The sequence below is a fragment of the Primulina eburnea genome, chromosome 17 (assembly GCF_022965805.1).
Source record: "Primulina eburnea isolate SZY01 chromosome 17, ASM2296580v1, whole genome shotgun sequence".
Classification (NCBI taxonomy): Eukaryota; Viridiplantae; Streptophyta; class Magnoliopsida; order Lamiales; family Gesneriaceae; genus Primulina; species Primulina eburnea.
This window is the reverse complement of record NC_133117.1, coordinates 21,390,149-21,451,096: the sequence shown is the minus strand read 5'-3', so window position 1 is coordinate 21,451,096 and position 60,948 is coordinate 21,390,149. Positions and strand designations below refer to the sequence as shown.

At 39.9% G+C, this 60,948-nt stretch overlaps 2 protein-coding genes across 2 annotated transcripts; one reads left to right on the top strand and one right to left on the bottom strand.

The window, feature by feature from the left end:
• Positions 1-22,013: 22,013 nt before the first annotated feature.
• On the top strand, positions 22,014-23,349 carry LOC140818259 (thaumatin-like protein). Its single transcript, XM_073178168.1, has 2 exons — positions 22,014-22,459; positions 22,538-23,349. Exons 1-2 carry the CDS (start codon positions 22,396-22,398, stop codon positions 23,215-23,217), a joined length of 744 nt encoding a protein of 247 aa, XP_073034269.1. The 5' UTR covers positions 22,014-22,395; the 3' UTR covers positions 23,218-23,349.
• A 63-nt stretch (positions 23,350-23,412) lies between these two features.
• On the bottom strand, positions 23,413-25,946 carry LOC140818260 (uncharacterized). The gene is given in 6 exon segments (XM_073178169.1): positions 23,413-24,095; positions 24,318-24,426; positions 24,517-24,738; positions 24,914-24,964; positions 25,107-25,249; positions 25,582-25,946. Coding segments are annotated over 6 exon segments (1,134 nt in total). The 5' UTR covers positions 25,668-25,946; the 3' UTR covers positions 23,413-23,572.
• Positions 25,947-60,948: the final 35,002 nt, after the last annotated feature.

Genomic DNA, 60,948 nt, shown 5'->3' with positions numbered 1-60,948 from the left:
TCCATTAAGGTTCAATATCGATGGGTTAGGCTTGACACGTGAAGATGAACGACGTCATATTATTGGGTCCTAATCAAACGTGAGACAAAAGTATACGTAGAGGGTTGCATAGCGATGCAATTGGAAACTACCTTTTAGGAATTGTGATTGGCCGATGTTATTCGGGATCACAATACGCTAACTGGACCTTACGTACCTACTGAAGAAAGTGTTTCCCGTTTTCACTAGAGGGTAGTGAAAATGTCAAAACAGTGGGAGCGATAATTTATAAAGTAAAAGTTCAAACTTTATATCTTATTAAATATTTTAAAATAGTCATTAACATTTATCTGTTTTACTTTTCAGTACAAATATTTGACAATGTCATCAATTCGCAACCCGTTTTCCGTTATTCTCGAAAAACACGTTCTAACCGGACCTAACTATATCACTTGGCTAAGAAATCTAAAGATTGTCTTAAACTCGGAGAAAATCGCATACACACTGACTGAGTCGCCCCCTACTGAGGCTCCGACTAGCTGCACTCCTGAGGAATTGCAGACCTACAAGGATTGGTGCGACCATGACTTGAAGGCAAGGTGTTATATGCAGGCTTCGATGAACGATGAGCTGCAAAGGCGATTCGAGGATGCAAAGAATGCTGCTGACATTCATATGCACCTCAAGGAGCTCTTCGGTGAGCAGACTCGGCCTTTGAGGCATGTAACAGTAAAGGAGCTCATCACTTTACGCATGCGAGATGGGACTTCGGTCCATGAGCATGGCCTAAAGTTGATTGGGCTCGTGGACAAGCTTGTTGGCATGGATTTGATCTTGCCATCAGAGTTGACCACGGATGTGCTGCTGCTGTCGCTGCCTAGCTCTTTCGATCCTTTTGTCGTGAACTTCAATATGAACAAGCTCGAGCCCAGCCTTGAAGAGTTGGTGAACATGCTTGTGACCTTTGAGTCCACCATCAAAAAGGAGAAGTCGGTTCTTTATGTGGGCTCTTCATCTGGCACGAAGACCGGTCCACCTGGGAAAGGAAAGAAGCGTTCTTTCAAGCGCCCCAAGAAGAGTGAGCCCTTGAAGAGGCAGACTCCGAGTCCCATAGTGGCAGCCGCACCAGCCAAGGCTGAGAAGACAGTTGACATCTGTCATCACTGCAAGAAGCCTGGACATTGGAGGCGTAACTGCAGGGAATATCTTGCGCAGAAGGATTCTGGCAAAGGTATGTTCTTTATTGAAGTAAATATCTCGATTAACTCTACTTCTTGGGTATTGGATACCGGCTGTGGCTCACATCTCTGTAATGATTTGCAGGTGATGGGAAGAAGTAGAAGGCTCCGAGAGGGTGATACCTTCTTGAGGATGGGCAATGGAGCAAGGGTTGCTGCGAAAGCTGTTGGAGATGTTACTTTAATCTTGAACAATGATTTTAAGTTTGTATTAAGAGATGTTTTATTTGTACCAGACTTGATTAAAAACATTATTTCCATTCCTATGCTTGATATTGATGGATTTTCTTGTTTATTTGGCAAAGGTGTTTGCAATATTTACAAGAATGAATGTTTAGTTGGTACCGGTGAACTTGAAAACAATCTCTACACCTTAAAATTAAAAGATATTCCACTTAACAATGTCCAAACGATAACAACAACAAATAAGCGCAAACAAGATACTCTTAATTCGGCACAATTATGGCATGCTCGATTAGGTCATATTTCCCTAAGAAGGATGAACAAGCTAGTGGGAGTTGGCATGTTTGATATGTCCGATATTAATGCTCTCACGACTTGTGAATCCTGTCTATAAGGAAAGATGACCAAAATTCCCTTTAAGGGCCATGCGGAGCGAGCCAAAGGGTTATTGGATTTGATCCATACCGATGTGTGCGGTCCGCTTAGCATCACCACTAAGCATGGACATTCCTACTTCATCACCTTTATCGATGACTTTTCGAGGTATGGGTATGTGTATTTGGTGAAATACAAGTCTGAAGCCTTTGAAAGGTTCAAAGAATTCAGAAGTGAAGTAGAGAAACAATTGGGACGAAGCATCAAGACACTTCGATCGGATCGAGGTGGTGAGTACTTGAGTGCCGAGTTCCAAGAGTATCTTAGAGAGAATGAGATTCTCTCGCAGTGGACTCCGCCCGCTACACCGCAGTTGAATGGTGTTTCGGAGCGTCGTAACCGGACTTTGATGGACATGGTTCGGTCTATGATGGGGTTCACGGAGTTGCTGCCATCCTTTTGGGGATATGCGCTTGAAACAGCGGCACTGTTTTTGAACAATGTCCATACAAAGGCAGTTGACAAGACTCCATATGAGATATGGATGGGTAAGCCTCCCAAGTATTCTTATCTTAGAATATGGGGGTGTCCTGCTTATGTGAAGCAGACAGTGAGAGATAAATTGGATAGTCGATCCATTTTATGCTACTTTGTGGGATATCCAAGGAATTCAGTTGGATATTACTTCTATCATCCCCAAGAAACAAAGGTGTTTGTTTCTAGGAACGCAAACTTTTTGGAAAAGGAATTTTTATTAGATAGAAAAGGCGAGATGATAGAACTCGAAGAGGTTCGAGAGACACCCACAGTTGTAAAACCACACCCAATGAGCTAAGTGAGGAGATACAAACTCCTAGAAGATCCGAGAGGGTCTCGAGACCACCTGTAAGGTATGGTCTGCTTCTTGAAGAGGGCCATGATGAGCCTAATCTTGGATGTGATCCAAGGACCTTCAAGGAAGCGTTATCGGATGCCGATTCATCCAAATGGCTTGAAGCAATGGAATCTGAGATGAATTCCATGCATTCAAACCAAGTGTGGAATCTTGTGGATCCACCTGAGGGAACTGTTCCCATAGGGTGTAAGTGGATTTACAAGAGGAAACTTGGGGCGGATGGGAAGGTATTGACCTTCAAGGCGCGATTGGTAGCAAAAGGGTATACTCAAAGGCAAGGTGTTGACTATGAGGAAACCTTTTCTCCAGTTGCGATGTTCAAGTCCATTAGGATATTGCTAGCCATAGCTGCATGGTATGACTATGAGATATGGCAGATGGATGTGAAGACATCCTTCCTTAATGGGGATATTAAGGAAGAGATTTACATTTCTCAACCTGAGGGGTTTAGATCTATCGGAAGTGAGAATATGGTATGCAAACTTCAAAGATCTATTTATGGTCTTAAGCAGGCATCGAGGAGCTGGAACCTCATATTCGATAGTACAATCAAAGAGTTTGGTTTTACTAAGAATCCTGAGGAACCCTGTGTGTATAAGAAGGTCAGTGGGAGTGCTGTGACATTCCTTGTTCTTTATGTTGATGACATTCTACTCATTGAGAATGATGTAGGAATGTTGCAATCAACAAAGATATGGTTAGCAAGTAAGTTCTCAATGCAGGACTTGGGTGAAGCATCTTTTGTATTGGGAATACAGATCTATAGAGATAGATCAAAAAGATTGCTTGGTCTCACCCAGTCCACATACATTGATACCATCGTGAAGCGGTTCTCGATGGATGAGTCCAAGAGAGGACATCTACCAATGTGTCATGGCGTGTCCCTATCCAAGTCTATGTCTCCCAAGACTGATGCAGAGATAGCGGCGATGACACGAATTCCGTATGCTTCGGCTATTGGTAGTATCATGTATGGGATGATATCTACACGTCCTGACGTGGCATTTGCACTAAGTGTAGTGAGTAGATATCAATCCAACCCTGGTCTTCCACACTGGAAAGCTGTGAAAGACATCCTCAAGTATTTGAGAAGGACCAATAAGTTGTTCTTGGTCTATGGGGGTGGAGAACTGAAATTGGAAGGCTATACCGACTCTAGCTTCCAAAGCGATGTTGATGACTCGAAGTCAACCTCCGGATTCATATTCATGCTCAATGGTGGTGCTGTCTCTTGGAAGAGTTCCAAGCAAGACAGTACTGCAGATTCCACCACTGAGGCAGAATACATTGCTGCATCGGTTGCAGCAAAGGAGGCTGTTTGGATTAGGAATTTCGTCCAAGAGTTGGGCGTCATTCCAAATGGAGTTGCTCCTATCCCGGTGATGTGTGACAACACGGGAGCCATAGCTCAGGCGAAGGAGCCAAGGTCTCATCAGAAGTCCAAACACGTATTGAGAAAGTACCACATCCTCAGAGAGATAGTGGAAAGAGGAGATGTCACGATTGACAAAGTCGGCTCCGCAGATAATGTTGCTGATCCACTAACTAAGCCTTTACCAGGACCATCATTCGAGAAGCATCGCGAATCAATGGGTCTGAAGTATATGGGTAGTTGGCTCTTGTGCAAGTGGGAGATTGTTAGAGTAGGTGCACGTCGAACCAAGTGTTGGCCGACTGTTCACGATGAAACTCTTTGTATAAACGATCTTTATTTATAATAATATTTGAATTTATTAATTTGGCGCATCTTTATCTTTATACCCATGCGAGTGGCATAGATAAAGTCCTTGAATATACATATAGTAGAAAGAATATGAGATGCTCATATGATGAGTATCATGAAACTCATATTTGTAATACTGTATATTCTAAACGGTTCCTAGTCGATTCAGCCGCCACTAAGAAGGATATAGGCCGCTCGAGTTAGAGACTAGTATCTGCGATGTGAGTACCATGTTTCATTGGTATGGGACATTGTGATGTCCGAGCATGCAGATAGGTGCTCCTGGTAGAGTGCACTGAACAACCCTCTATAAAAGACTTTCCAAGTGGTTCTCACTTATCGAGTGGAAAAGTCCTAGTTTATGGTTGTACACCATTAGTCCTTATGACCCGGGACAACATTGAGACTCTATGTGCTAGCGTTTCACTTTGACTTGTTTACCGACTCTTATGGGGTCATCAGGTGGCAAGGTTGGGTGTTATGGCGAAACATATAGGAGTCGATGCATTGTAGCCGGGGATTCACCGCTTACCTACGGGTATGGATATCCTATGTTTTTATCATGTATGTGTGGGTTGAAATCTCTGATCAGAGTATGGTAGTAATTATGAAAGGGGTTTCATAGATTACACCATCGATGCAACCACAACATGACACATAGTATCGATTCATTGACAACTCTCGATAAACCAATAGTTGTCGAATCGATCGGGATATATGAGTTGAAGGGACCGTACTGTACGCTAACCATAATTGAATGGTTCTTGCAGGCACTATCATGTGATACCTAGGGAATCACGTAAGCGATGCTGCTAGGCGTTTAACGTGATTGGTTGGGTACTATCAGACTTGAGTTCTGACGTTCTTACTATCAAGGAGTTGATAAGTAAGAATGGAGCAATTGGGGTATGCTCGAATAAGGACATGTTTAGTTCGAATCACATGGAGATGTGAACCCACGGCTAGTTGTATCAATGAACCATTGAGGGCCACACAAGTACTGGCTTTGTAAATCCCGATGAGAAGTAAAATAGTTCAATGTGTTGAACGGCTTATAAATATGTTTATAAGCGTAAAGAAAAATAGAAGTATGACTTCTATGAGAGAAATATAAATTTTAATTTATGGAAGTGTTCCTAAGATTAAAATTTGGCCAAGTAAATAATGTAGTTGAAAATTGTGATTTTCATAAACATTATTGAGGACTAAATTAAATTAATTCAAGTGTTGAATTAATTAAACATTAGTGGACCTAGTAGAGTCTAAATAATTAAATTAATTCAAGTGTTGAATTAATTAAATAATATTGAGCCTTGTAGAGCTCAATTAAAATAATTATTTAACTAGTGGGACTTGAATAAATTCAAGTAGTATTTAATTAATCTCAAATGTGTTTGAGATAATTAAAATTTAGTCCATGGTTTTTAATGTGTTAAAAACCATATAATATATGTGAGACATGCTAGGGTTTCCATGCTTGGGAGGTGAAGAGTCTTGATTACTTTTTATTAAAAAATTCAAAAGGCATGCAACTTTTGAGAGACAACTTTTCACAATACCAAGACTAATCTTCCCTCCCTCATTTTTACACACCTTGGCCGAAACTTGAGCAAAAATTTCTCTCAATTTTTCTCTTCTTTTGTTCTTCATTTTGTTGGAGAATAAAAGTCTTCTCCTTGAAAAATCTTCTTGTTTTTCTAGTGCAAAACAAGAAGGGGTTTACATAGCTTGTGGTGGGCCTAATTCTTGGAGGATTGGAGGTGGAAGCTTGTAGATCTTCATCTATACAAGAGCTAAAGTGTTTACACTTTGGTTAATGCCATTCATCAACCTCAAAGGGTTGATAGGTAACAAACTTTCTAACACCCTATGTATGTTTTGGTGTTGTTTGTAAATATTACACAAATACAAGGGGTGGCCGAAAATCCTAGCTTAAAATTAAAATTTTTGACTTCTGTTGCGCTTCCGACCACCGTAACCGGTCCGCTTTCACACCCGCGGTGCTTGTTGGCAGCGCACCCGCGGTGATGAACAGTAGAGGTACGGTCGAGATTTTAAGCACCTTTTTGGTTGAGTTGACTTCACTTTTTCCCATCCCTTTCCTCTCCATTTCGATTTTCTCTCTAGAAACAAGGGTTTTCTTCATTTTCTTTCACTTCCTACCTTTGATTCTTGGATCTAGTTGGATTTTTGAGTTGAGATTGAAGTTCTCCATGGTGCTAGGAAGCTAAGGTAAGTTTTTGGTTGTATTATTTCTTGGTTTGAGGTGAGAGATGATTTGGGTTTGTTTTTTATGTTGGTTTAATGGATTATTTGACTTGGATTCTTGGATATTGAGTTGATGTTGGTGTTATTTATGGATTATTGTGTAGGTGGTGTACCAAGAGTTAGATTCAAGGTGTTATTGTGGTTTGTAAGTGGAATTTCATCCCTTGTGCTCACATGTATATATATGTATTGTGTTTCAAAGGTTTTATTGTGATATTCTCTTCCATTTGATCCATAGTATGTATTGATTCAATTGTTATATATATTGGAGGCACTTGATGTCTCAATTGTATTGAAAGGGAATACAAAGAGTATAGTTTCCAAAGTGTTTGATAAATGTCAAAGAAAGAGTTTAAATGTTTTATGGATTGATAGATACATAGTCATAGATTGCATGCAATTAGTTGATCAACGACCATAGGCTTATATCCCTCAGAGGTGTCGATTTATATCGATGGGATACGAGCACCACAGACAGAGTTACTATTGATATCAATCCATACCAGAGTAAAGAGAAATACCATCTTATTGCTATGATATTTATTTCAGAGTTGATGGTATTTAATGTTTTAAAGCCATGTTTTACAGAGTATGCTATGTTCATTGCTATGTAAGAGTTCCACTTGCTGAGTTTTATACTCATTTCAGTTATTTTCATGTGATGCAGCTAAGAGCGACGGACCAGGACAGTGACAGTGGCCCGAAGTCATATGCATACAAAGTTGGAAGGATGTCATTTTTGGACATGATCATAGGAATGATATTTTGTATTTTTGTTATGTCATTTGAATGATCATGTATTTATTTTGGTTGCAACTGTTTTGTAAATGATTTTATGTTATGAAATTGTAATCCTTCCATCCTTCAAGAGAAAATTTTAAATTCCGCTGTATTTTAATTGTAACGGGTCAAGGTGTCACATTCAGTGGTATCAGAGCACCGTTCTTCGGACCAATGCATATGACTTCGTCTACTTTCGACTGTCCGGGTATGTTTTCTTTGCATCTATTCATTGTTATCTATTGATTTGTCTTTTGTGAGCACATTGTAGGATTAGATGCCTCCTAAGAGGAAAGCTATAGAGGGTGAGGATAGTTCTTCCTCGAGAGTTGTCGACGAGTTCGGCAAGTTGCTTAAGGAGCAGGCCAAAGTTCATAGCGAGCAGATTCAGCAGCTGCTTCGATTGCAAGGAACAGGACAGGGTAGAGGCCAAGTGAGAGGCCAAGTAGCTCAGGCAGTTGGCACTGATGCCGTCTTTTCTGCTTTCAAGAGAATGGATCCACCGGAATTCGCAGGTAGCACTGAACCGTTAGTGGCTGTCGAGTGGGTCAAAGCGCTTGAAGCAATCTTCTATCATCTCCAGTATGAAGATAAAGACAGGATCAGCTGTGCAGTATTCATGTTGGTAAAGGCTGCACGTATCTGGTAGAATGCGACTAAGGTTGGTGTCGATGTTTCAGCTATGAAGTGGTCAGAGTTCACTGATTTGTTCTATGACAAGTACTTTCCCGACGCACTCCGAGCTAGGAAGGTGACAGAGTTTCTGGAGCTTCGTCAGGGAGGCATGAACGTGGATGAGTACATTCTCAAGTTCGAGAAGGGTTGTCTTTTTGCTCCGTACATTGCTTCTAACGACAAGGACAAAGGCGCTCATTTCATTCGAGGCCTTCGTGCAGAGATCAGGAGGGATATCAACATGTCCAAAGCTGTGACTTTCAAAGAGATCGTGTCGAAGGCATTGTTGGCCGAACAAGACGAGAAGGACATCACCAAAGAGAGGCAGGAGAGGCATCAAGCTAGTGTTCAGAGAGGCCAGGGATCGAATCAGAGACCAGGACAATGACAGTGGCGCGAAGTCATATGCATACAAAGTTGGAAGGATGGCATTTTTGGACATGATCATAGGAATGATATTTTGTATTTTTGTTATGTCATTTGAATGATCATGTATTTATTTTGGTTGCAACTGTTTTGTAAATGATTTTATGTTATGAAATTGTAATCCTTCCATCCTTCAAGAGAAAATTTTAAATTCCGATGTATTTTAATCGTAACGGGTCAAGGTGTCACACTAAGATTGTCCAAAACATTTTTGGAAACCCTAGTCGTCATCGTCGTCGCCGGAGCTCCGTCGCGGGATTCCAGCAACAAAATTTTTTTTATTTAAAAATCTAGATTTCGGGCAGCCCGAAGGCTGCCCCATTTGCTGCCCGAAATTCTCGGGCAGCCCGAGATTCACGGGCAGCAACAAGCTGCCCGAATTTTTTTTTTTTTTTGTTTCAAAATTTTCGGCCTTCATGTATTCTTTGCAAAATATTTCTCAAACGGTTAGAAATCGATCTCAACATAATATTACGTAAATATTACACAAAAACCGTAACCTTAGCTCGGATACCACTTGAAAGCGGACCGGTTACGGTGGCCGGAAGCGCAACGGAAGTCAAAAAATTTTAATTTTAATGCTAAAATTTCGGCCACCTTGTTTTTGTGCAACAAATACAATAAAAACACATTCATAGAGTGTTTTAGAATTTTACCTATCAACCTCTTGAGGTTGATGTTTGGCTCCAACTTTGTTGTAAACAACAAAGCTCTTCAAAGGATAGAAAAATCTACAAGCTCCTCCTCCTTTGCTTCAAAATAAGGCCCACCACTAACAAGGTAAACCCCCTCAAATATTGCACTAGAAATATTTGAGGATTTATCAAAGAGAAGATCTTTTATTCTCCAACACCTTGAAGAACAAAAGGAGAGAAAAATTTTAAGAGAAAATTGAGAGAGGGTTTCGGCCAAGGGTAGGTTAGAATGAGAGTGAATGTTGAGTATTGGGGTTGCAAAAAGCTAGATCCAAAAGTTGCATGCCATGCAATATTTTATTCAAAAGTAATACACACCCCTTCACCTCCCAAGCATGCAAACCCTAGTGGGCTTTTAACTTTTACAAGGCCCATGGACTTTTTAATTGTCTCAAACATATTTGAGCCCAATTAGACTTTACTTGATTTTACTCAAGCCCACTAGTTAAATAATTATTTCCAATTGGGCTCTACAAGGCCCAATGTTATTTAATTAATCCAACACTTGAATTAATTTAATTATTTGGACTCTACTAGGCCCACTAGTGTTTAATTAATTCAACACTTGAATTAATTTAATTTTGTCCATAATAATGTTTATGAAAATCACAATTTTCAAATACATTATTCACTTGGCCAAATTTTAATTTAGGAACACTTCCATAAATTAAAATTTATATTTCTCTCATAGAAGTCTACTTCTATTTTCCTTTACGCTTATAAACACATTTATAAGCCGTTCAACACATTGAACTATTTTACTTCTCATCGGGATTTACAAAGCTAGTACTTGTGTGGCCCTCAATGGTTCATTGATACGACTAGCCGTGGGTTCACATCTCCATGTGATTAGGACTAAACATGTCCTTATATGAGCATACCCCAATTGCTCCATTCTTATTTATCAACCCCTTGATAATAAGAACGTCAGAACTCAAGTCTGATATTACCCAACCAATCATGTTAAACGCCTAGCAGCATCGCTTACATGATTCCCTAGGTATCAAATGATAGTGCCTGCAAGAACCATTCTATTATGGTTAGCGTACAGTACGGTCCCTTCAACTCATATATCCCGACCGATTCGACAACCATTGGTTTATCGAGAGTTGTCAATGAATCGATATTATGTGTCATGTCGTAGTTGCATCGATGGTGTAATCTATGAAACCCCTTTCATAATTACAACCATACTCTGATCAGAGATTTCAAACTACACGCACATGAAAACACATAGGATATCCATACCCGTAGGTAAGCGGTGAATCCCCGACTACAATGCATCGACTCCTATATGTTTCGCCGTAACACCCAACCTTGCCACCTGATGACCCCACAAGAGTCGGTAAACAAGTCAAAGTGAAACGCTAGCACATAGAGTCTCAATGTTGTCCCGGGTCATAAGGACTAATGGTGTACAACCATAAACTAAGACTTTTCCACTCGATAAGTGAGAACCACTTGGAAAGTCCTTTATAGAGGGTTGTTCAGTGCACTCTACCAGGAGCACCTATCTGCATGCTCGGACATCACAATGTCCCCTACCAATGAAACATGGTACTCACATCGCAGATACTAGTCTCTAACTCGAGCGGCCTATATCCTTCTTATTGGCGGCTGAATCGACTAGGAACCGTTTAGAATATACAGTATTACAAATATGAGTTTCATGATACTCATCATATGAGCATCTCATATTCTTTCTACTATTTGTATATTCAAGGATTTTATCTATGCAACTAGCATGGGTATACAGATAAAGATGTGCCAATATAATAAATTCAAATATTATTAAAATAAAGATCGTTTATACATAGAGTTTCATCGTGAACACTCGGCCAACACTTGGCTCGACGTGCACCTACTCTAACAACTTAAGCATCGGAGTGGTCATGTCGGACACCCATCCGACGCCCATTCACGTGGTTATTTTCTTGTTCGCAGGTCTCTCGAATCTTTCAAGGAGTCACGAAGTTCAAGCCAAGCGTCCAACTCATATTTCCTTCAAAATATTGATAGCAAACCTGGCAGAGTTCCCGACCCGACTCGTCAGTTTCACCCGGGTTGCATCAAGACACTTCGGATTTGAACAATTTCATATTAAAAATTGTCTAAGTATCTTCGATTTTTAAGTTGTGACTTTCAAAATTACTAAAAACGATAATGACAATCAACTTATACTACTGAGCTTGACTTTGAATCACCTTTTTCGAAGTTAGAAGGGAGTACGATGGATCGGTTATGGATATGCTTGGGTGGGAGAGATTTGTATTTAATAAATGTATGCAAATAATAAAAGGACAATAACGAAAATTCGGTCTTGCGGGGAGATGAAATTATTATTGGAGTGTTGTCAGGTATCATTTCACAAAATATAATTTGTGGGGATTGAATTCTAATTGAAACATGGATGTAAATTTTTTTATTTGTATTTACTCTTATTATTATAATTTTGTATATAAAAATTATTTTTATTACTACTCTGCATCATTTTAGTTTTTAAATTACTAGAAAAGAAAGACTTAAAGTGGAAGTAATTTTTTTTAAATTACACATTTGAAGACCCAAATGGAAATTTGTGTGATGAATGGAAATTTGTGTGATGATTTAAAAAATTGACATTCACGTCTTATTGTAAAGTTATTATTGAGATTTATTTTAAAAATACACAAACTACAAATTAATTCATAAACCAAATTATTTATTGGTATGAATTGTTAGAGTAGATGCCCTGCAAGCCAACGGTTGGCTAGGGAATTTATTGACTCAAGTGAAGTAAACAATCTTTATTTTAATATAATTTAACTTTTAATGGTTTCGTTATACTTTATCTGTATACCCATGCAATCAGCATAGATAAAGTCCTTGATTATGCTTTAATACAAATGAATCGTAATTCGATGTTGAAACTCATTTGTAAACACTGCATATTCTAAATTCGTTCCTAGTCGATTCAGCCGCCTAAAACATGGATAAAGGTCGCTTGAGCTCGAGACTAGCATCTGTGATGTTGTGTACTGCGTTTCTTGGTAAGGGCATGGAGATGTCCAAACATGCAGATGGGTAGTCATATGATGATTATACCGAACAACCCTCCCTCGGACTTTCCAAGTGGTTATCATTCATCGAGAGGATAAGTCCGTGGTTATGATTGTACACCATTAGTCCTTATGACCCGGGACAACACTGAGGCTCTATATGCTAGGGCTGTGCTTTGACTCGTTTACCGGCTCCAGGAGAGTCATCAGGTGGCGAGGTTGGGTACAGTTGCGACACATATAGGAGCCAGTGCATTGTAGTCGGGGATTCACCGCTCACCTACGGGTGTGGATATCCTATGTGATCTAATGTAATAATAGTGCATGGAATCTCTGGCCAGAGTATGAGATGTACGTTGGAGAAAGAGTTCTCCAATAGTACACGCGATGCCACTATTATAGTTATCACATAGTTATCGAATTAATATGCAACCCTCGATGAACCAATGGTTGCAGATTCGATCGGGATATATGAGATGAAGGGACCGTACTGTACGTTAATCATAATCGACTGGTTCTTGCAGGCACTATCAGTGATACCTAGGGGATCATGGGGCGATGCTACTAGACGCTCTTACCATGATCCGATGGGTGCAATCAGAAATGAGTTCTGACATTCTTGATCAAGGTGTTGATGAAAAGAATGGGGCTAACTAGGGTAAGCCCGAATAAAGGATTATGTTCTGAATCACAAAGAGTTGTGAACCCACGGCTAGCTGTATCCCTGAACCATTGAGGGTCACACAAGCACTGGATCGTTTGTTCCCGTTGAGAGAATAAATTCAAATAGTTGAATTTATATATTATTATAGTAAATTCAAGGAGTTGAATTTATGATAATTAAATTTTGAGAAAATAAATTCAAGGAGTTGAATTTATGAAATAGTAAATTCAAGAAGTTGAATTTATGAAATATGGAGAGAATAAATTCAAAGGGTTGAATTTATGAAATTTGATAATTTAATTTATTAAACTCAAAAGTTGAGTTTATTAAATATTAAATTTTGGATGTGAGAAATTCAAGGAGTTGAATTTATAATTTAAATATTAAATTCAAATGTTGAATTTATAATGGATATAATGCATGAAATTTCGGTGAAGAAAATCGAGATTGCCAAATGTTGGCATGCAATTTTAGAATCTTTAATGAACTTAATTAATTAGATTAATTAAGGAAATGAAAGATTAGAAATAATAATAAGAATTTTGATTCTTATATTTATATATTATATTGCATCCGAAAGTTTTGGAAAAATAAAAAGAATATGTCATTAATTTAGAATCTTTAATTAACTTAATTAATAAGATTAATTAAGTAAATTAAGGATTAGAAATAAAGATAATGATTTTGATTCTTAATTGATAAGGGAGCACCCGAGAGTTTTAAAAAGGAAAAAGAGGGACTACTCTTCAATTCAATTCCTTGGGCAGGAAGATTTTCGGCTCTCCCAACTCCAAAAGGATTCTCTCGAAAATCTCTTCTCAAAAATAAGGAAAATTCGGCTTATAGTGTTGAGTCGATTTCTTCTTTATGTTTCTATCTCTACGCAAAAGTTCTTCTACTTTTCTAGTGCAAATTAGAAGAGGAACAAATCATCTAGTCGTGGACCTGATTAGAAGAAAGGAGTCCTTGAAGAAAGTTCGTAGGGATTCATCAAGAGCCAGATCTGTTATACCGGATCGGTTGGTGTCTAGTGATTAATTCACAAAGGTATAATTTCTGACGCCCTATGAATGTTTTGTTAAAACCATACGAGCGCCCAAACAAATCATATTTTGATTGTCAAAATAAAATGAAAAATTTTAAACTTCCGCTGCGTTTGGGCGTGTAGAAAACCGGGATCTAACAGTGGTATCAGAGCCAGTTTTTTTCTAAATCGTATGGTTTTGATATATTGAATAATTTATTTCTAACCACACAAGAAAATTTTTCAGAAAATTTAGCACCACGAAAATTTATTTTTCCAGATTTTCGAAATTTAAAAAAAAAAAAAAAAAATTAAATCTGCCCGGAACAGTTCCGGGCAGTCCGTGCGCGCAGGGCCGCGCACGGCAGCGCGCAGCGTGCGCGGAGGCGTGGGACGCCTGCGCGCATCGCGCGCGCGCAGGCGCCGGACGCCTGCGCGCCCCGCGCTAGCACAGGCGCCGGACGCCTGCGCGCACAGCGCTAGCGCAGGCGTCGGACGCCTGTGCGCACCGCGCTAGCGCAGGCGTCGGACGCCTGCGCGCGGCGTCGGCGCGCCTGTGCGCGTTCTGCGCGCACAGGGCCACTGCCGCTGCCCGAAACGTTCGGGCAGCGGGCGGGCAGTGGGCGGGCGGCTGCCCGGGAGCGTCTCGGGAAGCGCGCTGAATAATGGGCCTGAATTGTTTGGGCCTGCGGTGCGATTTTCTGATTTTTCAAATTTTTGGGCAAAATTGATATTTTTGAAAATTGGTTCAATTTTTATTTTGTAAAATTGATTTTTTGAAAATTAATAATTTTCTTGTGAAATAAATAATTAGAATATGATTTTAATTATTTATGGTAAAAATGAGTTTTTACAAGAAATCAATTATTATTGATTTAATTGAAAATTAAATAAAGGGGTTTATTTAATTTATTAAATTTTTAATAATTGTGGTGGTTTGTGATAAATTATTAGATATATGATTTATCAATTAATTAAATTGTTTAATTAATTGATGTTAATATTTGATATTAAATGCATGGAGGATGATCGAGAGCCTTGACCAATGTGTTAGGTGTATGTTAGGATATTTTACTGTTTTTATTCTTTTTATAATATTTGATATTATTAAAGTGGGCCTGGTTTATGGCCCGTTCCCACCCCCATGAGATGTATCCCTTATGTGCCATGGCTATTTAAATGTAATTATTAGAAATAGTGGGATATCAAGACTGGAAGATGGTGGGCCCGATGAACGAGATGAAGACATGTAAAATATTGGAAGCTCTTGTAATAGTTGCATTTGCATCCCTGCATTCACCTAGGTTTGGACCTGGATCCATGTATGGCTCACATGGATCTAATAGTGTTGGCGATCGATCATCCTTATTTATTGTTGAATGCTATATTATGATATATGCGATATATAGTAGTATGCATGTATGTATATTATTAGATAATATAGTTGCATGGATCCGGCAAACATACAAACTCGTGGCACGCGTTTTTAAATTAAAATGATGAGACAATTTTTTAATTAAAATCCCTCATTTTGAATATGATTCAAAATTTATATCAAACCGAATAAGTAAAAATTAAAAGAGTTTAATTTTTCCTTGCCTTCCATCAACCGTGGTTGCATGTTGATCGCTACCCGCGGACAGTGTCTGGCTCATATTATTGGGGAGGCCTGGACGCCGGAAAGCTGTGACTTCCACTGGACATATGATGTGAATTGAGTGGAACTCCCATGATTTCGGCTCATATTATTGGGGGAACTCATGGCGACCGTCTACTACAATTCAACATTGATGGGTTGGTTTGACACGCGAAAATAAACGGCGTCATATTATTGGGTCCTTATTAAACGTGAGGCAAAACACGCGGAGGTTGCATAGGGATGCAATTGTATTCTACTTTTTAGAAATTATAATTGGCTGATATTATTCGGGATTATAATTGGCTAATTGGACTCTACGTGCCTACTAAGGAAATACGATTTCTCTTTTTCATCAGAGAGTGGTGGAAATGTCAAAATAGTGGGAGGGAATTTATAAAATAAAAATCCATATTTTATATCTTAAAATTATTTTAAAATAATCAGCAACCATTATTCTGTTTCCATATCAGTATTTTTTCGATTTCGTCACATAATCCATTTTTGTTATTAACAAGCTAACCAAATCTAATTTTCAAGACTGGTTGAAAAACGTTCTGAATTCAGAGAAAATGGCATACACACTAATGTCAGTCATGATGAACTGACAAAGCATGCAAGATGGTAGGACCATAGTATGCAAGCTAAAGTGTGATGTGCTCGCTTCTATGTCAAATGAACTGTAGGGACAGTTTGAGGATATGTTGAATGTTGCTGACATTCGAATAAACATGCAAGAGTTGCATGGTACATGAAACTCGTACAATGATGCACACCATTTTAAAAGCTCATGACAACATGCATGCAAGATGGGGCTCTAGCCCATGAGCATGGTGTACATATGACTGTGCTTATTGAGAATGTGGTGGGCGTGGAATATTTGATTCCTAACGAGTTAATTGATAACATCAATTTGTTGTCATTCTCTTCCTCATTTGACGGGGTTATGGTGAACTTCAAGTTTAATAAGATATTTGATAGCCTTGAAGAGCTAGTCAATATGCTTATGACTTATGAGATCACCATAAAATAAGAAAAATTGTTGTTTTTATGGGCCTTTCGTCGGACGAAAAATGACCCACAAGATAAGGAAAAGAAATGTTCTGCCCTTCATAAGAAAAACAATCCCAATAAGAGGCAAACTCTGAAAGACACTTAAAAGGCCTACAAAGCCCGATAAGTAAGAACATATTTATTTCACTGCAAGAAGTCCGGACATAAGAAATTATATGTGTCAGAAATGTTCTGGAAATGATAAGTGAATGTCCAAGTAAACATGATTTCAACAACAAACAAAATAAAGTTAGATGATCCAAATCTCACACAAATATGGCACGCTAGACTGGGTCATATTTCACAAAGAAGGATGAACAAGCTAGTGGGAGAATGCATGTTTGATTTGTCAGACAAAAATTCTCTACCTGCTTGTAAGTCCTATCTAAAAGAAAAATGACCAAGACTCCATTCGATGGAAACGTGGAACGTGCGCGTGGTCTATTGGATTTGATCCACACAGACATTTGTGGCCCGCTAAGTGTTAGCACAAAATATGGGAAATCCTACTTCATTACCTTTACTGATGACCATTCGAGGTATAGGTATGTTTATTTGATAAAACACAAATCTGAAGCATTTGAAAGGTTCAAATAATTCAGATGAAGTAGAAAAACAGCTAGAAATGAGTATTAAGACACTTCGATCTGATCGAGGTTGAGAATATTTGAGTGCTGAATTTTGGTTATCTAAAAGAGAATTGGATTCTCTCAAAGTGGACTCCACCAGCAACACCAAAATTGAATGGTGTTTCTGAACGTCGTAAGCGAACTTTGTTGGACATGGTTCGATCCATGATGGGATTCACTGAATTGCCTACATCGTTTTGGGGCTTTGCGCTTGAAACTGTGGCAATGTTGTTGAATAATGTCCATACTAAAGCAGTGAATAAAACACCATATGCGATATGGATGGGAAAAACTCCCAAGTATTCTTACATGAGAATATTGGGATGTCCTGCTTACGTGAAGCAAACAGTGGGAGACAAATTGGATAGTAGATCCACTTTGTGCTACTTTGTAGGATATCCAAAGAACTCTGTTGAATATTATTTCTATCATCCCAATGAAACAAAAGTGTTTGTTTCAAGAAATGCCACTTTTTGGAAAAGGAGTTTCTATTAAATAGAAAAGGCAAGATGATAGAATTTGAAGAAATTCAAGATACTCCCTCAACTATAGTAGTTGAACATAATCCCCAACAACCAGTAGTTGAAGTACAAGCTCCTAGAAGGTCTGATAGGGTTATTAGACCACCTGCTAGATATACGCTTCTTCATGAACAAGACCATGTTGAGTCTTGTGTTGGATATGATCCAATGAACTTTAAGGAAGTAATATCTGATACTGATTCAACCAAATGGCTTGAAGCCATGCAGTCAGAGATGAACTCTACGTATTCAAACCAAGTCTAGAGATTAGTGGATCCACCTGAGGGAATCGTTCCCATAGGATGCAAATGGATCTACAAAAGAAAGCTTGGGGCGGATGGGAAGGTATTTTCAGTAGATAGTGAGCATAAGGTATGCAAAATTCAGAGATCAATATATGGTCTCAAGCAGGCGTCAAGGAGTTGGAACCTCAAATTTGATAGCACTATCAAAGAGTTTGGTTTTGCTAAGAATCCTGAGGAACCATGTGTGTACAAGAAAGTTAGTGAGAGTGCAGTGACATTCCTAGTACTTTATGTTGATGATATCCTGCTCATTGGGAATGATGTAGGATTACTGCAATCAACTAAAGTATGGTTAGCCAGTAAATTCTCCATGAAAGACATGGGTGAAGCATCCTACGTATTGAGAATACAAATCTATAGAGATAGATCAAAGAGGATGCTAGGACTCACCCAAGTCACTTATATCGATACCATTTTGAAACGATTCTCTATGGAAGAGTCCAAGAGAGGATACTTACCAATGTGTCATGGTGTTACTCTATCTAAAGCTTTGTGTCCCAAAACTGATAAAGAGATAGAGATGATGACACGTATTCCATATGCGTCAGCTATTGGTAGTATCATGTATGGTATGATATCGACACGTCCTGATGTTGCTTATGCTTTGAGTGTTACAAGCAGATATCAGGCGAACCCTGGTCCAATGCATTGGAAGGCCGTGAAAGATATTCTGAAGTACTTGAGAAGGACTAAGAACTTGTTCATGGTCTATGGGGGTGGAGAATTGAAATTGGAATGCTACACGGATTCTAGCTTCCAATGTGACGTAGATGATTCGAAATCGACCTCTGATTTTGTATTCATGCTATATGGTGCGGCTGTCTCTTGGAAAGGTTCCAAGCAAGACACCGTTGCGGATTCCACCACTGAAGCTGAATACATTGTTGCATCTGATGCAGCCAAAGAGGTAGTTTGGATGAGGAATTTTGCCCAAGAGTTGGGCGTTATTCCTAATGGAGTTGATCCAGTCCCGTTGTGCTGGGACAACACTGGTGCCATTGCGCAAGCAAAGGAACCAAGGTCTCATCAGCGATCCAAACATGTACTGAGGAAGTTCCACATCATACGGGAAATAGTGGGAAGAGGAGACATATCAGTTGAAATAATCCCCTCTGCAGATAATGTTGCTGATCCACTTACATAGCCCTAGCCAAGATCATTGTTTGAGTAGCATCGCGAAGCAATGAGATTATGGGTAGTTGGCTCTAGGGCAAGTGGGAGATTGTTAGAGTAGATGCCCTGCAAGCCAACGGTTGGCTAGGGAATTTATTGACTCAAGTGAAGTAAACAATCTTTATTTTAATATAATTTAACTTTTAATGGTTTCGTTATACTTTATCTGTATACCCATGCAATCAGCATAGATAAAGTCCTTGATTATGCTTTAATACAAATGAATCGTAATTCGATGTTGAAACTCATTTGTAAACACTGCATATTCTAAATTCGTTCCTAGTCGATTCAGCCGCCTAAAACATGGATAAAGGTCGCTTGAGCTCGAGACTAGCATCTGTGATGTTGTGTACTGCGTTTCTTGGTAAGGGCATGGAGATGTCCAAACATGCAGATGGGTAGTCATATGATGATTATACCGAACAACCCTCCCTCGGACTTTCCAAGTGGTTATCATTCATCGAGAGGATAAGTCCGTGGTTATGATTGTACACCATTAGTCCTTATGACCCGGGACAACACTGAGGCTCTATATGCTAGGGCTGTGCTTTGACTCGTTTACCGGCTCCAGGAGAGTCATCAGGTGGCGAGGTTGGGTACAGTTGCGACACATATAGGAGCCAGTGCATTGTAGTCGGGGATTCACCGCTCACCTACGGGTGTGGATATCCTATGTGATCTAATGTAATAATAGTGCATGGAATCTCTGGCCAGAGTATGAGATGTACGTTGGAGAAAGAGTTCTCCAATAGTACACGCGATGCCACTATTATAGTTATCACATAGTTATCGAATTAATATGCAACCCTCGATGAACCAATGGTTGCAGATTCGATCGGGATATATGAGATGAAGGGACCGTACTGTACGTTAATCATAATCGACTGGTTCTTGCAGGCACTATCAGTGATACCTAGGGGATCATGGGGCGATGCTACTAGACGCTCTTACCATGATCCGATGGGTGCAATCAGAAATGAGTTCTGACATTCTTGATCAAGGTGTTGATGAAAAGAATGGGGCTAACTAGGGTAAGCCCGAATAAAGGATTATGTTCTGAATCACAAAGAGTTGTGAACCCACGGCTAGCTGTATCCCTGAACCATTGAGGGTCACACAAGCACTGGATCGTTTGTTCCCGTTGAGAGAATAAATTCAAATAGTTGAATTTATATATTATTATAGTAAATTCAAGGAGTTGAATTTATGATAATTAAATTTTGAGAAAATAAATTCAAGGAGTTGAATTTATGAAATAGTAAATTCAAGAAGTTGAATTTATGAAATATGGAGAGAATAAATTCAAAGGGTTGAATTTATGAAATTTGATAATTTAATTTATTAAACTCAAAAGTTGAGTTTATTAAATATTAAATTTTGGATGTGAGAAATTCAAGGAGTTGAATTTATAATTTAAATATTAAATTCAAATGTTGAATTTATAATGGATATAATGCATGAAATTTCGGTGAAGAAAATCGAGATTGCCAAATGTTGGCATGCAATTTTAGAATCTTTAATGAACTTAATTAATTAGATTAATTAAGGAAATGAAAGATTAGAAATAATAATAAGAATTTTGATTCTTATATTTATATATTATATTGCATCCGAAAGTTTTGGAAAAATAAAAAGAATATGTCATTAATTTAGAATCTTTAATTAACTTAATTAATAAGATTAATTAAGTAAATTAAGGATTAGAAATAAAGATAATGATTTTGATTCTTAATTGATAAGGGAGCACCCGAGAGTTTTAAAAAGGAAAAAGAGGGACTACTCTTCAATTCAATTCCTTGGGCAGGAAGATTTTCGGCTCTCCCAACTCCAAAAGGATTCTCTCGAAAATCTCTTCTCAAAAATAAGGAAAATTCGGCTTATAGTGTTGAGTCGATTTCTTCTTTATGTTTCTATCTCTACGCAAAAGTTCTTCTACTTTTCTAGTGCAAATTAGAAGAGGAACAAATCATCTAGTCGTGGACCTGATTAGAAGAAAGGAGTCCTTGAAGAAAGTTCGTAGGGATTCATCAAGAGCCAGATCTGTTATACCGGATCGGTTGGTGTCTAGTGATTAATTCACAAAGGTATAATTTCTGACGCCCTATGAATGTTTTGTTAAAACCATACGAGCGCCCAAACAAATCATATTTTGATTGTCAAAATAAAATGAAAAATTTTAAACTTCCGCTGCGTTTGGGCGTGTAGAAAACCGGGATCTAAAAACTGGCTCTGATACCACTGTTAGATCCCGGTTTTCTAACATGAATTTCACCTAAACGTCAATGATTCCATTTGGTGTGTTTGTCATAGAATTTCTCCATAAATTTGTTGCAATTTATAACTAATAAATATTTATATTTAGTTATTTTCTTTCTTAAGAGGTCAAGGAGCTTCTAAGTAAATATGGGTAGTGTCGATGCTACCTGTGGGGCAGTGCTTCACAGGATCTGGACCGTTGATTTTAAAGAATTTGGTGAACCCCGCATATGAATTGATGGACCCCGCATATGTGTGGTTAAAACTGGGTCTTTGATCTTCTCATGGGAACAGTGCCCCATGAAGTAGGGTGAAATATTCGGTAAATATGACTAACTAATTACTTGAAAATCGTACCTCTCCACTTTCATAGGGATATGCCTTAAGGCCAGATCCAACGGCCTCGAGTGATTTTGGGTCATGAGGTCTACGTGATCTTTGAGGTTGTTGCATGGAATTTTCCCCTTGAAAATCGGGGAAAATCTTGTCCAGTTGTAGGCAAACTGTTGAATTGGTTCCAACACAAAGTACATAAGCATGTGCAGTGGATTTCCTAGAAACCATCATAGTCATAAAGGGAGAAACAGGATAGCTCATAGCAACATGCAAAAGTTCTAAAGCGCAATATAGTATGTTCATATAAGTATTAATCCTCTGTTAGAAGCAATGCATAAATTCCCTTGTGTTCTTTAAGTGGAAAGCAAAAGTGAGGGATCAAAATTTAATCAAAAAAGAAATGCAAATTGCTGCTTAGCAACTAACAGAAAGTAGCCTACGCAGAAATCTTTTTGTGCTTTAAATTTGGCAATATATGGTTCAGATGTCAGATCACCATTAGCATCAGAACTTCACCATCAACATGATGGTTTTCAAATTTCTTTGCTTGGTTGTGCTCTGCACGCTTCTGTTTCTCGCCGGAGCAAGTATAGTATCGTTTTTCTTCTGAGTTTTTGTCTGTTTTCTCATGTGTTTTGGTAAGTTTAAGGTGAATGTTTATGCAGATGGAACAGGACACCAACTCATTGTAGTTAACAACTGTCAGGAAAGCATATGGCCGGGAATTCTCGGCAGCGCAGGGCAGCAGACACCGCAAGATGGAGGTTTTCTCCTTAACAGTGGCCAAGAAGTGGTCATTGATGTACCAGAGAAGTGGTCAGGAAGATTATGGGGGAGGCACAGCTGCAACTTCGATGAAAACGGGAAAGGTTCATGTGGCACCGGAGACTGTTCGGGATCCTTACGCTGCCGTGGGATGGGTGGCGTGCCACCAGCAACCGTGGTGGAAATGACATTAGGGACATCAGCTTCACCCCTGCATTTCTACGATGTGAGTTTAGTTGATGGATTCAACTTGCCTGTTTCGATGAAGCCTGTCGGAGGAGGGATTGGGTGCGGTGTGGCATCATGTGCCGTCGATTTGAACATATGTTGTCCTTCCGCTTTAGAGGTGAGGGTGGGAGGCAGAGTGATGGGGTGTAAGAGCGCGTGCTTGGTCATGCAATCCGCCAAGTACTGCTGCACAGGGGAGTATTCAAATCCCAAAACTTGCAAGCCTACGGTCTTTTCCAATTTGTTCAAGGCGATTTGCCCCAAGGCCTATAGTTATGCCTTTGATGATTCTTCAAGCCTCAACAGGTGCAGAGCTTCAAAATATGTAATTACCTTTTGCCCTCCATATTGAGGATGGAATATAGAAGTTGAAGAATAGTGGGGTAGAATTGTAATAGAACTGTACTGTGCAAGAAAATTTTATGCAATATGGAATATATTTCTGTTTTTTTAACAAATCAGGAAATATATTATTACCTTAGAAATAAATTCTATGATGCAAATCACGATCTAATATTATAATTTAGAACTGTAATTGATCCATAAGTGAAAAACTAATTTAACGTAGGCATTAACAGCTTCAGATAATGTATATGAGATGAGGCTATAAGGACAAATAACCCTTTTGAGCACTTCAGACAAAAATCACAAAAACCAATATTTGCGGAAACATATCTCCGGTCTCCCACCCTCTAACAACAGCTGCATCATGATGCATTGTCAGTTGGGGGCCCTGGACCCATCAATAATGGAGCTTCATTCTTTTTAGTACTTGGTTTTGCATACTGAGTTTGACTCGCAGCCCAAGCTCTGAGAGGGGGTTGAAAATGCTGGCTGGCAACATCAGGTGGAGGTTCATCCTCTCCTGGGAGAACAAGAAGCCCATTTTCCCGAAGAGAAGATGGCTCATTGTAACACGTGTTCCAAAGGGAATCAATGAGTAGTCTTTCTTCTTTGGCAGCTGCTAGGTCTTCAGCACACATCTCACTGATAACCTCAATTCGTTTTTGTAGAATTTGCTTCAGTTTATCATTGTCTTCATTTAACTGATTGGACGTACCTGACTCATCTTGAGCTAGGTCGAGAAGGCCCCTAAGTGCAGCTTCACGAACATCAGCATCCTTGCTTGAAGCCAAGTGCACAAAGATACGTGGGAATCCGAGCTCAGCCACAATACCAAAGTCTGCCTCATTCTCGTGCACTAAATAATGGATCAAGTTAAGTGCTTTCCTGCAAATTATCCATTATGTGTCAGTTAACATACAGCCAAACAGTTTTATGACATTGAGCTTACAAACATAAAAAAATTGCAGTTGGTCCCATTTTTAGAGCTTGTTAACATCAAGCGATGTGGGGAGAAACACTAAAAATTAAAGTAAAGAAAATCCTATTCCAATCACTCTTATGTTCTTATACTTGTAACACACAAAAGGGATTACAATCTTCAGAAACTAACCTCTGAAAAATCTCACATTCTCGGTATTTAGCGCATCTTTAAGGGTCGCATATCCATTAGCCAACCGAAATGCAGTAACACCATCCCTATTGTGCATGATCAGAGCTGAATATATAAAGACAACACAACCAAAACTAGTCATCAGAAGGCCCTATGCAGATGCGTCAAAACGAGATAAAAAAAAACTTTGCTTACATGTGATTGCACCAAGTGCTTTTGCACGAACTGTAACATCCGGATCTGAATTAAAACACAATAGAAGCAGTTCCAGGCCATTAACTTCCATGACTAACTGCTGACTTTTTGGATTATTCTGCATAATAGTGCTAACAACTTCTGCAGCCTTGGCCCTGACATTAGAATGGGAATTTTTCAGGTAGGCGAGAAGAGGAACCAGACCACCAATGGAATGAAGATCTGGAAAAAGAACAAAACCAACTTTCCTGTTAGCCATTCCATCTACCAACCTCTTCGATAAGTAGACTAACATTAAGTTTCAAGTATTTGTATATTCTACATTGGGCTCCAACTAATGAAAAACATGTGCTCCAACAAATAATCCACAGCCAGAAGATAAAACTATGAAACTCACCATTTGCCATATCGATAGACTCCACATGATCTTGTAGCTCATCCAGCATATCTGGAAGCAGGCGAAGTTAATTTAAAACCAAGTCTTTCAGGAACAACAAACAACTCGAAAATAATCCGAAACCTATTCTTACAAGACAACAAAAAAAAAAAAAAAAAAACTGCAACACAAAACAAATCCTCTAAAAAAAGACCTTCAATATCTTCAGCAGTTACTCCCTGAGACTCCAAAACCTGCTCCGGGGTCTGCATAACAAGTGTTATCTCCTTCATTCGTTTGACAACATCTACTGTCTGCGCTTGCATTGCCTCCATAAACCATCTTCGATCCTCCTCACTAATCCCGTAAAATAACCAACAAGTTATAAGTATTATCCACAAAATCAGTACTTATGAAGCCCAAGAACAGCAAAAAGTATAGTTTAATCAACTAATAACTCAAAAATCATTAGCAATTTCCTGTACTGGCTTGTTAACACCATCCCACTGAGAACTTCTCCAGGAGCCAAAGATTGGGTTTCAATAAAAATACAGAAAAAATTATTTGCGCAGCATATCCGACTTACTTTTCAGTAAAGACTCAACTTTTACCCCAGCCCTCCAAGACTTGGACCCAAAACACCCTAAATCAAGAACAGTCGAAAAGTTACAGAAACCCAAAGATAGTACCTTAGATTACCAGAAGGTTTAGTACCATCAGAATGAGAGAGACTCCATTTCAGCAAACCATCCCAATCAGGACCTTCCTTCGCCATTCTGAATCAAGCAATCAAATCAAACAACTGTAAACATCAAACTTAGATCCGAAAAAGGGAAATTTTGGGGAGATCAAGCTTCGTTACAGCCCCACAGGAAAATTTATCGAGGGGTTTCTGGAACGAACTCCAATCGTCGAGATTATAAGTGGAAGAAGACCAGGCATCGGCTAAAATCAGCGAATATGCACACAATCCAAACACAGCCCGGCCTTACAAAACAAATCGGGCCATAAAACCCATGGATTAATATTCCACATAAAATTATAATTTTATCTTTTTTTATTACAAAATCTAGTTTGAGCAAAAAATATCATCCTTACACACGAATTTGGATCCAATTTCTATGAATGGAATAGACGTTGAAAAAACTTCCAGCAAATCGAGTAAACTGCACATTAGAATGAGTTTAGTGGGGTTGTCTATAAACCGAATCGAGTAAAATATAAAACAAATACAAGGCTTCAATTGGATGTATTCGATCTCAATCTCAAAATGAAGCATGAATAGTTTAAATTTTTTGACTCGAGAAAGAATTTAAGTTCAAATTCAGCTCAAAACATTCTAAATGTTCGCGATTTTGAAAAACTATTGCTTGAAAATAAATAATCAAAATATTCGAAATATATTTATTTAATATATAATTATATTATATGATAAAATATTAAAGATTACAATCAGTTCGCGGACTATCGAAATTTTTTTGATCTTGATTTCGACTCGAAAAAAATACATGTCTGACCACGAGCCAAACTCAATAAATTCGAATAGAAATTAATATTTTTCATACCGACTTGATCTCTGATGTCCTCTATAGGTTAGAGATGTATAACCCTCGTTTTATAGTGTTATTTGAACTTTTTTTTATATTCGTTGCACTCGTTTGCCAAAAAGAAAAATAAAATGAATCACACACCTGCTCCTATATTTAGGACTATGCATATTAACAAATAGAAGTCATTTTTAGAAATATATATTTGGTTATTCATGGCAATTTGACATTGCTATTGGACAATGGGACAAAATTTGATTTCATTACTTATGTGATCCTGATGAAATGGATGAGTCAGGTCGGGTGCTCCACCGGATTGAATCAATAATGTTGTTTAGGAAAATGAGCAAAGTAGATGGCTTCGATCGTGACCTTCAAACAATGAAAGGAACTCGTGAATGTGCGTCGGAGGGTGTCCGGCGTAGCCACTTGAATGCTAAAGTCAGCAGATTGAAGACAACACAAGCTATATATGTGAGAATATGTGTGCTTGAGAGTTCAAAATTCAGAATCCTTTAAATGAGATGCATATCTGCTATTTATAGAAAGGAAAATCAATGATTATCTCGATTTGCGCGTACACTACCACTCATAGTCTTTGATGTTGACTTCATGTCAAGCCACCCTACTACCTCTAATAGCTTCTCTGACACGCCAAACCCCTGTAGTTCTGACAGATAAGATTGCCCATATCAATCACACTCGAGTGTGATGCAATTCTCGAGGTAACCCGGGTGATAAGCTTCTCGGGAGATGGCTCGAGAGCCTGAGTTACCTCCAGAATTGCATCACACTCGAGTGTGATTGATATGCGCAATCTTATCTGTCAGAACTACAGGGGTTTGACATGTCAGAGAAGCTATTAGAGGGTGGCTTGACAGGAAGTCAACATCAAAGGATATGAGTGGTAGGTGCACGCGAAATCGAGGTAATCTTTGATTTTCCTTCCTATAAATAATAGGTATGCATCTCATTTAAAGGAATCTGAATCTTATAACTCTCAAGCACACATATATTCTCACATATATAGTTTGTGTCCTTTGTCTTCAAACTGCTGACTTTAGCATTAGAGTGGCCACGCCAGACACCACTCTGGTCCCCATTCACGAGTTCCTCTCATTGTTTGCAGGTCACGATCGAAGCCATCTATTTTGCTCATTTTCCTGAACAACATTATTTGTAATGACCCGAATATTTGTTTTGAATGAAGTATTAAATAAGAGATAATTAATGAGTTGTTAATTAAGTATTATTAAGGAATGATAATTCGGGATCAAGCTGTTGGGATCCACCGAATTTAAAAAAGGATAACCCGATCTACTTCGGATTTCATTATCTCGAGAAATCCAACTAGACAAATGAGATTCTGACACGTGGCAGATAAGATTGATTCGGATTTTCTGAAATAGTTCGGATGCAGCCTATAAATAGAACCCGAATTTTTTTGTTTCCTTCACCGCATTATTTAGGAGAGTTCTAGCCATAACTTAGTTTCTAGTCAGTTTCTAGAGCATTTTGGTATCAAGAAGTTTCGGAGCTAGTGTCGACTTGAGGAGGATTCGGTGAACTGAGATCGAGACATCATCAGCAGGCTGACGACGGACGCAGGTATTCCTAAATCCTTAGATAGAGATTTAAGGATCATTAGGGAGCTTATAGCATGTTTGATCTGGTTTATTAGTGATATCATTATGTTGGTATTGTCTAGGTTCAGAGCTTTCTGTCAGATTGTTTTAGTGAGGTACGTGATATACTGACTGAGATATTCAAGCGTAGTATACACACTTATATGCTGCATATTTATCTGTTGGATGATACATGTTTTACTGCTTTGGCATATTATGCATGACATATCATGTTGAGCCTGATATCTTTTGAGATATACCTCGTTTGTTGGGGCCGCTCAGCCCTATTCTGTATTGTGGACGATGGGACATCGAGAGCTACAGTGTCCGACGGGACCCGCGGGCTTTGATGACATGAACATTTTAGGTCCACGTCTTGATGATGAGTGTGGGATCCAAAACATTCCTAGGGCAGATCAGAGACTACACACTCAGACACCTCTAGACTGAGCATGAGATTCTTGAATTGATCCTTGATATCCGAGCATATTGCATTTCGCATGAATCATATCAGTTTGTATATTCGTACATTCTCGTACTGGGCGATTGTCGCTCACGTCCTTGTTTTCATCTTGAGCACCCCATTCCACGGGGCAGGTCTTAGGTTGGACGGTTCGGACGGCCAGGGCAGTGACTAGAGCAGTTGGGTTTTCGGTGGTGATCTAGTGGAGGTTTTATGTGGTTTAACGTTTTCTTGTTCAGATTTATGTTTTCGTTATGGTTGTATTAATATTTAAGACTGATGTTATTGTTCTGTTTTCTTTTGGATTGTAAGATGATTAAGTATTTGGTTTCCGCTGTTTAATTGTTTTTATTAAGTTTAATGTTGCATGTTTATTAGTCTGTTTAGTAGTGGCTCGGGTAAGGGCGCTACATTTGGTGGTATCATAGCATGCAAAGATTTTTGGGACATTATTAATTATGTTTTGAGTATTTATAGGTTGGTTTTAGTTTCCTTTTAGATGTCAGGAGATGGAAGCAGTCATGGAAGTGTGGGACATGGCCATTATGGCGACGATGAGACTGGCTGAGAACATCGTCGTAGAGTTCGTGACGGAAGGCGTCACCGAGATCATGATGAAAGAAGACGTAGGAACCGTGTCAACATTGTGGATTTCATGAAGATTAGACCTCCACCGTTGACCGGAGATGAGAATGCTGATGTTGCTGAAGCTTGGGTCGATATAATGGAGTAGTGTTTTCGAGTGTTGCACTATGACGAAGATGAGAAGATGGAGGTATCCGATTTCACGATCCAAGGAAATGCTCGGAAATGGTGGAAACCTGTTTCTGCCATTCTAGTTCAGTAGCATTGGTGGATTCGTTGAGAACATTTTCGTCAGGCCTTCATCAATCATCACTTTCCGCCAGCTCTTCTCCAGGCGAAGGAGATGGAACTGTTGACCATTAAGCAAGGAGATTCAAGCATTGAGGATTATCAGAAGCGTTTTACGGATTTGTTGCCGTACGCTCCTCACATCAGTGAGAATTGTGCAGCAAAATATTCTCACTTTTTGAATGGTTTGAACCAAGAGATTTATGACCGGGTTTCTGTCTGTGACGATCCTACTTCGTATGAAGATTAGTGAATTGTGGTCGTTAAGCCGAGATCAGTATTGCTAGGAAGAAGGCTATGCAAGCTAGCAAAAGTTCTAGTTCGTTGGAACCAAGGGGTCAGCCTTTCAAGAAGTCTGTATCTTCTTCTTCTTCCTGTTCTGGAGGGGTGCACAACTTTGGTAAGAAAAAGATGCAATGTGGCCACTGCAGAGGCAATCACCAGACGGAGAATTGTCGAAGATCAACATGTACTTGTTACAATTGTGGTGGTTTTGGTCACATGAAGCGGGATTGCCCTAATTTGGAGAATCAGGTTGGAGGCGGAGATTCTATGACAGGGTCTTATAGTGAAAAACAGTCTGAAGCCACTGTGCAATAGAAAGGTTTTCCTGCTCAAGGTTCTCGTCGTGGAGGAATATCACAAGGATCTCAGCAACGCCCACGAGTTCATGGACAAGTGTTTGCCCTAAACCAAGAACAAGCCGAGGAGCAAAACGAGAGAGTCATTGCAGGTAATTTTCTTTTATGTAGTATTCTTGCTTATGTATTAATTGACACTGAGGCATCGCATTCATTCACAGCATCGATGTTTGTTAAGAAGCATAAACTACCCTACGTGTCATTAGATGTTTTGATGTCGGTGTCTACACCGATGGGACAAGAGGTTTTAGCTAAGCGACTTGTAGTAGACTGTTTGCTAGAGTTTGAAGGGAAATACTTATCTGCCAATTTGATGATATTGGCTATGAAAGATTTCGATTGTATTATGGGTGTAATGCCTGAGATTCTTGTAGATAGTTGAATACGAAACACAAGAACAGACGGGGCGAAACGATGCGATAAAATATGAAATTTTAGCTGTGCAAGACCGCACCCGCAGTCTGGCAAGCACCGCACCCGCGGTGCAATGGGCAGAAAGTTAGTAAAATTCTCGTAGCCACACCGCACCCGCGGTAGAATTAGACCGCACCCGCGGTGCTGAGACCGCACCCGCGGTGTTTATATGACCGCACCCGCGGTCGACTATTTTGAAAAATTATATTTCTGCCGAAAGCTTGGCGCACCCGCGCTCCTTACAGTACCGCACCCGCGGTGCTGAATGCGAGACATCCACCCCTTCTTCTTGTCTTGACACATGGCATATATATATATAGATGGTGCTTGACTCAGCCATTTTCCTCCTCAGCAGATGAGAACCGAGAGCTCCCTCTAAGAATTTCTTAAGTTCTTCAAAGTTTGAGGTAAGATTTATCAAGATTTAGCTAACCGATTTTAAATCCGAGTTTAGATTATTGATCCTTGCATCAAGCTCTTCAAAGCGATGTAGGTTTCTTTAGGTTCTAGCATGGTTTGAAATTTAGATATGGAATAAAGTGTGATATGATGTATAATATGTGTTCTTGAGATTATGAACATCGCATATTTGTAAACGGTTTGATTATCGGATATTATATGTAATTATTATGAATTTCCAGCAAAGATTGAATGGAAATTGTACAGATTTTGGGAGATATGAGATAGATTATATTGTGTATGACTTGATAATTATACAATGTTGAAGTATTGATTAGATTAGAATTTGATAGTGTGTATCAATGTATCTCTTTCAGATTTGATTGACAGAATTGATACCAACTTTGAGACTACGACAAGAAAGGTATAGTACATGTTTTGTTTGGGGAATCACGACTCAAAGGAGATCACATTTGAGTTTCCCAATCAAAATCACATACTTGTATTATTATCTATATCTTGATATGATTATGATTGTTTATAGATTTGTCTCTAGAACTTGTATGCAAATCTTGCTATGCTTTGTTTACAGATCATGTTGCATTGCATTAAGATGATTATGCTTGTTTACAGATTTTGTATTCATGCATTAAGATAGGAAAGTCTGAGAGATCATCCAGACTTCTAGACGTTCGGCGATATCACAGCTTAGGGGAAGATCACCGCCCCTATTGTAGACGCGGATACAGATCAGGCCGAAGTCTAGGAATAAGACGTACAGCACCTCGATTGGGAGGGTAGGTGACAGCCAGTGACGTCTTATTCACAACGGATCCCTAGAGTTCTAGTCGAGTCAAGTCTAGACATGATTAGATTCGCATTGCATGATTTTTTATGAATGATATTCATATTAGCATGTTTCATGTGTTTAGATTGTTTTAATGCATGTATACATGTTTATACTGGGATTTGTTCTCACCGGTTTTCCGGCTGTTGTTATGTCTGTATGTGTGCATAACAACAGGTGGGGCAGGATCTGGGTCGAGACAGAGATGATCGTGATAGCGTGGTGACTACGGGCGCAGCAGAGGACTAGTGGTTCTTTTGTTAGACTTGTACTATCATTTGAGTTTAGATGATAGTGAACACTAGTTGTATATAGACCAAGACATGTATTTTATGTTTTATATTGTAAATTAAATAAAGAACTTATGTTTGGTTAGTTACATTTGATTTAATGTAAAAAGCGAAAATTTGACCCATGTTTTATAACAACGATCCATTTACTCCCAAGAAAAAGAATTAGAGCCCGGGTCCCCACAACAGGTGGTATCAGAGTGATAGATCCTTTAGAGTGAGATAATATAGAATGAGCGGGGTAGATCGAGTCTTCTTCCTTGCCTTATGATGTGCTAGCATGATTTATTGCTTTCATTATTGCATGTTGTATGATTATCTGATTTGTATTACAGCATGTGTTAGTAAAGACTGAATCAGAACCGATTCTGGATCAGAGGTAAATGATCAGAGGAGGGCTGAGACAGTTGTATAGCTTGTATACTAATTCGTTTAAATAGCAGATACATGCCTCCTCGAAGAGCAGCCGTACCTTTGCAACCCACAGCACCAGAACAGGGTAGCACATCCGGGGATCCAATGGATGTTACGGCTACACCCATGGAGACTTTGTTAAAACGATTTTAGTCCTTCAGACCACCTACCTTAAGGGGTACAGAAAACGCCATCGAATGTGAAAGCTGGTTGGAGGATATCGAGATGTTGTTCGAGTCTCTTGAATACAATGACGAGAAAAGAGTGAAACTCATTGGCCATCAACTGCAAGACGTGGCTAAGAATTGGTGGTTGAACATTAAAAGAGCATTGGAACAGCGTGGCACCGAGATTACATGGAAAGTGTTCAAGACAGAGTTTTATCTGCGATTCTTTCCCATATCCTACTGTAAAGATAAAGGCGCTGAATTTGCAAACTTGAGGCAAGGGCAACTGAACATCGAAGAGTACGTCGCTAAATTTTCTTCCTTGCTTTGTTTTGCACCTCATGTTTCAGGTAGTGATGAAGCCTGAAGTCGTGGCAGATCAGTTCATAAACGGCTTAAATCCCGATATCTATATGTTAGTAAATACTGGAAGACCCAACAATTTCGCTGAGGCATTGAACCGTGCCAAAGGAGCAGAAGCAGGATTGCTAAGGCAACGGAGTGCTCCGTATGTTGCTCCGAGTCCGAGACCGCCACTACCTCCAGCACAACCTCCTCTTAGATTTGAAAGTGGCGGTAGTAGCAGCGGGCGAAAGGATCAGTTGAAAGCAAAAGGGAAGCAGTTCAAAAGACCTGGGAGCAGTTCGTCAAGCTCCAGTGGATCCAGACAGGGTGGTTTTGATCAGAGTACCAGGTATACAGGTGTCTACTGCAGTTCTTGTGGGGGTAGACATACGACTGAACAATGCCAGGGAGTGACCGGGAGATGTAACATATGTAGACAACAGGGGCATTTCGCCAAAGTGTGTCCCCAGAGGAGCTCACAAAGATTTAAAGGTGCAGGGTCATCTGCATCCGTAGCCCAGCCTGAGAGGCAAGCTTCATCTGTTCACTCCTTTCAGCCACCACAGACACAGACGCAGCCCAGAGGCAGAGGTAGCCAGATCGTGAGCCAACCTCTTCGACAACAGGCTCAGGTTTTTGCATTGACAGAGGAGCAAGCACATGATGCCCCAGATGATGTCATAGCAGGTAACTGTTCTCTCTGCGGTTATCCTGCTTATATCTTGATAGATACGGGTGCATCACATACATTCATTTCGGAACGCTTTGCATTGTTACATTCATTTCCTGTTGAGTCTTTTCTAGATGTTGTGTCTATTAATTCTCCGTTGGGAAGTGGATTGATATCTGTAACTACGGTTAAACATTGCATTCTACAGTTTGAGGGGCATGAGATTGACCTAGATTGTATAGTGTTGGGTCTAGCTGATTTTGATTGTATAGTCGGTATTGACATGCTAACAAAGTACAGAGCCACTGTAGATTGTTTCCATAAGATTGTCAGATTCAGACCCGAGATGACAGACGAGTGGAAATTCTACGGGAAGGGTTCCAGATCTCGGATTCCCTTGATTTCGGCTCTTACTATGAACAGATTGTTACACAAAGGAGCAGATGGTTTCTTTATTTATGCTGTAGATATGCAGAAGTTGAGCCCGGCATTGGCGGACCTGCCAGTACTACGGGAATTTGCAGATATTTTTCCAGATGAGATCCCAGGATTACCTCCGGTGCGAGAGGTAGATTTTAGTATTGATCTTGTACCAGGTACCGTCCCCATTTCGAGAGCTCCGTATAGGATGGCACCCATCGAAATAAAAGAATTGAAAGCACAGTTAGAAGATCTTCTGGCCAAGGGATATATCAGACCTAGTGTATCTCCTTGGGGCGCTCCGGTGCTGTTTGTGCGAAAAAAAGACGGTTCGATGCGATTGTGTATAGACTACCGGCAACTGAATAAGGCAACGATCAAGAACAAATATCCTTTGCCTAGAATTGATGATCTATTTGATCAATTACAGGGATCTTCTGTCTATTCTAAGATTGATTTACGTTCTGGGTATCATCAGCTCAGAGTTCGAGATGTAGATATACCGAAGACAGCATTTCGAACCAGGTATGGACATTACGAATTTATTGTCATGCCTTTTGGTTTAACAAATGCTCCTGCGGTATTTATGGGCTTGATGAACCAAGTGTTTCAGAGATATTTGGATGAATTTGTGATTGTCTTCATTGATGATATTTTGGTGTATTCGAAGAACAGAAATGAGCATGCAGAGCATCTCAGAATTGTTTTGCAGACGTTGAGAAAGGAGCAACTGTATGCAAAATTGTCAAAGTGTGAGTTTTGGCTGAATCGAGTTGTATTCTTGGGTCATATCATATCTGGAGATGGTATTGCTGTAGATCCAAGTAAAGTGGAAGCTGTGATCAGCTGGCCAAGATCGACTTCGGTACCAGAAATACGCAGTTTCATGGGTCTGGCAGGATACTACCGAAGATTCATTCAAGATTTCTCCAGTATTGCAAAGCCAATCACACAATTGACCCAGAAGAATATGCCATTCGTTTGGTCAGAGGAGTGCGAGTCTAGTTTCCTAGAACTGAAGAAAAAACTGACTAGTGCTCCAGTGTTGACGATACCTTCAGGTACTGGTGATTTCGTTGTCTATTGTGATGCTTCTCACAGATGTTTGGGATGTGTACTTATGCAGCGAGGTCATGTGATCGCATACGCCTCGAGACAATTGAAGCCACATGAAGTACGATACCCCATTCATGATCTGGAATTGGCGGATATCGTATTTGCCTTAAAGATCTGGCGTCACTATCTCTACGGCGAGAAATTTGAGATTTACTCCGATCACAAAAGCCTGAAGTATCTATTTTCTCAGTCAGAAATGAACATGAGGCAGCGTAGATGGCTTGATCTACTAAAAGACTTTGATTGTGAAATCACATATTATCCAGGAAAGTCAAATGCAGCAGCGGACGCCTTGAGTCGAAAGGTTTGTTCCCTATCCTTATCGACGATAGGTGTTACAAAACTCGTTGAAAATTGCTGTTTCTCTGGACTAGAATTTGATACAGATAGGAGGCCACTACGACTTGCTGCTATTCAAGTTGAGCCAGACTTGATCATGAGGATCAAAGAAGCACAGAGAAGAGATCAGAACGTGCAAAGATCGATTCAAATGGTCAGATCAGGGCATATGTCAGAATATCAGGTACGTGATCATGTGTTGTATGTGAATAACCGTCTTGTGGTGCCAGATGTTGCAGAGTTGAGACAGCAGATTCTGTCAGAAGCACATTGTAGTCGGTTCAGCATTCATCCTGGTGGCAGGAAGATGTATAATGACTTGAAGACACAATTCTGGTGGAAACATATGAAATCAGATATTGCAGAATTCGTGTCTACGTGTTTGAACTGCCAACAGGTAAAAGCTGAAAGGAAGAAGCCCGGGGGGTTACTTCAGAGTTTATCTATTCCAGAATGGAAATGGGACCACATTTCCATGGATTTTGTAACGAAGTTACCTCGATCATCCAGAGGCTGCGATGCGATTTGGGTCATTATTGACAGATTGACCAAATCTGCTTGTTTCATTCCATACAGAATGACGTATAGACAAGATCAGATGGCGGAGATATATATTCGAGAGGTAGTCAGATTGCATGGAGTGCCGAAGTCTATCGTATCAGATCGTGATCCACGATTCACTTCTCATTTTTGGCACAGCTTACAGCAGGCACAGCAGGCTTTAGGTACGACATTACACCTGAGTACTGCTTATCATCCTCAGACAGACGGACAGTCAGAGCGGACTATCCAGACTTTAGAGGATATATTGAGAGCCGTAGTGCTAGATTTTGGCACAAGTTGGCAAGATTCTCTACCTCTTTGCGAATTTTCTTACAATAATAGCTATCAGACGAGTATCGAGATGACACCGTTTGAAGCTTTGTATGGCAAGAAGTGCAGATCTCCGCTATATTGGGATGATATCTCAGAAGTACCAGAACTGGGGCCAGACATGATTCGTGACATGACTGAGAAGGTGAAAGTTATTCAGAAAAGAATGAAGACAGCACAGGATAGACAAGCAAAGTACGCCAACATCCGACGTAGACCATTAGTATTTGAGGCAGGAGATAGAGTATTCTTAAAGATTTCTCCTTTTAGAGGCGTTGTAAGATTTGGCAAACGCGGGAAACTATCTCCTCGATACATCGGTCCTTACGAAATTCTTGAAAAGATTGGCGATCGGGCTTATAGACTTGCTCTTCCTCCTTCTCTATCTGGAATACATGACGTGTTTCATGTATCAATGTTGCGAAGATATATGCCAGATGTTTCTCATGTCATTCAACCTGACGAAGCTGAACTTGATCAAACTTTGAGCTATGTGGAACAACCGATACAGATTCTTGACCGGAAAGAAAAGAAGCTCAGAACGAAGACTATTCCATTAGTGAAAGTCCAATGGAGTCGTCATGGCGTCGAAGAAGCGACTTGGGAAACAGAAGCAGATATGCGCCAGAAACATCCTGAGTTATTTCAGTGATGTAAGTATTTGTTTAGTGTTGATGTGATTACTTTTATACTTGCATTGATAGAATGACATGCAATTTCGAGGACGAAATCATTTTTTTAGAGGGGGAGAAATGTAATGCCTGAGATTCTTGTAGATAGTTGAATACGAAACGCAAGAACAGACGGGGCGAAACGATGCGATAAAATATGAAATTTTAGCTGTGCAAGACCGCACCCGCGGTGCAATGGGCAGAAAGTTAGTAAAATTCCCGTAGCCACACCGCACCCGCGGTAGAATTAGACCGCACCCGCGGTGCTGAGACCGCACCCGCGGTGTTTATATGAACGCACCCGCGGTCGACTATTTTGGAAAATTATATTTCTGCCGAAAGCTTGGCGCACCCGCGCTCCTTACAGTACCGCACCCGCGATGCTGCATGCGAGACATCCACCCCTTCTTCTTGTCTTGACACATGGCATATATATATATAGATGGTGCTTGACTCAGCCATTTTCCTCCTCAGCAGATGAGAACCGAGAGCTCCCTCTAAGAATTTCTTAAGTTCTTCAAAGTTTGAGGTAAGATTTATCAAGATTTAGCTAACCGATTTTAAATCCGAGTTTAGATTATTGATCCTTGCATCAAGCGCTTCAAAGTGATGTAGGTTTCTTTAGGTTCTAGCATGGTTTGTGTAGTATCCCGATGCCTAATTTGAGTTAATTATTGGATTAATTATATTTCGGTGGGATTGGAAGGACCGAACAGGGTTCGGATCGTCCGAGACAGGTGGCTGGACACGTGGAAGACATGCAGGGTTCGGATCGTCCGATCAGGGTTCGGATCGTCCGAGACAGGTGGCTGGACACGCGGAAGACATGCAGGGTTCGGATCGTCCGATCAGGGTTCGGAAGGTCCGAAGTGTACCGGATCGGATCTTCCGAAGTGGATCGGATCTACCGATCGTTGTCTATAAATAGAGGCGCGAGGCTTCACTTTTTACTCGCCAATTCCGAGTGTTCCAGAGCGTTTTAGTCGTTTCTGATGGGTTTCTAGTCTTTTCCAGAGGTTCAGGAACTAGCGGGGAGCTAATGGTTTTGTAGCGGAGCTGTGCTCTAGTTGGGAGCTAGCGGCATCAGTGGGCTAACTACGGACGCAGGCTTGATTCTAGGGCTGATTGCTAGGATCTACTGGTTTGAGGTACGAAAGTACTATCCGAGATAGCAGGATTGAGTATGCTTTACTATGTGTTGCATGTTTATATGTTGCATTATTATCTGTCATATGATGCATGGTTTATTATGCGGCATTTGCATAATCATGTTGGGCCTGATTATCTTTGAGATAGCCTGTTGAGAGGGTGCTCAGCCCTCGTTTGTTGTGGATGGTTGGACCCCGTTGGCCGACGGTGGTCAGGTCACCGGTATATCCACAGGTTTATTTTGGTATGGGAGCCACCTCCTGGTGCGACGACGCAGAGTGCTACATACCTTGACGTCATTTACCTGAGCAGTATTTCGTTATACCCAGATCCTGGTATCCAGTACATTTTGCATACATGCATGTCATAGTCTTGTATACTCATGCTTTCGGTACTGAGCGTTTTATGCTCACGTCCTCGGTTTATCTCTGTTTTGGACACCCTATTCGATGGGCCAGGTCTCAGGTTGGACGATCCAGGAGGGAGTGGACAGGGAGCTGGCAGAGGTTGACTTGTAGTTGTTGGTATTTGTTCTTGGAATTTAGTTCGATCTGGTTGTTTAAGTATTTTGTACTTACAGATTCGATTGAGTTGTATTACTGTTTTTCCGCTGTTTACCTGATTCAGTTTTAAATGTTAATTTTGCATGCTTAAGATCTGATTAGTAGGTGATTCTGGAACGGGTCACTACATTTATGGTATCAGAGACTGCATTAAGATTTTGGGATTTGGAACTGTTCTTTTGGGTTTAATCTCTGGTAACTTTTGTAGCTAGAGATGTCTGGTTTTGACGACGATGCTAGTAGTCATGGCAGCATTGGACGCTGGGGAGACCGCGACGATCGGGAGCGTCGCCGAGAGCATCGAGAACGTCGTCAACACCGTCGTGATGAGCCTCGGAGTTTTAGTATGCATCGGTTCTTGCAGATGGGGCCGAAACCTCTTTCGGGCGGTGAGACTCCGGATGTTGCGGAGAACTGGCTTGAGAGGATGGAGAGCTGCTTCAAGACTTTTCAGTGCTCGGCGGAGCAGCAGATTGATACCCTTGATTTCTTGCTGGAGGGTGGTGCGCGTAAGTGGTGGAGGTCTACCTCTGCACCGATAGTTCAGCGACAGGGTCGAGTTCTTTGGGCCGATTTCCGAGCCGCTTTCATGCTGCTTTACTTTCCGCCAGCTCTCCTGCAGACCAAGGCGATTGAGTTGATCAACCTGAAACAGGGAAATTTGTCTGTTGATGAGTATCAGCAGAAGTTCTTTGAGTTGCTTCCGTATGTTCCACATGTCAGTGACAATGCTAGGGCCAAGTATAACCATTTTCTTCAGGGCCTCAATCAGGAGATTTATGATCGGGTTGTTGTCTGTGATGATCCGACATCGTATGAGGGCCTTGTGAACCGTTGTCGCCAGGCTGAGGGCAGTTTGCTGAGAGGTCGAGCCATGCAGTCTGCTCGTCCTACTAGTTCTTTGGGTCCCCGCGCCCAAGCATTTAAGAAGGCTGGATCTACTTCTTCCTCTGGATCTGGAGGAGTTCACCATTTTGGGAAGAAGAAGGGCCCGTGTCAGCATTGCGGGAAGGATCATCCGACGGAGCGTTGTCGCAAGGTTGCGGGTGCTTGTTACAAGTGCGGTGAGATGGGCCACATGAAGAGAGATTGTCCACAGACGGGCGGAGGATCAGGATCTGGTTCTCAGGCTTCAGTTCATCAGAGGCCACAGCAGGGACAGTCTACTCGGGGTTCTAACCTCCGACCGCGTACTCAAGGGCAGGTCATTGCTCTTAACCAGGATCAGGCTGCTGAGGAGAACGAGAGAGTTATCGCAGGTGTTTTTTTATTATGTGGATTACCTGCTTACGTTCTCATTGATACTGGTGCATCACATTCATTCATATCTGCGAGATTTGCTAAGCGTCATGCATTACCTTTCACTTCTTTGGACGTTGTGGTATCTGTTTCCACACCGATGGGTCATTCGGTGCTAGCTAAACGTCTAGTTTTGGGTTGTCCTCTAGAGTTTGAGGGTAATGTTTTAACTGCTAATTTGATGATTCTTGCGATGGAGGATTTTGATTGCATTCTGGGAATAGATGTGCTGACTGTGTTTAGAGCTGCTGTGGACTGTTATCAGAAGTTTGTGCAGTTTCGTCCAGTTGAGGGCGACAGTTGGTTTTTCTATGGAGAGGGAGCGCGACCCCCGATGCCTGTGGTTTCTGCTCTGAAAGCCTGTCGTGCTTTAGAGTCGGGCGGGGAAGGCTACCTTATCTATGCTATTGATTCGTCCGCAGATAGTGTCGGTATCAGTGACATTCCAGTGGTTTGCGATTTTCCGGATGTTTTTCCCGAGGAGATTCCTGGTTTTCATCCCGTTCGGGAAGTGGATTTCGGCATTGATTTAGTGCCAGGCACGGCACCAATCTCTAGAGCTCCTTATCGTTTAGCTCCATCGGAGATGCAAGAATTAAAACAGCAGTTGCAGGATCTTCTTGACAAGGGGTATATTCGACCCAGTGTGTCCCCGTGGGGAGCACCAGTTCTTTTTGTCAAAAAGAAGGATGGTTCTATGCGGCTCTGCATAGATTATCGGCAGTTGAATCGTGCTACGATAAAGAATAAGTATCCGTTGCCACGGATTGATGATTTATTTGATCAACTGCAAAGTACCTCTGTGTATTCCAAGATTGATTTAAGGTCTGGTTATCATCAGCTTCGGGTTCATCAGGGAGATATATCGAAGACTGCATTCAGGACCCGGTATGGGCATTATGAGTTTCTGGTTATGCCTTTTGGGGTGACGAATGCACCAGCAGTTTTTATGGATCTGATGAATCGGGTTTTTCGGGATTTCTTGGATAAGTTTGTTGTGGTGTTTATAGATGATATCTTAATCTATTCGCATGATCAGCAAGAACACGTACAACACTTAAGGATTATTTTACAGACACTTCGCGAGAATCAGCTTTATGCGAAGTTGAGTAAATGTGAGTTTTGGATTGACAGGGTTGTATTCCTTGGTCATGTCATTTCTAGCAAGGGAGTTTCAGTTGACCCGAGCAAGGTGGAAGCGGTATTGAACTGGTCGCGTCCGACGACAGTAGCCGAGATCCGCAGTTTTCTGGGATTGGCTGGGTATTATCGCAGTTTCATTGTCAACTTCTCTCAGATTGCTAAGCCACTCACTCAGCTCACTCGGAAAGATGTTTCATTTGAGTGGACATCAGAGTGCGAAGAGAGTTTCTTGGAACTTCGCAGACGTTTGACATCTGCGCCTGTTTTGGCTTTACCGTCTGGATCTGGTGGTTTCAGTGTTTACACCGATGCCTCTTTACAGGGACTAGGGTGTGTTCTGATGCAGAATGAGCATGTGATTGCTTATGCGTCGAGACAGTTGAAGCCTCATGAGGAAAACTATCCTGTTCATGATCTGGAATTAGCAGCGATCGTTTTTTCTTTGAAAATCTGGCGCCATTATCTGTATGGTGAGCGATTTGAGATTTTCACTGATCATAAGAGTTTGAAGTATCTGTTCACTCAGGCTGAGTTGAACATGCGTCAGCGTCGTTGGATGGATCTACTCAAGGATTATGATTGTGAGATCAAGTATCATCCAGGATCTGCGAATCTCACGGCCGATGCTCTTAGTCGCAAGGTGAGATTGTCTGCTCTTCAGACTTGTGCTGTATCTGGGATTATTCAGGATTTCTGTTCGATGGGATTCAATTGTAAGCATCGTAAGGGAACAGAGAGTATCCGTGTAGCTACTATTTTGTCTGAGCCAGTTTTGTATTCTCGGATTAGAGATGCTCAGATGTCTGATTCTAAGGTTCAGAAATTAGCTCGGTTGGCTGATGGAGATAATACTTCTGGATTCCACTATCAGTCCGAGGGTCTTTTGTGCTTATCTGGTCGTGTTGTTGTACCGGAAGATGACACTTTGAGGGAGGAGATTTTGTCCCAGGCTCATCGTAGTAAGTTGAGTGTTCATCCGGGGAGCAACAAGATGTATAAGGATTTGAGGACTCGATTTTGGTGGAAAGGTATGAAACGTAATGTTTATCAGTATGTCTCCAAGTGCCTAGTCTGTCAGCAGGTGAAGGCTGAGTGTCGACGACCTGGAGGTTTGTTGCAGAATCTTCCTATTCCGGAGTGGAAGTGGGAGCATATCACGATGGACTTCGTGACTCACTTGCCTATGTCTGTGGGGAATAGAGATGCTATCTGGGTGGTAGTGGATCGGCTTACTAAGTCTGCCCATTTTCTTCCGTATAACAGAGATTTCACTTTCGATCGGATGGCACGGTTGTACATTCAGGAGATTGTACGGTTTCATGGTGTGCCCGTGAGTATCGTTAGTGACAGAGATCCTCGATTTACATCTAGATTTTGGGGCAGCTTTCAACAAGCTTTGGGCACTACCTTGAGTTTGAGTACTGCATATCACCCAGAGACTGACGGTCAGTCAGAGAGGACTATTCGTACTCTTGAGGATATGTTGAGATCTTGTGTGATGGATTTCGGGCCAGCTTGGCAGGATCATCTGCCACTGATAGAGTTTGCATACAACAACAGTTTTCATAGGAGTATTGGTATATCTCCGTTTGAAGCATTGTATGGTCGACGTTGTCGTACTCCTCTGTTCTGGGAGGAAGTCGGAGAACGACAGGTCGAGGGTCCAGAATTGATTCAGCAGGCCATGGACAAAGTTCTTGTGATCAAACAGCGGATTAAGACTGCTCAGGATCGACAAGCGAGTTATGCGAACACCAAGCGCAGACCTCTTCATTTTGATGCAGGCGAGAAAGTGTTTCTCAAGGTATCACCTTTTCGGAGGATTCTGAGATTTGGACTCAAGGGTAAGCTATCTCCGAGATTCATTGGTCCTTTTGAGATCTTAGAATGTGTGGGAGATTTGGCCTACAGATTAGCTTTGCCACCGTATCTGTCTAGTGTTCACAATGTGTTTCATGTGTCCTTGTTGAGACGATACGTAGCGGATGGGTCTCATGTTTTGCATCCGACAGAAGTTCAGCTGAATCCGGATTTGTCTTTTGTGGAAAGACCGGTTTCGATCTTAGACCGGAAGGATAAGGTACTACGGAATAAGACTATTCCTCTTGTCTTAGTGCAGTGGCAGCGCTGAGGTACTGAAGAAGCTACTTGGGAACTAGAGAGTCGCATGCGGTCAGAGCATCCAGAGTTGTTCTAGTTGTAGTATTTTCAGTTATGATTGTAATTTCAGTTGTACTTTCAGTTGTAATTCATTCTTAAGTTGAATGTATTGTTGTTCAGAATTGTCATTCTTCAGACACGATTTCGCGGACGAAATCCTTTTTAGGGGGGGAGAATGTAGTATCCCGATGCCTAATTTGAGTTAATTATTGGATTAATTATATTTCGGTGGGATGGGAAGGACCGAACAGGGTTCGGATCGTCCGAGACAGGTGGCTGGACACGTGGAAGACATGCAGGGTTCGGATCGTCCGAGACAGGTGGCTGGACACGCGGAAGACATGCAGGGTTCGGATCGTCCGATCAGGGTTCGGAAGGTCCGAAGTGTACCGGATCGGATCTTCCGAAGTGGATCGGATCTACCGATCGTTGTCTATAAATAGAGGCGCGAGGCTTCACTTTTTACTCGCCAATTCCGAGTGTTCCAGAGCATTTTAGTCGTTTCTGATGGGTTTCTAGTCTTTTCCCGAGGTTCAGGCACTAGCGGGGAGCTATTGGTTTTGTAGCGGAGCTGTGCTCTAGTTGGGAGCTAGCGGCATCAGTGGGCTGACTACGGACGCTGGCTTGATTCTAGGGCTGATTGCTAGGATCTACTGGTTTGAGGTACGAAAGTACTATCCGAGATAGCAGGATTGAGTATGCTTTACTATGTGTTGCATGTTTATATGTTGCATTATTATCTGTCATATGATGCATGGTTTATTATGCGGCATTTGCATAATCATGTTGGGCCTGATTATCTTTGAGATAGCATGTTGAGAGGGTGCTCAGCCCTCGTTTGTTGTGGATGGTTGGACCCCGTTGGCCGACGGTGGTCAGGTCACCGGTATATCCACAGGTTTATTTTGGTATGGGAGCCACCTCCTGGTGCGACGGCGCAGAGTGCTACATACCTTGACGTCATTTACCTGAGCAGTATTTCGTTATACCCAGATCCTGGTATCCAGTACATTTTGCATACATGCATGTCATAGTCTTGTATACTCATGCTTTCGGTACTGAGCGTTTTATGCTCACGTCCTCGGTTTATCTCTGTTTTGGACACCCTATTCGATGGGACAGGTCTCAGGTTGGACGGTCCAGGAGGAGTGGACAGGGAGCTGGCAGAGGTTGACTTGTAGTTGTTGGTATTTGTTCTTGGAATTTAGTTCGATCTGGTTGTTTAAGTATTTTGTACTTACAGATTCGATTGAGTTGTATTACTGTTTTTCCGCTGTTTACCTGATTCAGTTTTAAATGTTAATTTTGCATGCTTAAGATCTGATTAGTAGGTGATTTTGGAACGGGTCACTACAGTTTGAAATTTAGATATGGAAGAAAGTGTGATATGATGTATAATATGTGTTCTTGAGATTATGAACATCGCATATTTGTAAACGGTTTGATTATCTGATATTATATGTAATTATTATGAATTTCCAGCAAAGATTGAATGGAAATTGTACAGATTTTGGGAGATATGAGATAGATTATATTGTGTATGACTTGAGAATTATACAATGTTGAAGTATTGATTAGATTAGAATTTGATAGAGTGTGTATCAATGTATCTCTTTCAGATTTGATTGACAGAATTGATACCAACTTTGAGACTACGACAAGAAAGGTATAGTACATGTTTTGTTTGGGGAATCACGACTCAAAGGAGATCACATTTGAGTTTCCCAATCAAAATCACATACTTGTATTATTATCTATATCTTGATATGATTATGATTGTTTATAGATTTGTCTCTAGAACTTGTATGCAAATCTTGCTATGCTTTGTTTTTAGATCATGTTGCATTGCATTAAGATGATTATGCTTGTTTACAGATTTTGTATTCATGCATTAAGATAGGAAAGTCTGAGAGATCATCCAGACTTCTAGACGTTCGGCGATATCACAGCTTAGGGGAAGATCACCGCCCCTATTGTAGACGCGGATACAGATCAGGCCGAAGTCTAGGAATAAGATGTACAGCACCTCGATTGGGAGGGTAGGTGACAGCCAGTGACGTCTTATTCACAACGGGATCCCTAGAGTTCTAGTCGAGTCGAGTCTAGACATGATTAGATTCGCATTGCATGATTTTATATGAATGATATTCATATTAGCATGTTTCATGTGTTTAGATTGTTTTAATGCATGTATACATGTTTATACTGGGATTTGTTCTCACCGGTTTTCCGGCTGTTGTTATGTCTGTATGTGTGCATAACAACAGGTGGGGCAGGATCTGGGTCGAGACAGAGATGATCGTGATAGCGTGGTGACTACGGGCGCAGCAGAGGACTAGTGGTTCTTTTGTTAGACTTGTACTATCATTTGAGTTTAGATGATAGTGAACACTAGTTGTATATAGACCAAGACATGTATTTTATGTTTTATATTGTAAATTAAATAAAGAACTTATGTTTGGTTAGTTACATTTGATTTAATGTAAAAAGCGAAAATTTGACCCACGTTTTATAACAACGATCCATTTAATCCCAAGAAAAAGAATTAGAGCCCGGGTTCCCACAATGGGAATCGACCTACTGACTAAGTATAGAGCCATTGTAGATTGTTATCAATGTCTCGTTCAGTTTCGTCCAGAAGGAGACGAGAATTGGTTCTTCTTCGATGAGGGAGCTCGACCTCCAATGTCAGTAGTGTATGCTGTAAAGGCACAACGGGCTTTAGCGAAAGGAGGAGAAGGATACCTCATTTATGCCGTTGACGTATCATAGGATGTAATCGACGTGAAGAACATTCCATTTGTCGATGAATTTCCTGATGTTTTCCCCGATGAAATTCCTGGATTTCCTCCAGAGAGGGAAGTGGAAGCGGAGATAGAGTTGGTACCAAGAACCGCACCAATCTCCAGAGCGCCTTATAGATTGACACCAACAGAGATGAAAGAGTTGAAACAACAATTACAAGATCTTCTTGACAAGGGGTACATTAGACCCAGTGTGTCTCCTTGGGGAGCATCAGTGTTGTTTGTTAAAAAGAAGGATGGGTCTACGAGACTTTGCATAGATTATCGACAGTTGAACCGAGTAACAGTCAAGAATAAATATCCGTTACCACGAATTGATGATTTGTTTGATCAACTATAAGGGACTTCAGTGTACTCGAAGATCGATTTACGGTCTGGGTATCATCAACTTCGAGTTCATCAACGTGATATCCCTAAGACTGCATTTCGAACAAGGTATGGGCATTACGAGTTTTTGCTGATACCGTTCGGTTTTGAAGAATGCTCCGACAGTATTTATGGATTTGATGAATCGAATATTCTAGGAGTATCTTGACAAGTTTGTCATTGTCTTTATTGATGACATACTGGTATATTCTCGTAGCCTTGAAGAGCATGCACAACATTTAAGGATTGTGTTGCTAACCTTAAGGAATCACCAACTGGATGCTAAGTTGAACAAGTGCGAGTTTTGGCTCGACAGAGTTGTCTTCTTGGGACATGTTATATCAAAGATGGGATTTCAGTGGATCCTAGCAAGATCGAAGCAGTGTTGAGTTGGGCACAACCGGAATCAGCTCAAGAGATAAGAAGTTTTCTAGGTTTGGCAGGTTATTACCAGAGATTCATCTCAAGATTTTCTCATATTGCCAAACCATTTACTCAACTAACGTGTAAGAATGTGCAGTTCGAATGGACACGTGATTGTGAAAATAGTTTCAATGAACTGCGTCAACGTTTGACAACTGCACTAGTTTTAACTCTGCAATCTGGATCAGGAAGGTACATTGTGTACACTTATGCATCACCTCAAGGACTTGGGTGCATTTTAACCCAGAATGATCATGTGATTGCATATGCATCTAGACAGTTGAAGAAGCATGAAGAGAATTATCCAGTTCATGATCTGGAATTGACAGCGATTGTGTTTGCTTTGAAGATCTGGCGACATTATCTCTACGAAGAGATATTTGAGATCTTTACATATCACAAAAGTTTGAAGTATATCTTCACTAAAGCATAGTTGAATATGCGCCAAAGAATATGGATGGATTTGTTTGCGAAATCAAGTATCATCCAGGATCAGCGAATCTTACAACTGATGCTCTTAGTCGCAAGGTGAGATTATCTGCACTACAGACAAGTTTCATATCAAGTGTAATCCAAGATTATTGTTCTCTGGGATTTCACTTCCGTCATAAGGAAGTAATGGAACATATTCGAGTAACGAGCATTTTATCTGAACCGACGTTGTATGCCAAAATCAGAGAAGCTCAGTTTTTTTATCCGAAGGTGAAAAAGTTAGCAAGGTTAGCTAACGAAGACAACACATCTGGCTTTGCGTTCCAAACAGATGGAACCCTGTGTCTGTTAGGAAGAATTGTATTTCCAGAAGATTCTAAATTGAGAGACGAGATTTTATCTCAAGCTCATAGGAGTAAGTTGAGTATCCACCCTGGAAGCATGAAAATGTATAAGGATTTGAAGACCGGGTTTTGGTGGAAAGGTATGAAGAAAAGTGTTTACCAGTTTGTAGCCAAGTGTTTGGTTTTTCAGCAAGTGAAAGCTGAACATCGACGACCAGGAGGATTACTTCAAAATCTTCCTATCCCTGAGTGGAAGTGGGAGCATGTAACGATGTATTTTTTCACCCACTTGCCGTTGTCTTCTAAGAATTTTGATGCCATTTGGGATGTTGTTGGCCGACTGACTAAGTCAGCACATTTCATTCCGTATAGTTGGGATTATAGTTTCAATCACATGGCAAGACTATACATCCAAGAGATTCTTAAATATCATGGTGTGCCAACAAGTATAGTCAGTGATACAGATCCACGCTTTACCTCAAGGTTCTGGGGAAGTTTTCAAAAAGCGTTGGGAACGACATTGAGTCTGAGTACTGCCTATCATCCAGAGACAGATGGTCAGTTTGAGAGGAATATTCAGACACTTGAGGACATGTTGCATGCTTGTGCTTTGGATTTTGGATCAGCATGACATGATCATCTGCCGCTTGTGGAGTTTGCATATAAGAATAGCTACCACAACAGCATTGGTTTGGCTCCATTCGAAGCATTGTATGGTAGATGTAATGCTCGAGATTCATTAGTCTTCATTCATGAGAGACTCGAAAAATATGAGAATGCATGTCATAAGATGAAAGTAGAAACTATTGCATGAGTTATGGAGTTTTGAGCGAGCATGGCCGAAGCTACACCGCACCCCCGGTGCTAGGTGACACAGCACCCGCGGTGCATTGACAGAAAGTTGGTGGCTTTGTGCGAAGCAAGACCGCACCCGTGGTGCGAGCAAGACCGCACCCGCGGTGGTGCGACCGCACCCGCTGTCCTGCAATGATCGCACCCGCGGTCGGAGAATTCCAGAAAAATGCAAGGCATGTCGTGGGCACAGCGCACCCGTGGTCTAGACATGAGCGCACCCACGGTGCTGCATGCGAGAGATCTACCTCCTTTTCTTGTGATGACACATGGCATGTACATATATATGAATTGAGCTGAGTCTTCATTTCTTCAACTTCTGGCAGCAAGAAACGAGAACAAGTTCATACCCTCAAGCTTCTTCATAGCTTAGAAATCACCTAGTGCAAAAATTACCAATCCAAATTGTAATTCAAGCATAGATTTGTATTCCTCTCCTCAAGAGCTTCAAAAGGATGTAAGTTTCTTGCAGTTTCAGCATGGTTCGAAATATAAATATTGGGGAAATGCTGATATGATTATGATTATGTATTCTTATGCTCGTAGGGAGAATATAATTGCTACCGAATCGAATTTCAGACACCCTATGATAGTGTTGCGATTTTCCAGCATATTTATTGAGTTGAGATGGGATAATTTCAGTATGATATTGTGTGTTGATAAGGTTATGAATTGTTGATATTGAGCTTAGTGTTATTGAGTTATCGGTATTGAGAACTACGCCGTTATACCGTCAAAATTGTATCGAGATTGATTATTGAATTGTATATGTGCTGAATTGAGTTGGGAATTGATATTGTATGTCTACATTGCCTTTCAGAGTTGTTATTGTCAGACTCGACATTCCGACTTCAAGATCTCGACAGACATTGTGCGACGAAAGGTATAATTCATGTGGTCACGGGATTGCACAACTCGATTCAGATTTGATACGAGTTTCCCTAAATCACATACTAGATTGTTAATACATTTGATTATGTAATTTATTGTTTATTGATTTATATTCGAGTCCTGAGATAGGAGATATTGGCAGATTGGCCAAAACTATACGTTTCGGTGTATCGACGCATAGTAGTAGATATTCTCTATGTGTAGACCCTCGATACAGAGTTGACCGAAGTCTAGGAATAAGACGTACCGTCACCCCGAGTGGTTGGGTAGGTGACAGACCGTCTTATTCACACCGGGATCCCTAGATTAGAAATGAGTCGAGTCAAGAGTTAAATGTTGAATACAGATTTGTATTCCTTTACATGTTTAGATTTTCATTCATGTTACTTAATAGATGCTATGCTTTTGTTTATGATTATTACATTGCATGCATCCATGTTTTATACTGAGATTGGTTCTCACCGGAGTTATCCGGCTGTTGTCGTGTCTGTATGTGTGCATGGCCACAGGTGGGGCAGGATCTGGGTCTCGAGCTAGATGAGAGATTGATGATAGCGTAGAGATCTCGGGCGTTGAAGATTTCTAGTGTTTGCTTATTAGACTTGTACTACTAATGTTTGTAGTTGGTATTTAAACACTAGCGTATGATTGTACTAAATAGACTTGTATGTACATTATGTTGTTTAATTAATATAAAGACATGTTATGCTTTAATTATACATTTGAATTAATGTTAAAAGCAAAATTTTGACCCACATTTTCGAGCAAAGATCCAATAAATCCCAAAAGAATTGAGTTAGAGCCCGGGTCCCCACAGTAGACGCTGTCATACTCCATTGTTTTGGGATGAATTAAGAGAACGACAAGTGCAAGGACCCGAATTAGTGCAACAAGTGATTGACGTAGTGGAATTGATCAAGAAGAGAATTAAAACTGCACAAGATCGTCAATCTAGTTACGCGAATACCAAGCATAGACCTCTACAGTTTCAGTCAGGGGAAAAATTTTCCTTAAACTTTCACCATTCCGCAGGGTGATGAGATTTGGACTCAAGGGAAAATTAGCCCCAAGATTCATCGGATCTTTTGAGATCTTGGAATGCGTTGGAAATTTGGCGTATCGATTGGCTTTACCGCCATATCTGTCCATAATTCGTAATGTCTTTCATGTATTGTTGCTAAGACGGTATGTAGCTGATGAAAAGACTTGACTTATTTCGAGCAGCCGCTTTTAATCCTGGGTAGGAAAGAGAAAAAGCTCAGAAACAAGACCATTCCACTTGTTCTAGTGCAATGGCAACGCCGAGGTACCGCAGAAGCGACTTGGGAGTTAGAGAGTCGTATGCGCTCAGAGTATCCACATTTGTTTTGAGTTGTATTTTATTCAGTTTTATTGTACTTCAGTTTTGATTTCAAGGACGAAATCTTTGCAAGGAGGGGAGGATGTAATGACCCGAATTATTGTTTTGAATGAAGTATTAATTAAGAGAAAATTAATGAGTTGTTAATTTAGTATTATTAAGAATTGATAATTCAGAATCAAGCTGTTGGGATCCACCAAATTTAAAAAGAGATAACCCGATCTACTTTAGATTTCAATATTTCGAGAAATCCAACTAGACAAATTAGATTCTGACACGTGGCAGATAAGATTGATTCGGATTTTCTGAAATAGTCCGGATGTAGCCTATAAATAGAAGCCGAATTATTTTGTTTCCTTCACCGCATTCTTCAGAGAGAGTTCTAGCCATACCTTAGTTTCTAGTTAGTTTCTAGAGTACTTTGGTGTCGGGAAGTTTTGGAGCTAGTGTCGACTCAAGGAGAGGTCGATGAACTGAGATCGAGACATCATCAGCGCGCTGACGACGGACACATGTATTCTTAAATCCTTATATAGAGATTTAAGGATCATTAGGGAGCTTGTAGATGTTTGATCTGGTTTATTAGCGATTTCATTATGTTGGTATTGTCTAGGTTCAGAGCTTTATGTCAGATTGTTTTAGTGAGGTACATGATGTAATGACTGTGATATCCAAGCATAGTATACACACTTATATGCTGCATATTTATTTGTTGCATGATACATGTTTTACTGCTTTGGCATATTATGCATGACATATCATGTTGAGCCTGATATCTTTTGAGATATACCTCGTTTGTTGAGGTCGCTCAGCCTTATTTTGTATTGTGGACGATGGGGGCATCGAGAGCTACAGTGTTTCACGGGACCCGCGGGATCTGATGACTTATTGTAGGTCCACGTCTTGATGATGAGTGTGGAAGCCAAAACATGTCTAGGGCAGATCAGAGACTACATACTCAGGCGTCTCTAGACTGAACATGAGATTCTTGACTTGATCCTTGATATCCGAGCATATTGCATTTCGCATGCACCATATCAGTTTGTATAATTGTACATTCTCGTATTGGACGATTGTCGCTCACATACTTGTTTTCATCTTGGGCACCCCATTCCACGGGGCAGGTTTTAGGTTGGACGGTTCGGACGACCAGGGCAGTGTCTAGAGCAATTGGGTTTTCGGTGGTGATCCAGTGGAGGTTTTATGTGGTTTATCCTTTTCTCGTTCGGATTTATGTTTTCGTTATGGTTGTATTAATATTTAAGACTGATGTTATTGTTCTGTTTTTGTTTGGGTTGTAAGATGATTAATTATTTGTTTCCGTTGTTCAATTGTTGTTATTAAGTTTAATGTTGCATGTTTATTAGTCTGTTAAGTAGTGGCTCGGGTAAGGGCGCTACATTATGATTCGATCCCGTGGAGCACCCGACCTAGCTCATCCATTTCATCAGGATCACATCAATTACCATGGACAAGAATATTATTTTTCTTTACCATTTTTAATTTTAACATCAAGGGATGGATGGTTGAGCATGAACATAGCTCTAGCTACTTGATCTATTGAATTTACAAATTACAAGGATCCAGGCATTGAATTTATCAAAAACAAAGGCCTCAAATTATATTAGATTTGCTCAAAAAAAAGGAAAAAAAAATTAGATATGATTTCAGAATGATTGTAAGGCCCGAGAAATTAATCCGGTTAATCTGAAAAGATTTGGAAATGATTATTATAATCATGGATGATAATTGATATGATTATAAACGGAACAGATCAGATCGGGAGAGCCGGAAAAGAATTCACATTTTGTGTGAAGAATAGGATTGGCGCACATGCGCGACTTGCATGCGCGCACATGCGCGGAACATCAAATAGCATCGGCGCACATGCGCGAGATAATGCGCGCATATGCGCGACCCGTCCAGAATGATCGGCGCATATGCGCGACATAAATGGCGCACATACGTGGGTTTGGCAGAATGATTGGCGTATATGCGCGGAATGATTGGCGCATATGCGCGAGAAGACCAAATGCTAGTTTTTATAACTGGCGCATATGCGCGACTTTGTGCGCGCATATGCGCGCAACGTGCAGAATATACACGATGCCACTTGCCTTGCATGCACGAGATGGATGTATATATATATATATATATATATATAAATATATATATGTATATATACATATATATATATATACATATATATATATATATATATATATATATATATATATCAGCCATTCCTCCCTCAGCAAGAAAGAAAAAGGGAAACGAGAAAGGAAAATCGAAATTGAGGGAAGATTTGGAGATTGTGAACGATCCGTTCGTCTGATTTTGAATCCGACTTCAGTACCGTGTTCCTATCGACGCAGGCTACAACTGGACGTAAGTTTTATTACGTTTAGACAAGATTTGAATTTATGATATTGTCAGAATTGAATATGAATCAGATATGATGTTTCTGCTACCGTAGATATGGTATAATTGAAGTCAGATTAAAGAACATACTGTTTATGAAATTGTTATGAATTTCAGAGTTGATTTAGTTGAGATTCGATATCAGAGTTGTGTTATTATTCAAATTATGAATTGTAAGGGTATTGATTATGAGTTCTAGTATTATATTTGTGATGTTGAGATTGACAGGGTTATTCAGATTTTATTGTTATGCCGTCGAAATATCAGTAGATTAATATTGATCAGATTCAGTATTGATTGAGATTGATCAGATTCAATAATGATTGCGATTGTATCGTGATATCATTGATATGAATTAGATTGTACCTTGTTCAGATATGGATCAGATTATATACCGATTTGAGTATTGATCAGAACAGGTCTCGAATTGAGTTATATACTGATATGGTATTTATATAATTGTCATTATCAGATTTGGATATGGACAGATTGGGATACGAGACTTCGTCGTCATCAGATCGCGAAGAGAAAGGTATAAATTGATGTTTATTGAGAGATCGACTTGAGTTAGATTCTACTCTAGTTTCCCTAAACCACATGCTTGTATGGTATTGTTTTTATACCTTTATGTTTTAATGATTATGTTTATTCTACTGAGATATGAAGTAGAAAGCATAGAGATATTGAATAAGAGTCATTGACAGAGGGGCCAGACTATGACAGAGACGTCACTGACCCATTGCACATTGTCAGACTGGGCATAGTATTGGTAGATACTCCAAGACACCGGACGTTTGGTCGTATCGATGTGATTATGAGTAGAGTAGCTCTTATCATAGATATTCGATATAGCGAGGGCCAAGTCCGTAAATAGGAATGTATCAATTTCAACCACCGCGAATGTAAGAGATAGGTGGGAGATTTGTTACATTCCTATTGTAGTGACCCGTTCCAGAATCACCTACTAATCAAGAACTAAGCATGCGATTAACTTAATTAAAAACAATCAGAAATAAAGGCGGAAAACTGTCACCAAAAGATAGTTATACAACCCAATCGAAAATCCAGGACAACTCAACTAAAATGAAATATACGGTACAACCATATCGAATCAAAAAGATACCGATGAACTAAACCTGAGGAGGACGTTGAGTAGCTGGTTGGTTTAGTTCATCGGTATCTTTTTGATTCGATATGGTTGTACCGTATATTTCATTTTAGTTGAGTTGTCCTGGATTTTCGATTGGGTTGTATAACTATCTTTTGGTGACAGTTTTCCGCCTTTATTTCTGATTGTTTTTAATTAAGTTAATCGCATGCTTAGTTCTTGATTAGTAGGTGATTCTGGAACGGGTCACTACACCTATTCACTGGGATCCCTAGATTAGAATGAGAGATGAGTCGAGTCTTATATATTGAGACTAGATTTGATTTACAGACCTGTATTGATTTATGTTTCGTAGATTACGATTCATGTTTTATTTACAGATTAATATTGATACATGTTGTTTGATTTTAGATACATGTGCAAAGATATAATGCATGCTTTTATGTTAATTCAGTTAATTGCATGTATACATTGTTTATACTGGGATTTATTCTCACCGGAGTTATCCGGCTGTTGTCTTGTTTGTATGTTTGCATGACAACAGTTGGGGCAGGATCAAGGTCAAGAAGATGATGAGAGAAGGCGAGTTTAGAGTGGTGATCACGGAGTTGGATATAGACCTGGTTTAATACTTGAAATTACTAGTTGAACCTTAGACTAGTTTGAATAATTGTTGTACAAGATTGTATTATTATACTGATTGTATATTAGATTGATTCCATTACCTTCCGCACTCATATTTGAAAAATAAAAATTTTAGACCCTATTTATCTTAATTGATAATTAAATCCCAAAGATGATTAAGAAAATGATTAGCGTCCGGGTCCCCACAACAGGTGGTATCAGAGCGATAGATCCTTTAGACTGAGATAGAAGAGAATGAGCGGGGTAGATTGAGTTTTCTTCCCTTGCATGTGATTGCTAGAATGAGATTTATTTTAATGTTGACTTACATTGTGTGTGCTAGCATGAGATTATGTTTCACTGCTTTGAAATACATGTTATCTAATTATCTGATTTGAATTGGTAATATGTATTATTGAGTATGAATCAGATGTGATTCTTGATCAGCAGTAAGATGATCAAAGAAAGATTGGAACAGATTTTTAGTACTGGGTTACTAATGGTTTTGGTAATCAGATATACCTCCCCGGAGAATTCCAGAAAGGGGTAGTACTTCGACAGAACAGATAGATATATCAGAGACTCAGATGGAAATACAGTTGAAGAGGTTTCAGTCATTTCAACCGCCGATTCTACAGGGTACTGAGACGCCGGTAGATTGTGAGAATTGGCTTGAAGACATAGAAATGCTATTCGAATTTCTTGAGTTTACAGATGATTGTAGAATTCAGTTGATTAGGCATCAGTTACAGGAAGCTGCAAGAAGTTGGTGGCTGGTAACCAAAGAAGCCCTAGAACAGCGCAGTTCACTAATTACGTGGAAAATTTGTAAGATTGAATTCTATCAACGATTTTTCCCCGTATCATACAGACAAGACAAAAGTGCAGAGTTTTCAGATTTGAGACAGGGTCACTTGAGTATTGATGAGTATGTGGCTCAGTTCTTTACCTTGTTACGTTTTGTCCCTCATGTGGCTAGAAATGATGAAGCTATATCTAGTCAGTTCATTCAGGGATTGAATCCGGAGATACGTACATTGGTGAATGTGAAACGATCGATTAATTTTGCTGATATCTTGAACCGAGCCAAAAGAGCAGAAACGATTCTAATAGGACAAAAGGGAGCATCATGTGATCCCCCAGCACCGAATTCACAACAACTGCCTTCCAGAGTTGAGATTGGCAGTAGCAGTGGTGGAAAGAAAGAACAGCTGAAAATTCAGAAGAAACAGTATAAGAAGTTGGGAAGTGAACCGAGTGGTTCATCTAGCTCCAGTGTTTCCGGCCCGAGTTATACTGGCGTATATTGCAGAGCTTGTGAAGAAAGACACCCTACAGAGCAATGCCAGGGAGTGACTGGCATTTGCAATATCTGCAAACAGCGGGGACACTTTGCTAGAGTTTGTCCACAGAGAGGTTCCCGAAGATTTCAGGGAGCAGAATCATCTGGTGGCAGTGATCGAGGAACAGACCCAGGGCACACTTGATGATATAGTGACAGGTACTGATCTTTTATGATTATGATGCATATGTATTGATTTATATACTATTGCATTTTCTACGATTATCTTTGACTGAGTTGCATTAATATATGCTGTACCTGTTGGGTCTGTATTTACTGTAGTATTGATGTCTTTACCTTTTGGGAAAGAAAGATTGATATCAGAGATTTTTGTAAAATATTGTATACTACAGTAAGATGAGAACGAGATTGAGTTAGATTATGATGTACTTGTGTTTCTGATTTGATTGCATTATTGATATTAATATGCTAAACAAGTACAGAACTATTATAGATTCTTTTCAGGAGAGTATAAGATTCAGACCAGATATGGCTGATCAGTAGAGATTTCACGGTAAGGATTCTAGATTTAGAATTCCTTTGATATTTGTATTATCTATGACTCGACTGATACAGAAAAGAACATATGGTATCCTTATGTATACAGTAGACGTACTGAAATCGAGCCTAGCATTGGTAGATTTGCCAGTGATGTACAAGCTGGCTGATGTTTGCCCAGATAAGATTTTAGATTTGTTTTGTATCAGAAAGATAAATTTCAGAATTGAATTAATACCAGGTACTTGTTGTTTTTTTAGAATTCAGTAAAGAAGGATATTGAATGTACAGAATGATACAAAATGAATTGAAAGAATTGAAAGATTAGTAGAAGAATATCGACCAAGAGTTACATCTGATTTAGTGTTTCTCTATGGCATGTTTCAGTATAATCAGAGATACTCTGTTGATTTCATGCTCGTTATATCTATGATATGGGATATATTTGCAGCATCTGATTGACTGAATCGAATATCTGAAAATTGTATTGAATATCCTGAGAACTGTGATTATTGTATACAGAAATTATTCAGATATGAATCCTGCTTGAAACAGATTGTATTCAGAGTATGCGTTATCTGAAATTAGTATACCAATTGATTTTGACACAGTTGAGATTGTGATCAGTGGCTGAGAATGATACCGATAGCAGAAAGATCTGAAAGATCAGAAATTTTAGAATGTCAGAAACTTATATTTGGTCTGAATTGATAGATTATCATATACGATTGTTGTTTTGTGTCTGCCTGAGTATTAATATATTTCTACAGCCGTATTTGATACAGATCATTATGAACCGTTGAGATTATACACAGTTCAAACCGAATCAGAATTAAATTCGAGAATTACAGCAGTTCAGAAATTCAATCAGAATGTTCAGAACTTGAATTCGATAATCAGAGCAGAGCATCGATCAGAGTAGCAGATATGTGATTTTTACTGTATGAGAATGATTATCGTGTGATGTCAAATGTTTCAGAATTGTACAACAGAATTTGATATTGATAATCAGAACCGAATACCAGGTAGTTATTTTTCTTTAATTTATATTATTAACTGATTTTTTGTATCAAATAGTTCGAATCTGAATTGACAGATGGTGTCAGAAACTCACAGTAGTGGATTCAGTTTTCTTTGTAGTAACAGAAAGTGTATGATAATTCGTATAGACAATTTTGATATAGACAGATTAAATCAATTATGGCAGAATTTATGCTGAAATGTTGGCAGAATTTGTACTGAAATGTCTGAATCGCCAATAAAAGAAAATAGAAAGATAGAGATCAGAAGATTTATTACAGAATTTGTATATTTCTGACTAGACACGGGGAGTATAATTCGATGAATTTCGTATTAGAGACCATTATAATACTTTCCATATTGTGATATGATATGATTGTGATTGACAGATTGTTCAATCTATATCTATTAGTTTGTACAAGATGACGTACAAACATGACCAGATGACACAGATCGATGTCAGAGAAGTGGTCAGAGTAATCAGAATGCCATGGTAGATTATATCATATTGTGATTTTACTTGATTTTGTACTTGTGGCAGAATATGCCATAAGTTTTCTTATATATGCTCCACCGACTGACAGATAGTCAGAGGGTACTATCCAGATATTGGAAGATATTCCGGAAGCTGCAGTGCTAGATACTAGCACTGATTGATATGACATATGGTCGCTGGATAATTGTATTCAGATTATCAGATGGATAGTGAGATAGTTACAGATGATATATTGTACAGTGAGTATTGCCGATTTCCTTGGAATGAGGATAATATCTCGGAGATACCTGAGATATGATCTGATACGGTCAAAGATATGATAAAGAAAATGTAGCAAATTCAGAAGAGACTGAAGATAGCTCAGACCAGACAGACATAATATACCAACGTCGGATGGTGACGATTGGTATTCGAGACTGAAGACTTAATATATCCTTGACATGGGATAAACAGATTTGATAGCAACTGATGGTAGTGAATTGCTATGAGCTATGGTTTGGTATATACGGATGTTGTATAACCAGTATTGCGATATTGACTTTATCAGAGCTATTTTTAGAAATAGCATCTAATATAAGATTGAGATTTCAGAATAGATTCATTGAGATGAGTTCTGATTTAAACTCTGTATACATTTCTTCTGATATATCTGAATTGATTACTTGCGAGTTCGAGGACGAACTCAGATCTAAGAGGGGGAGAAATGTAAGGCCCGAGAAATTAATCCGGTTAATCTGAAAAGATTTGGAAATGATTATTATAATCATGGATGATAATTGATATGATTATAAGCGGAACAGATCAGATCGGGAGAGCCGGAAAAGAATTCACATTTTGTGTGAAGAATAGGATTGGCACACATGCGCGACTTGCATGCGCGCACATGCGCGGAACATCCAGTAGTGCGACATAAATGGCGCACATGCGCGGGTTTGGCAGAATGATTGGCGTATATGCGCGGAATGATTGGCGCATATGCGCGAGAAGACCAAATGCTAGTTTTTATAACTGGCGCATATGCGCGACTTTGCGCGCAACGTGCAGAATATACACGATGCCACTTGCCTTGCATGCACGAGATGGATGTATATATATATATATATATATATATATATATATATATATTTCGACTTCAGTACTGTGTTCCTATCGACGCAGGCTACAACTAGACGTAAGTTTTATTACGTTTAGACAAGATTTGAATTTATGATATTGTCAGAATTGGATATGAATCAGATATGATGTTTCTGCTACCGTAGATATGGTATAATTGAAGTCAGATTAAAGAACAGACTGTTTATGAAATTGTTATGAATTTCAGAGTTGATTTAGTTGAGATTCGATATCAAAGTTGTGTTATTATTCAAATTATGAATTGTAAGGGTATTGATTATGAGTTCTAGTATTATATTTGTGATGTTGAGATTGACGGGGTTATTCAGATTTTATTGTTATGCCGTCGAAACATCAGTAGATTAATATTGATCAGATTCAATATTGATTGAGATTGATCAGATTCAATAATGATTTCGATTGTATCGTGATATCATTGATATGAATTAGATTGTACCTTGTTCAGATATGGATCAGATTAAATACTTATTTGAGTATTGATCAGAACAGGTTTCGAATTGAGTTATATACTGATATGGTATTTATATAATTTTCATTATCAGATTTGGATATGGACAAATTGGGATACGAGACTTCGTCGTCATCAGATCGCGAAGAGAAAGGTATAAATTGATGTTTATTGGGAGATCGACTTGAGTTAGATTCTACTCTAGTTTCCCTAAACCACATACTTGTATGGTATTGTTTTTATACCTTTATATTTTAATGATTATGTTTATTCTACTGAGATATGAAGTAGAAAGCAGAGAGCTATTGAATAAGAGTCATTGACAGAGGGACCAGACTATGACAGAGACGTCACTGACCCATTGCACATTGTCAGACTAGGCATAGTCTTGGTAGATACTCCAAGACACCGGACGTTTGGTCGTATCGATGTGATTATGAGTAGAGTAGCTCTTATCATAGATATTCGATACAGCGAGGGCCAAGTCCGTAAATAGGAACGTATCAATTTCAACCACCGCGAATGTAAGAGATAGGTGGGAGATTTGTTACATTCCTATTCACTGGGATCCCTAGATTAGAATGAGAGATGAGTCGAGTCTTAGATATTGAGACTAGATTTGATTTACAGACCTGTATTGATTTATGTTTCGTAGATTACGATTCATGTTTTATTTACAGATTAATATTGATACATGTTGTTTGATTTCAGATACATGTGCAAAGATATAATGCATGCTTTTATGTTAATTCAGTTAATTGCATGTATACATTGTTTATACTGGGATTTATTCTCACCGGAGTTATCCGGCTGTTGTCTTGTTTGTATGTGTGCATGACAACAGTTGGGGCAGGATCAGGGTCAAGAAGATGATGAGAGAAGGCGAGTTTAGAGTGGTGATCACGGAGTTGGATATAGACCTGGTTTAATACTTGAAATTTGTAATGCCCAAGAATTTGATTAACGTAATCTGAGATGATTAACATAATCTGAGATGATTTATCGACGATGAACGGATGTGAGCATAGTTGGACCCCTCCGAGACCAGATTGGTTAACACATATG

Bases quoted from the DNA above. Each gene is read 5' to 3' on its own strand.
- LOC140818259 (XM_073178168.1), top strand. From the start codon at position 22,396: ATGATGGTTTTCAAATTTCTTTGCTTGGTTGTGCTCTGCACGCTTCTG. The intron at 22,460-22,537 runs GTATAGTATCGT...ATGTTTATGCAG, and splicing joins TCTGTTTCTCGCCGGAGCAA to ATGGAACAGGACACCAACTC.